This window comes from Leptonotus elevatus, chromosome 21 (assembly GCF_054856555.1).
Source record: "Leptonotus elevatus isolate MCC_2025b chromosome 21, RoL_Lele_1.0, whole genome shotgun sequence".
Classification (NCBI taxonomy): Eukaryota; Metazoa; Chordata; class Actinopteri; order Syngnathiformes; family Syngnathidae; genus Leptonotus; species Leptonotus elevatus.
In genome coordinates this window covers 804812-876900 of record NC_141259.1, presented here as the reverse complement: position 1 = coordinate 876900, position 72089 = coordinate 804812, and the positions used below count along the sequence as shown (strand labels likewise).

At 39.2% G+C, this 72089-nt stretch overlaps 3 protein-coding genes and 1 long non-coding RNA gene across 5 annotated transcripts in view; 3 read left to right on the top strand and 1 right to left on the bottom strand.

Moving 5' to 3' along the window:
- The window catches only part of rsu1 (Ras suppressor protein 1), a 29227-nt gene extending 22163 nt beyond the window's left edge, over window positions 1–7064 (top strand). The window contains exons 8-9 of the mRNA XM_086065869.1: window positions 3264–3396; window positions 6685–7064. Of these exons, the coding sequence (XP_085921995.1) occupies window positions 3264–3396; window positions 6685–6787 (236 nt within the window). The 3' untranslated portion in view covers window positions 6788–7064. The remainder of the gene's footprint in view (window positions 1–3263; window positions 3397–6684) is intronic.
- An 11325-nt stretch (window positions 7065–18389) lies between these two features.
- Window positions 18390–50648, bottom strand: LOC147155504 (uncharacterized). Of its 2 annotated transcripts, XM_086066367.1 has the most exons (6): window positions 50454–50648; window positions 40666–40723; window positions 34683–34791; window positions 34238–34357; window positions 27213–27291; window positions 18390–19060 (listed from the first exon to the last, which is right to left on the bottom strand). In XM_086066367.1, the coding sequence occupies exons 3-6, from the start codon at window positions 34767–34769 to the stop codon at window positions 18969–18971; spliced, it is 378 nt and encodes a 125-aa protein (XP_085922493.1). In that variant the 5' UTR covers window positions 34770–34791; window positions 40666–40723; window positions 50454–50648; the 3' UTR covers window positions 18390–18968. The 2 variants fall into 2 exon arrangements, with proteins under 2 accessions (XP_085922493.1, XP_085922492.1); XM_086066366.1 differs by lacking the exon at window positions 50454–50648 and having other exon boundaries at window positions 40666–40911.
- LOC147155505 (uncharacterized) lies at window positions 41161–43941 on the top strand. Its single transcript, XR_015092156.1, has 3 exons — window positions 41161–41503; window positions 41720–41876; window positions 43673–43941. It is a non-coding gene; the product is annotated as an uncharacterized LOC147155505 (long non-coding RNA).
- A 6126-nt stretch (window positions 50649–56774) lies between the features above and the next one.
- The window catches only part of LOC147155501 (dual specificity calcium/calmodulin-dependent 3',5'-cyclic nucleotide phosphodiesterase 1C-like), a 100432-nt gene continuing 85117 nt past the window's right edge, over window positions 56775–72089 (top strand). Inside the window, 3 exon segments of the mRNA XM_086066414.1 lie at window positions 56775–56920; window positions 69652–69702; window positions 70185–70347. Of these exon segments, the coding sequence (XP_085922540.1) occupies window positions 56824–56920; window positions 69652–69702; window positions 70185–70347 (311 nt within the window). The 5' untranslated portion in view covers window positions 56775–56823.

Here is a 72089-nt window from a genome sequence, read left to right as displayed (position 1 = left end):
TTTAGCTAATGTTAGCATTATTACTATCAACAGTTTTAAACAAGTAAACACTTACCACTATCTCCGGCTGACTACAGACCTGTACAGGACGCCGTGTGTGACTCAAAGCCGAATGCGAAGAAATTCATTTATTTATTTTTAAATGTAGGTGAATATGTGAATGTGCCGATTTTAAGTGTGCCGTACTGTGTCCCGCTCCAAATAGCCTACAAATGCGAACTACTGTACATTGACTATAAAGTGCCAGAAAATGCTCAGTTGCTCACCCCGCGTTTGGTGTTTAATGTACCATTCGCCAACATGTCTGTGATGCGGACGCATTTCAATTTATATTGTGCTTTGTTAAAATGCCAGTGCTAAATAGGCCTAAATATTTTATAATAATATTATAATTTTAGTTAATTATAATAAATGCAATGATAACAAAAAATTGGCATAATTTTTTTTCGGCGTTTCTGACTTATTTTCGGTTTTGGCCCAAAATTTTCATTTTGGTGCATCCCTACTTAACGTAGAACCCTGATGTCACTAGAATGTCCTTTTTCCATCTACACAACATTGCATGTCTTCGTTCCTCCCTCTCCAAGACCACAGCTGAGTTCATTCTCATTCTTTCTCTTAACACTTCCATACTTGATTACTGCAATAGCCTCCTGTTTGGACTTTCTGCCAATCTTCTTTAATAACAGCAATATGTTCAGAACTGCTGCCGGCCTCTTCACTCACACCCGCTTCAGGGAACATATTACCCCCATCCTCCAACAGCTCGACTGGCTCCCCATCCAGCACCGCATCCAGTACGAAGTTCTTCTATTGACCTACAAGTCCCTCCATAACATGTGGTCTGACAAGTCCACATTTCAAATTGTTTTGGGAAAATGTGGATGTCGTGTCCTCCGGGCGAAAGAGGAAAAGAACCATCTGGAATGTTATGGACACAAAGTTCAAAAGCCAGCATCTGTGATGGTGTGGGGCTGTGTTAGTGCCAATGGCATTGCTAACTTACACATCTGCTAGTGCTAAGGTACTATTAATACGAAAAGGTACATACAGGTTTTGAAGAAACATATGCTGCCATCCACGCAAAGTCTTTTTCATGGACACCCCTTTCAGCAAGACAATGCCAAATCACATTTTTTACAACAGCGTGGCTTCGTAGTAAAAGAGTGTGGGTACGAAAATGGTCTGCCTGCAGTCCAGATCAGTCTCCCATTGAAAACGTGTGGCACATTTTGAAGAGTAAAATATGACAAAGGAGACCCTGGATGTTGAACAACTGAAGCTGTGCAACAAGCAAGAATGGGAAATAATTCCTCCTACAAAGCTTCAACAATTAGTATCCACAGTTAATGAGTGTTGCTAAAAGAAAATGTAATGTAGCACAGTGGTAAACATGACCCTCCCCCAGCTTTTTTGGAGCTCGTTGCAGCCATAAAATTCAAAGTTAATCATTATTTGCTAAACGTCGCTGGAATTGGGTTTGTAAGAACTGAGCACTTTTGGTCCATCAGCAGTTACCTCCCACTAGAGTGCCTCATTGCAGAAGAGAAAGGGGTTGGGTTAGTCAGACGTGCCAGCCAGCATGTGGAAGATGGCTCACTTGGCGCAGGCATGACAACTTTAGCGCAAGCACCTTGTCACGAATGGAAAAGCCTCACAATGTCCTCTGTGGTATATAGTTCAACCATCAGTAGGCCGGGAGCAAGCTCCACTCCTCAGGATGTTTTTTGTTACCTTTTTACTATGATGTCCTGTTATCTCATACCTTGGGCCATCACAAGTTGATAGGGACCACCCCCAACTCTGGGCCGTTTGGTCACAGAGGCCAAAAAACACCCCTTTTGGGAAAAGCTTCTGGCGAAATTGTGGAATTGCAAATGTCAAGGTACAGCAACTGCATAAATGGTCAGAAAGCTCTAAAATTTTGCATGGTGTATCCTGACACATGGGGGAACTAGCACAAAATCAATCATGGGCTTCCTGTATTTCAATTCTCAAATATCACCCTCAACATACCCTAAAAGATCAGAAAATGTCTCTCTGCCTGACAAATTACCGTCAAAAGTGATCCATTTCAAACATTTTATTGGACATCTCACTGCCTCACATGTATATTAAAAACGTCTCACATTTGTAACCTTCAATTTAAGTCCAAGATGAGCTTTCTATCTAAAGTATTAATTTAACTATGACTAAAATACAAATTGGCCCAAAAAAACCGGAAAATTCCTGATTTACCATGCGCATTTACCTGCACGCTGGCAGCCACGCTTCCGTCAGCCTGCCCCAGGGCAGCTGTGGCTACTTAAGTAGCTTACCCCCATCACAGTGTGAATGTGTGAGTGCACGAATAATGTATCCATTCCATTGTAAAGCGTATTTGAGTGTCTTGAAAAGCGCGATATAAATCTGATGAATTATTATTATTATGGATTTCATCATCCTCATCTGTTTCCTCTTCTGCCAAGACATTGACAAGGGCTTTGGGGATGACGTCACCCTCAAACCATAGTGCTTCTAACTTGCCAGTCTCTGTGTTCATGTGAAATGGTCGAGAGTGGGTGGGATCTCTGGGTAGTGCTCTTGAGCCCTCTTCCAGACACATACAGTGCCTTGCAAGTTTTTCAACATTTTGGCACTGTACGACCACAAACATATATTTCACTGGAAATTTGAAAGTTAAACACAAAGTAGCACATAATCGTGAAGTGAAACAAAATGTATATCTCATTTCAAATAAGTTTTACAACAACAAAAAACCCTGAAAAGTAGGGTTTGCAAAAGTATTCATCCTCCCTGAATTAATAATTTGTCGAGCCCCTTTTGCTGCAATTGCAGCTTCAAGTCTTTTGGGGTATGTCTCCATCAGTTTTGCACATCAGGAGGCTGAAATGTTTGCCCATTCCTCCTTGCAAAACACCTCCAGCTCAGCTTGGTTAGATGGAGTGTGTTTGTGAACCGCAATCTTAAAATCTCTCCACAGATTTTCTATTGGATTTAGATCAGGACTGGGCCACTCTAGCACATTGATGCCTTTTTTTTTTCTTCTTTACTGAGCTGTCTTTTTATTCATCTGTAGATAAAACCAAGGTTCAGTACCTGGAGAGTTAAAAAATAATAATAATTGATATGATACCTGGTTTAAAACATTTTAGAGCCACTGGAATATTGTATACATTTATGAATTATGAATAAATTATTGTGCTGCAAAAGATAGACATATTCTATTATTATTGCTGATCTGTCTTTTTATTCATCTGTAGGTAATCTGGATTTGACGGGTCCGAAGCAGGTCTTCAAAGCGGAGAACAATCCCTGGGTCACTCCCATTTCTGACCAGTTCCAACTGGGAGTCTCGCATGTTTTTGAATATGTTCGCTCTGAGACCTACAAATAGTATGTATAAACACACTGTGACACATATAAATTCATATAATCAGTATATAGTTATGTAAGTAACTAATTTATTGTTTTGAATCATTTGTCTAGCTGCAGTACATTTTCACCACCATGCTAAAAATGGCTACTCTGACATGCATTAGTTAAAAGGGACAATTTGTGGAATCTCAGTTTCTTGCAATGAATTATTTACTTTTGATATTTGGCCAAACTATGTACTGTACAGTGGAACCAGACCTTTTACATCATAATTCCTCACTGTCTGACATGTAATCAGACTAAACTTTTCTTGCTTTGGGTCAATGAAAAATAATTTAGGTAATCCTATTTGCTAAATGCCGGAATAATTAGATAAGGATTTTTTTTTAAGACAATCTTTGATTTTTCACAGGGCTGTACACTTAACTCTTTGACTTGAATTTTGTGTTTGGACTATAGAAACACACAAATGAAAGATTGAACTTTCATCTTTCATCAGAAAAAAAAGTTTTTTTCTACCTTATTCCGTTTTTCAGTAATCAACAATAGAAAATGGTTAGTTTCACCCAAATGCTCTGTTTTGGACCAAAATACGGAGAAATCAAGCTTTTTGTGAAACGATATTATTTCATGCACTCTAGTGAATTTGACACCTTTTTTTTCCCATGAATGATGCCACAAACACCTAAACAATGCTTTACTTCTGTAAAACACTACCACCAACAATGAAAAAGTGTTTATTGATAGCAAAATAAGTTTATTTACATTCAACAATGTAACAATTTGGCAAACTATTTACAAATGTGTGCAACTGTGGTACTATTTACAATTATGTGGATGTTTCAACTACAGTTTTTCTTTTTGTGTAACACTCCCCTGCGTGCAAGGAGACGCAGCAGGATTTGCACAACAGATTAGTTTCACTGCGATTGCCCCTTCGCGTGCAGACGCTACACTTTTTTACCGGCCTTTTTTTCCGGGGAATAGCAAGTATATACTGCAGTGTGTGTTTGGCCATGTTGCCATCAAGTCTACTATCAGGATCATGATACGGTTACGTTACGGTGGTGTTACGTCTGGCTTCCTCATGTCCTTCAGTTCCTATACCGGGTGGTAGATGTTCTGATCCATCTTATCCACTCCATTCATGGTGGTCATAGCCGCCACGTCAACGCTTCCAACTTCGGCGTCAAGCTCAGAGTCACCATCATCATCATCGTCGTCATCAATGTGCTCTTTAGCATTGGTCGATGCTTTTCGACTACTCTTCATCGTCCGATTGAACGTCCGCCTGTGCAGAAGTGCTCATTTTCCGCCGTTAGCATTGCTAGCCGGTGAGGCTTTACGACGTGATCATAGCCGCCGCGTCAACGCTTCCAACTTTGGCGTCAAGCTTGGAGTCACCATCATCATCATCGTCGTCATCAATGTGCTCTTTAGCATTGGTCGATGCTTTTCGTCTTTGAAAAAAATGCTCAAGCGTGAGCTGCTTGCAACCGGTCGCCATTTTCGCTTCATCAGCCACTCTCCCCTCAACACTCTAGCTCCGCCTCACGTCTTCTACTGAGGCCTACCCAATCTTGTCCAAAGAGAGTCATCGCTGCCATCTAGGGGCCAAAAATAGTCATTATGCTAACTAGATCTGCTTGATACTTTCAGCACAGCTGGCCAAGGCTTTCCTCCACCCGTTTCCAAAAAAAAAAACAAAGAAAACATAGTGAACGTCTTTTAACGACTTTGGCACCCCTCCGTAGGATTTTACTAAACGTTATTTAACGTTTTTGGCAGTAAAAGAGTTAATGGTGTGTCTAGTTTTCAGAGCGTCAGCTCTGCTCCCGTTCTATTTACAACAAATGTTATTTAAAGAAGACTTATGCGGAAGGTTTAGATCAACAGTCCTTGGAGCAGTGCACTTTGAAACTTTGTTTGATTAATGGAATTAATTGGATTATAAACATTTGCCGGTGTCCGGACTCAAGTAGGCTCTGAGGTAGGATGGCTCAGCCCAAAACACGAACATTCTTACATCTTCTGCTCGACTACGTGCTGTTGTAGGGAAATTTATGGTGTACAGTCATTTCAGCTTTCATTGGTTTTGCTATGTGCATTTATATTTGACCCGCTCTGGCAAAAAGGTACACTTGTCGGAAAGTAAAATTTCGTGTAATTGTCCAAAATAGAGCTGGAGGTCAAAAATGTTGATTTTGAGATCTAAAATAGCCTCCTTGAGGTCTCTGTTTTAATTTCCCAGCAGCATAAAAGTTAAAATTGTAATAGAAAAGTATGAAAATGCGCAGTTATTAGGACAAGTGCATCATTAGCCAACGTGTTTATTAGCCGACTTAAGCTAGCAACGCGTCTCGGAAACCTGCCTCGAATAACCCTGAGTTCCTCGCCTCTTGAGTCTTTTCAACGGTTCTTCAGTGTAAATGATGGGAACCAAGACTTTATAGAGCCGTTCAACCCCCTAGTAGCCTCCGCGCTGACCGTTCGCTTTTTGTAAATTTGGCTGCATTTGCGGGTTGATTGGCCGCAGTAAGCTAGGGTAAAATATAATAACCTATATCCATCCATCCATTTTCTGTACCGCTTGTCCTCACAAGGGTCGCGGGGGTTGCTGGAGCCTATCCCAGCTGGCTTCGGGCAGTAGGCGGGGTACACCCTGAACTGGTTGCCAGCCAATCGCAGGGCACACAGAGACGAACAACCATACTCACAATCACACCTATGGACAATTTGGAGTGTCCAATTCACCTGCCATGCATGTTTTTGGAATGTGGGAGGAAACCGGAGTACCCGGAGAAAACCCACGCAAGCACGGGGAGAACATGCAAACTCCACCCAGGAAGGCCGAAGCCCGGACTTGATCTCACAACCTTTGCACTGGGAGGTGGACGTGCTAACCAGTCAGCCACCGTGCCGCCCATAATAACCTATATTAAACCCAAAATGGGGAAACTAATACTAATTAGTGCCAATACTGCAGTTGTGCTTAGCGTTTATCATTTTAATTATAGTACATCTCCATAGGGCCATCTGTCAATTACTTGACAATGTTACAACCTGCTGTATCTGTGTCATGTCATGTCATGGCAGAGCAGTTGTGTGGGTGTTATGAAATTTCAGAATGTCTCCCTCACAGACATAGGTAGATATTTCAAGACAAAATATTTATTTGGTTGTTAAATTTCAAACTTGATGGATGGGCAGATGCTCCACAGACCAAACTATTTGAAGACAAACATTAACAAATGTTTTTTCAATGTAACGTCCCCCCCTAACGAAATTCTATTTTACTCTCCTCAGTCTCTATGGCAGACACATGCAAGCCAACCCAGAACCTCCAAAGAAGAGCAATGACAAGAGTAAGAAGATCAGCCGCAAACCACTGGCAGCCAAAAACAAATGAAAAGAGTAGATGAATGTCATTGTTGCATTAACTATCCCAGACTTATAAATTTTATATATATATATATATATATATATATATATATATATATATATATGTATAATTGTATTATTTTACTTTGCAAGAAGGCTATGTCATATGATCTCTTTCTTACTCAATGGCACTGTATAGGATGTTTTCCCCCATGTGTTCCTCTGTTACAGGAAGTTAACTTTAATTGTTCTGCCTTTGTCATAAGCTTTATAAAGGTAAACTAACCAAATGATATCAACCACCACCCCCCCAGCCTGTATTTTGTTGTGTTTTACCATAAGAGGGACGTTTCTGGGTGGAAAGGCAATGTTTATCCCTCCAGCCAATCACAGAGTGTGTGGGGGGGGGGGGGGGTGCGTGTCACTGTAGGCAGACGCTATGAGTGACTTCAGGGCTGAGTACGGTCAGAGGCAGGGGCCGTGAACGTAGAGTATGGGTTGAGCCATTGGAGGAGTCCGTTTTGAATTGTTTGTTTACAAACAAAAACGGTCTAAATATTGGACTCTACCTTCATACTTTTTCTTTTGAATTTCATTTATGAAGCACACTTTAACTATAAAAATGTGGAATTCAAATCTTCTCTTCTTGGTGTATTCAATTCATTAGTAGTGCACTACAATTTTGTAACGCCTAGAATTCAAATTCTTTATTTGGGGACCTTTAGCCAGATATGAGATTAAAAGTGATTAATTAGATTGATTAAAAATCCTTTAATTAATTAGATTAAAAATGTTAATCGCCTGACAGCACGAGTTTAAAGGAAACATATTCATGCTAAGTTGAAACATCAAGCAGGAATGCTATTATGCTCTTTAAATGAATTGATTAAAAAGGCCTGGTCTGACTATTTTGGTCAGCTGATTATTCGTAATAAGAAAAAAACTTTTGTTTGATATCATCAACTCTATTGTAAATCCTGTTGCTCCTTCTATTCCTGTATTTTGCAAAGCTGATAGTAACACATTTCTTAAGTGCTTTATTGGCAAAATCCAGGATCTTAAAGGTCTCTTTATTGAACTTTTCAACATACTAAAATAGTTCTCAAATATATAAAAGACATGTCTGTGACATGCAGTCATCAAAATTGACTTTGGATGTAATATTTTTGCCTTCCCTAAATCAGCCAAAAAACGCTTTGTTCAAAACAGCCTGTTTTAGGGGTGTGTCACTTTTATGTAAATAGCTGCCTAGGCCATACCCTTCTCTCTTGAAGGGGGGCAGTGATTTCGGTCATGGTAGCCATGTACGAATGAATGGAAATGACTGGCCATGGGATCAGAAGAAAATAAATTTGAGAACTATTTTAATATGTAGAAAAGTGGCATAACATTTTACCATAAGAAAAAGTAGCATAACGTTACTACAGAGAGAGACTATGTTGTAGCGTTAGTTTGTGATTGTTTAGGCAATGGTTATTTTGCCGTAACCGGCAAATCTCCCGCGAACGTTATTTTGCCGTGAATGTCTCCCAATTTGCCGTGAATGTGCACATTTAGGCCACTGCGCGGTCGCAACATGCAAGCGGTCTCGTCAAGAACACTTAGCGGCCGGTTAGCATCACAAAGTCATGTCAACAAGGTGGCGAGTTGCCAGTCACGGCAAATTAACCACCGTGGATTGTATCTTGACAAAATACGCAACCGCTTCATATTATCCAACCACCGTCTACATTATCATATCTGACCTCTTGTAACCAAAAAACCTCCACACGACAAATGTAGCTCCCACTTTAGGCACTGAAAATACACCAGTACTATGGTAGAAGGTACACATCTCTTATTAGAAAGGATAGGAAGGAAGGCTAAATCGAAAATTTTAAACTTACATCTTTCCCGTTCGCAGTCATGTCACACTGTTGGGACCAATCTATTATGTTTAAACGTGTTGCTAACAAAACAGTCCTTTGAAAAATGACGCAGGTACACGTCCTTCAAAAATAAAATGAATCCACTGTCTTCTCAAAGACTTGGGATGAAGGAAGCAACCACTTCTTCCTGATCATTCTTTCCCCTTTCCACAGAGCATTTGCGAGCACGGGGAGAAAAAGAAAGGAGCAGCCAGCTTCTCGAATTTCAGTGGGCGTGACAAACCTTTACCAGAGGTGGTGCCACTAACCTGAGGGGGCTGGGTCGAGTGCACTTCTTTGTCATTTTTCACGGAAGTTTAATCTGCCCATTTGAAGCACACATTTTAGAAAGGAAGAGAAAGCTAAAGAAGTCGAGGACGGACTTTTCATACCTGGTTAGATTGTAGACAGGCGGCGGATGCATATTGTTGATAGAAACCCCCACTAAAGTGCGTTTTCATACTATGGGACCTTTAAAGACAAACTTCCAACATGTAATCCTGTTGTTGATGAACCTGCTGCCCATTCATGGTATTTTTTTACTTCTCTTACGCCGGATGATATTTAAGCTTTGGTAACCTCAATGAAGGCTTCTTTTTGTCCATCTGCTGTTCTACAAGTGTTTGGTGTCATTGGCCTTTGGGTTACCATGCTAATTAATCTGTTGCTCTGTTGTTTTCCCCAGTTGTTTTAAACATGCCTTTGTGGAGCCACTTCTCAAAAAAATTAATCAGGATTTAACAGATCCCAAAAACTTTAGACCAGAGGTGCCCAAATCTGGTCCTCGAGAGCCCCTATCCTGGAACAAAATTTTGCTATGCTTGCATAATGACAATAAGGATTCTTGATTCAATGATCAGCTCATCAGCAAGCTTTGCAAAAGCCTAATAACTAGAGCTGTGCGATACTTGAGATTTTCTTATCGATCGATACCAAGTAAATACTGGTGCCAATATTGCCTATACGATACCAAGTACGTTTAGGTTCATCCATCCATCTTCTGCCGCTTATCCGAGGTCGGGTCGCAGGGTAGCAGCTTTAGCGGGGAAGACTTCCCTTTCCCCAGTCACTTCAACCAGCTCCTCCAGCAGGATCCCAAGGTGTTCCCAGGCCAGCCGAGAGACATAGTCTCTTCAGCGTGTCCTGGGTAGTCCCCGGGGCCTCCCGCCAGTGGGACATGCCCGGAATACCTCTCCAGGGAGGCGTCCAGGAGACATCCGAACCAGATGCCCGAGCCACCTCAACTGGCTCCTCTCAACGCAGAGGAGCAGCAGCTCTACTCCGAGTCCCTCCCGGATGACCGAGCTTCTCACCCTATCTCTAAGGGAGAGCCCGGACACCCTGCGGAGAAAACTCATTTCGGCCACTTGTATCTGGGATCTTGTTCTTTCGGTCACGACTCACAGCTCGTGACCATAGGTGAGGGTAGGAACATAGATCGACCGGTAAATCGAGAGCTTCGCCTTTCGACTCAGCTCCTTCTTCACCACAACGGACCGATGCAGAGTCTGCAAATCCAACTTACTGCCGGCAATGCAGACCAAACACCGGTCGTACAGGGACCAAACAGCCCTTAACAAGGGGCTCGGTACCCCGTACTCCCAAAGCACCCCCCACAGAGCTCCCCGAGGGACACGGTCGAATGCCTTCTCCAAATCTACAAAACACATGTATACTGGTTGGGCAAACTCCCATGCACCCTCAAGGACCCGGCCGTCGTTGTAGAGCTGGTCCACTGTTCCACGGCTGGTACGAAAACCACACTGTTCCTCCTGAATCCGAGATTTGACTTCCCGACGGACCCTCCTCTCCAGCACCCATGAATAGACCTTACCAGGGAGGCTGAGGAGTGTGATCCCTCTATAGTTGAAACACACCCTCCGGTCACCCTTCTTAAAAAGGGAGACCACCACTCCGGTCTGCCAATCCAGAGGCACTATGTCCACACAATGTTGTAGAGGCGTGTCAACCACGACAGCCCCACAACATCCAGAGCTTTTAGGAACTCCGGGCGGATCTCAAATACCTGCCACCGAGAAGCTTTCCAACCACCTCAGTGACTTCGACCCCAGAGATAGGAGAGCCCACGTCAGTGTCCCCAGACTCTGCTTCCTCACAGGAAGATGTGTCGGTGGAATTGAGGAGGACTTCGAAGTATTCTCCCCAACGACTCACGACATCCCGCGTCGAGGTCAGCCCCACCCCATCTCCACTATACACAGTGCTAATGGTGCCGGATGGTTGACCAGAATTTCCTCAAAGCCATCCAAAAGTAGTTTTCCATGGCTTCACCGAACTCTTCCCGAGTTTTTGCCTCAGCGACTGGCAAAGCCGCATTCCGCTTGGCCGCATTCACCTGTCAGCTGAAAGCTTTTTAGGTTCATCAATTTTTTAAAATCATTTGTCCAATTAAATGACTTCATTTTTTTAAATCTATCTATCTGTCGATCGATCTATCGATCTATCTATCGATCTATCTATCGATCTGTCTATCGATCTATCTATCGATCTATCTATCGATCTATCTGTCTTGGGTGATTTGAGTTTGTTCGTGAAAACAAGCCTTAGAAATCCTGGTGTTTTCTTGGACAAGAAACTGTCTCTAGAGCGTCACTCCAAACAGTTGACAAGAAATAGTTTTTACTATTTGAGAAACATTTCTAAACACCGAAAAATTGTATCCAAAGTGGATCTCGAGTTGATTATACATGCCTTTGTGTCAGCTCGTTTAGATTACTGTAATGTTTGTTTGTTTTCTAAACGGAAAAAAAGAGTTGTCACGCTTGCAACAGGTCCAAAATTCCGCAGCGAGATTACTGACTGGTACCAATAAATGAGCTTATATTACTCCCATTCTGACTGGTACCAATAAATGAGCTTATATTACTCCCATTCTAAAAGCTCTTTATTGGCTCACAGTTTCTTTTCGAATACATTTTAAAATTATTTTACTGACTTTTAGAGCAAGGTGGCACGGTGGCTGTCTGGTTAGCACCTCATCCTCCCAGTGCAGGTGACGTGAGATCGAGTCCGGGCTTCGGCCTTCCTGGGTGGAGTTTGCATGTTATCCCCGTGCTTATGTGGGTTTTCTCCGGGTACTCCGGTTTCCTCCCACATTTCAAAGACATGCATGGCAGATTAATTGAACACTCTAAAAAATTGGCCCTAGGTGTGATTGTGAGTGTGGAAGGTTGTTTGTCTCTGTGTGCCCTGCGATTGGCTGACAACCAATTCAGGGTGTACCCCGCCTACTGCCCGAAGCCAGCTGGGATAGGCTCCACCGCCCCCCGCGACCCTTGTGAGGACAAGCGGTTAGGAAAATGTATGGATAGATGGATGACTTTTAGAGCATTGCATGGTCAAACACCCTCTTATATCAGAGATTTCTTGTGCCCTTACATGCCCTCTCGGAGGTTGAGATTGTTGGATCAAAACCTGCTTAAGGTCTCACATACTCAATGTAAGACCCGTGGTGATCGCTCATTCCAGAATTCTATAAAAAGTTTCAACATAAATTGATACAGCCACTGAAGAATATATTTAATGAATCATTTGAGATGGTAATTATTCCTGAAACACTAAGACTAGCTGCAACTACTCTTGTTCTGAAGCCCAATAAACCACCAACAGAGCGCTCCTCATATCATGCAGGGGTATTTGTCTTATGGGATGTGATACATAAATATTATGTAAGGCCCTTGCGAAAAGGCTTGAAAAATATATGTCGAGTTTGATAGGTGTTGACCAACGAGGCTTTATTAAAAGAAGACAAGGTTATCACAATATCAGATGTGTCTTAAACGTTATATGAGAGAGGCAACGCGAAAAAATACGGCAATGCTGGCAGTGGATGCAAGTCAAGCCTTTGACAGAATAGAATAGAATTATCTTTTGAAATTCCTTTCAAAGTATGGATTTGGGAGGAAATATTGTTCAATAGATAACATTGTTGTACACAAATCCTACTGCACACATTCTCACCAATAATAATTGTTTCGGAACCCTTTGTCTTACAACGTTCAACAAGGCAGGGATGTCCCCTGTCACCATTACTGTTTACGTTAGCTTTGGAACCCTTGACTGTGATGGTTAGAACCAAAGAAGGAATTTGTGGTGTCAATTTTGGAGGGGAAAAACATCTTATTTCACTGTTTTCAGACGATATAATATTATTTTTGACAGATTTGAACAATACCCTTCCTAATTTGGTGAATCTTTGGCAAATTCTCAGGTTATACAATGAATAATACAAAATCAGTGCTTATGATTTTGAATAAACAAGACAGACAGAATTTGACTTTAAAAACTAAATTCACAATTGCTAGAGATGGCTTTAAATATATGGGGGTTAAAATTACTCCTGATATAAACAAAATAGTTCCTGCAAACTATAACCCTCTGGTAGAAGAGGTCACAAAATTGCTGAACCGATGGCCTAATTTACCCATTTCCATGATAGGGAGAGTGAATATCATAAAAAATGAAATCATGAAATTTCGCGCTCATACGCATAGACATGCACTCATAAGCCTGCGATGCGATACTAGAAAGTTGAAAAATGTTGAACTTTTGTCGCTGTCACTGGGGGCTACAACCAATCAGCGAAGGTTTCATTGATCAGTCAATGAACGCCAGGCATGCTATGATGCTACACAGTGGGCTATCCAGCAAAATGGAGGAGCTAATTTTAGTAGTGTCTGACTATCATTTTGTAAAATAAATAAACATTTTGTACAATACTTCAAGCAATGATTACATCAACAAAAAGGCCGGTGCATGGGACCTTCTTGATACAGGGTTAATTTGTCCAGTAAGTTTTCTTTACCGTTTTTGTAACAGTTAATAATGATGACGATGATGATAATAAAATTATATAGGAAATAGATGAATCATGGTGTGTGAATTGCCTAATACCTGCCGATTCGATTCGTATCACGATTCATAGGTCACGATTCAATTCAATACCAATTAATCCCGATACGAATCTATAAAATGATTATTGCGGGGGGGGTTTTCTCAAATTTAGAAAATACTAATCAGTAAACTTGCACATGTACACTAAGATTTGTATGAAAATGTATACATCTGAAACTTCAGGCTGTGACCCACTGTATTTATTTAACAAACAGGTTGCAGTCTGGCAAAAAAAAAAAAATCTTGTCTACAAATCTATATCGTCCTGTGTTTTTTCTTTTTTAAGACAAAAAAAGGTTGTGCTATACCTTGACTTGTTTCGGCGACAACTGCCACCTTCCTCAGAAGCTATCAAAATGACAGTCACTGGCGTACACAGGTAGACCCCTAGTGGTGCTCACACCCTTGCCTTTCTGCCCTCTCTCAAAAAAAGTTCCCTTTGGAAAGTTTGTTTTGTTTTTGTTTTTAAATAAACACTCTACTAAGTACAGGTCAATGTTGACACAATCTTTTAGAAAAGCTGCATGATTAATCGCGTGTGAAAAATATGTGTTCCCTGCGCGCGCACCCGACCTAACTCTCTCACTTGCTCGCTCGCTCCCTTTGTCACGTGAACGCTAATTACCCAGGGTCGCGGTGTGGGACAGACACACACACGCATCTCCTTCCCCTGCTGTTCCACCCCAGCCAGAGAACTGTTATGAATCCAGTGAAATTGTATTGTTTGTTTGCCCTCTATTCCCTACCTATAATCAGCACAAACAACTGAGCATACATTAGCCGATATTAGCCACCTAGTTTAAAATGCTATATGCTAATTTAATAATAGATAACGTGATAACCACCACATCGTAAGACTAATGACGGTGAAAGGATGACGGTGAAAGGAAGCTCTCTGTGATCCGTGCACCAGCTCAGCGGCCTTGTGGTAGAGTGTCGGCCCTGAGACTGGGAGGTTGTGGGTTCAATCCCCAGCCGGGTCAAAAGACTATAAAAATGGGACCCATTTGCCTCCCTGCTTAATACTCAGCATTAAGGGTTAGAATTGGGGAGTAAGATCACCAAATGATTCCCGAGCGCGGCTTCTGCTGCTGCTCACCGCTCCCTCAGGGGTTGGGTCAATTGCGGAGAAAGAATTTCGCCTCACTTAGGTGTGTGTGACAATCAGTGGTACTTTATTGAAAAGCATTGGACTTTGATTTGTGGAGATTATTTTGACTTCAAAATGTGATGAACTGTTGTTTGTGTCTGGTTTGTATTATGCTAGTAGTCACAGACAAAAACAATCCAATACGTCAATGGTTATCGAAGCATTTGCATTGAGTTGCAAATATCAGAAATACCCAGATGTTTGGAATTCTCAATTGCCTGTGAACAATACCCTTTTGCCTTCTTGTAATGACAACAGTCAGTCTTATTCATTATCATGCTATTGGTCTGTTTGGTTACAATTTATCTATTTATTTAGTAATTGTAGCATAATGCCTAGAAAGGAGAGGCTTAAAAAGGGGAAAAGAAAAGGAGCTACAGCAAGCAGTCAAGGGAAGGCTAGAGAGAGCCATATTAACTAGAGTTTAGCACCTTTTAAAGATCCCATTTTAATATTGATTTGCTCCTTAAGGTTAATTGTATTGAAAAAAATAATTTTTTTAAGTCGTTTGTACTAAATCAGCAGGAATAAAGCTATTATTAGCTAAATTATTAGCTATTATTTAGTACAAACCATAACTGTAAGTTACTTCTATGCTACAAGTCTTGAAGTCATGTTGCCCTAATAGGCTGTTATTAAAACTAGCTGTGGGGTATTAATAATTATTATTATGTGTGTGTAATGTTTATTTAAAAACTTCTTTTGACATTTCCGAACATCCGGACATTTCTAATATCCCCAATGCAACACAATGCAAATGCTTCCTTTATATGGTGAAAACAAACGGCAGATTGTAATGCTTTTTCCTGTGACTATCATACAAACGACATCTCATCACATTTTGGAATCAAAATAATCCTCATAAATCAATTTACAACAATCCAAAATCCAACGCTTTTCAATGAGCAGATAGATTTCGTTCACCAAATTGACGGCCATTTGGACTTGTGAAGTCATCTCGAAATTGTCAGTAAGGTATATTCCTTGTGCACAAAAGTGCCCTTTTTTCCCCCCCCGGAGCACTTGCCCCCCAAAATCTCTGTGCACGCCACTGCTGACAGTTGTGACGTGTTTTATCAGGTGATGTTCCTGGGCGTAGCCGGCGTGGCGGTTCTGTCATGTGATCCCATGTGTGGGAAAGTTCCTGTTTCCTGATCTCTATTGCTTCTTTTATCCATCTTTTGTATTTTTGTTCTTCTGTTCCAATGATGCTTGCTTTGTCCCAGTCCATGATGTGGTTTTCTCGTTCGCAGTGATCTGATATGGCGGATTTTAGGTTTTCTTGTGTGGCCCTTTTCTGCTCTGGTGTACGTATTTCGCTGTCATTTGTCACCTCCCGTTTGTCTGCCGAATTATTTTTTTTTATTCCGCCAGATAACTACCTTTTGCTGTCTCAAAAAATGCCGTGAGTACTTACAGTTCGCCACTTGTGACACCATTGACACGGGACACGGTAAGATCTTGTTAACACTTGTCTTTTAGTCATAACCTGGAAGTCACATAACAGCCTTTAGCACAAAGCATTGCGGTACATGTAGTCCCAGATACCTACTACTACAGGGAGTCCTCAAGTTACAACGGAGTTCCGTTCCTATGCTGGCGATGTAACTCGAATTTTGACTTAAGTCGGATTTCCCCATTAAAGTCGATACATAAAAAAACTTTGTACAGTAATTTTAAAAAACATACTGTATTTGCACGACACGGAAAAGCCGGAACCAATATTTTGTGTTTCCGCATTGGACATTCATTGCTGAAGGACGGCAGAGTGGAACTAATTCAAACTTAAACACGGAAATGTGACGCACCTGAGGGTGAGCCGACCTGCTGATGGATGTCCATTGCTGGAGGTAACAACACAACTTTAAAATAGCGTGATTACTGTGGGAAATTAACAAAAAAGGTGTAACAGATGGGACAGGGGCGCCGTAAAGTCAAAATGCCGTAATTTGAGGACTCCCTGTACTATAATTAAGGTGACAGAGAGTTATAGCGGGGGGGGTTTTCTACTAGTGTTGTTCCGATACCATTTTTTGGCCCCCGATTCCGATACCCAGTTTTGCAGTATCGGCCGATACCGTACCATTACCTAGTACTTTTGTTTTTTAACATGGAAAAGCTGCCCTGCCATTGGTTCAGAGCATTCAAGGGCCAATAGGATATCTTGGTTCGGCATGCAGTGAACTGTGAACACGTCACATGTCAGCGAATGTCATGCACAAGCAAGACACAAGATGCTGCATCCAAAGTCCTATATCAGTGCCGGAAATAATGGCATGTTACTTGTTAGTATTTGCCGATGCCAATATCACTGTTTAAATGCATGTATCAGGATCTCGCCCGATACTGGTATTGGTATCAGAACAACACTAATCTCTACTTTGTGGAAAGTCACCTATCACGAGTGGGCGTGGAACGTGTCACCCGCGAAAAGTGAGGTGACACTGTACACACTACAGAAATATTTTTGTTCATTAACACAACTGAAATACGCAATACTGAAAAGGTCTCATTCTCGTGTTGTAGTTCTCAAGATCTGTCTTTTTTAGGGTCTCGGTCTCATCCTGAAATGTAATGCATTTTTACCCGGTCCTGTCTCAATCTCAGACAGGGTGGGCTCGGGATTTTTGATCAAGACCAGTTGAGACTAGCAGACCAGTAGCCTACTACTCTGATGATTGATCACCTACATTCAGAATGCAGGTGTTTGTGCGCTGCCGTCCCAATGGTGCCATTAGTGCAAAGAGAGTGGTGAAGAAGGGAGACACAAAATTGGACAAAATGTTAAGCAAACTCTTTAGTAGTTACTAATAAAATTTGTTTTCCAAAAAAAACAAGATTGTAACACTGAAGGTATATGTTGCTTGTAATGAAAAAAAATCGGGATCGGCAGGTCAGACTTTTTAAAAGATCGGTGATCGGACAGAAAATTGTGATCGGTGCACCTCTAGTTTTTATGCAATGGAAACATTATTCATTGCACGAGTAAATGGGTTGAGCTTTAGACGCAACCAACGGGGGACGTATTTCTAGTCTACAGCATCCTCTGTTGGTTCTTTGGCTGCAGAAAGTAGATTGTTTGTAGTCTGTAAGTGCACCCTTTATTTGCAAATTAACCAAACGTACGGCCGGTGCCAGATTGTGAAGGATTTGTTTGTTTGTTTTATGTTTCTACACTGTCATGTCAAATGTTAGTATCCTCATTTATTGATTGTTTACCCTTATTTCTTATTATAGTTATTGCTGCATGTTTTTGTTTCATTTTCTTTGCTGAATAACTCTAAACTAAATTAGTTTAGATACTTCATTGAATCTGTATATTAGTAGGAAAATGAAGTAAACGTTTTCCTTCATTTACAAACTCCAGTCTGGATTTAGTGTTTGGATAAAAATATTAATTAAATTTGAATATTATTATTACTAATATTATCCTTCACTGAGTAAACAAACCACAAAATTCTGAATGTAACACTTCATTGAATAAACGATTCACAACTAACAACAATTCAAGATTGATAGTTTTTCGTTTGTTACCTTTTTAGTTTAATAAAAGAGACGTGGTACTAGCTCTTAGAGGCGACTGAGAGAATTACATACCATAATTCGAGTTGTTCTTTTTTATATTTATATATTTTTGTTTTGCTTGTCTTGTGCCAAAATATCTACTGACAGATTCACGTATTTTGAGAGTCACAGAAAACTTTGGATTACAGTGACTGCCAAAAAGTAATGCAAAAAAAGAAAAGAAAGAAAAGACAAAAAAGTGGCTTAATGGGTACTATCATTCATCTGACATGACATGTCCACATCAATTACCTCTTCATTTTTTTGAAACAGTGAATCATAAATAATTCTCTGATATCACAAAAATAAAGAAATACCTTATATTCATTAGATATATATTTTTAATGAATTTATGTTTTAGTACTTTTGCTAGTTTAAATGCATTTCAATTATGAGTGTGTGATTTTCTTGAACAGGTTAGCAGAAATGTACAAATACCGTACAATACTTTTTTTTTTTTAAGTATATAACTTAATAATGCAGCATAGTTGAATACTTGCTATCAGGGTCAGCATCACAAATCAAGGAGGCGTAGTATCTGTTGTTGGCACAGCCCTCACTCATGTTGACGAAATGAAAGGTAATGTAAGGATCTTTTCTACAGGATTGATAATTTTCCGTACAGTTTGCACTTTTTGTCAACAATGAAAGTGAAGCATAGAAGAAGTCAGAAGTCAAAAGACCGTGCAGTTGGCCGTAGAGCGTTGGGTGCAAAGAAAGTCACTGGTGATCTCCTTGTAACCCCTGGCCTCAGTCAGACTGCTTCCTGTTGAACAAATGACATCCAAAATTAATTGTGAAACCCTAGATGGGCGTGACCTGAGGTGGTCCAAGTACAGATACTTGTAAAAATTCAACTCTGGTGAAAGCAGACGTACAAATTAAGCATTACATTACATAAGCAAAATAAATAAAAATGGTAAAAGTGGAAGTGGGATTCCTCAAGTTGTGCATTTGTATTCTTAAATATGCCTATTTATTTATGTTTTGTGTGTAACTGAATACTGCTGCTGTTTTTTTCCCCTCCCTCTCCTGGGACTTGGGGTGGGGGGGGGGCAGTGAATGATTGACAAAATAACCAATTTTCATCACTTCACTTGATGTATACAGATGATGATATAAATAATAGCTCTAATTTTTAGAGTAAGGGTTATTTTATGAGAACAATTTAATGCTTAAATCTTCAACAAAATGGAGCGAGAGCTCTTTACATAAACATAACTGTCATGTTTCGGTTCTGTGGGGTTAGGTTTTTGTTTTTGTTTTGATTGTTTGTGTCCTTTTGTCTGTGTCATCTATTTTTTGTTATGTTGTCCCTGTGTCCTTCCCTTGTCTCGTCAAGCTTTATGTGACCTACCTGTGTTTGCCTGACCTTCCTCATATGTCAATCAATCAGTGCCCCCTGCCACTTATGTCTTGCCCATGTGTGTCTCGTCATGTCAATTAGTGTTAGTGTAGTAAGGTCCTGTCCAGACGGAAGCAAAGCCGGCTTTGTTCCTCAAACAAATCTCGTACACACAGATGCATTTCAAGACTTGCATGTGTCCAAAAGAAGATGCTGAGGACATTTAACGGACGTAATGTATATGCTAAGTCAGGAGTGGCGCTGCGCAGCCACGGGGAGTTAACGGAAAGCATAGAAAAAGAATCAGCGAAGAAGACGAACACTTTTTTTTTTACTTTATTGCAATCTACAGAACAAATATGGCTTTGCATGTTTCGAAACAACATTAAGAAGATGAACACAGGAGAAGTGACAATGGCGGGTGATTCAAATACAACACCGCTTGTTGAACGTGGGAATAAAGAAGCAAAATATTTAGCTGCAAAAGCATAAGCAAGCTAAGGAGGCAGCGCAAAACGACTATGACACAGCTATCCGCCATTGTTGTTGACAGACTGGCGATTTGCTAGTTTGTTAGAATTGGAGCATACGTCCTCAAACTACGACAATGCGTCGTCATCGAGCTGCGACTATTACGTCATCATTGGAGGAGTATCCTGCATATGGTGTCCAGACGGAAGCGTACGGGTCGCGTTTTGAAATCTTTTCACTTTGGAGCCCGGTTTCAAAAGTGATCGGTTTCAAGCTCTGAAACCGCGCCATTCCGTGGACGAACGGCCTAAACGGTAAAAAAAAAAACTTGTGAGGATACACTGAAACTGGCTTTCGTAGTCTCCTGTCTTTTGTTCAGTTCTTGTTGGTCCATTGTTGGTTATGTTTGTTTGCTGTTGTTATCCCTGTTGCTGTGTGTTTATGTCAAGCCTTGTCGTTACCTTGGGCAAGGCACTTCACACACATTGCCTCCAGTACTACTCACACTGGCGTATGGAAGGTGCAAATGTTTGGTGGTGGTCGGAGAGGCCGTAGGCGCACACTGGCAGTCACGCTTCCGTCAGCCTATAAATCTAATTATTATTAACATATTTTGCTTGGCATATAACGTTTTTGGGGGTAAAAGTAGAGGTAACTCAGCATTTTCTGCATCAAGCCTTTCTGATTGGAAACATGCAGACGAGAGATTACGTGAGCATGAAAACAATCACAGAATGGCCATGATAGCTTTTATTAACAAGCCAGCTGAATGCGGTGTGGGGGATTCTGAACTAAAAAGACAATTTCATCATGAATTTCAGTACTGGTCTGATGTGCTTCAGAGAGTTGTGGCTGTAGTGAAAAAAAAATCAGAGCGGGGACTGGCTTTTAGAGGCAGCAGCCACCAATTTGGTGATGTTCACTATGGTAACTATTTGGGATGTAAGAAACTGTTAAGCCAATTTGACCCTTTTTGAAATCCCACATGGAAAATAATGGAAATGCTGGAAGTGGAACACCTCATATTTATCTTTAAATGTGTGTGAGGAATTTATGCATCTGATGGGTAAAAAAGTGCTAGATGAAATTGTTGGTAAAGTGAAAATGGTGAAATATTTCTCCATTAGTGTTGACTTAACCCCTGACATTTCTCATGTTGATCAGATGACATTTATACTAAGATTTGTGTCACCAGATGGTTGCATTGAAGAGTGCTTTGTAAAAATGTTGCCAATAGTAAGGCACACTGGTGAAATCCTGTTCCAGTCACTAACAAGTGTTTTAGAAGAGATGGGGGTTCTCCACCATTTTTCTCAGATAATATGTTTATATCATATACATCCTTGCTCCAAAAATACAAAATAAAAAACGGAAATTGTTTACATTATCTGCAAGTTAAAAGTATGATAAAGAAACAAATTCCAACACTTCGGGGCACGCTCCAACCGGCTGTTTTAGCGAAAGATATTATCAAGCTTTCTCCGACAACAAAAAAACTCTCAAAAATATATAAGTTACTTTCGTATACTGATAAAATGTCTCTACCCATCTCCAAATGGGAGACAGACTTGTCTATAGCTCCGGAATCTGACTTTTAGATTCAAGTTTGTGAAAACGTATTTAAAATGACAAAACACACAAATTTACAACTTATCCAATATAAAATCATTCATAGAACATACATTACTCAATATATGATGAGGAAAATGGGACTCTCAGACTCCGACATTTGTCTCTAGTGTTTACAAAACACTACAGACACTTATTTTCATGCTTTATGGTTATGCACTTCGGTTATGTATTTCTGGACTAAAGTCTTAGAATTTTTTTTCGCTATCTTGGACTGTAGGATACCTTTATCTCCAAACTTGTGTTTGCTAGGTGACCTAACAACAACTGACTTACCACGTAAACAAGTGCAATCACTTGTAGCCCTTACTATCGCAAAATAACCCAATTCTTGTTAACTGGAAAAATAAACAAACTCTGAATATCGACCAATGGTCTAACCTCCTCATAAATCACATTTTAATGGACAAAATATCTGCCTCAAATAAAAACCAAATATCAAAATTTATAGAAACATGGTCTACGTATATAGAATATTTTAACCTAAATCTGATGACTTAATTCTGCCTGTTAGCGAGAGCCACCACATCATGATAACTTACATTGCTGTTTCTGTATTTGGCAATTTGCAACTAATGGTTGTGTTTTTATAGTCAGGAACCCAGTTGCTGCCAGCAGGATCGAGCAGACTACATCAAACGACACCTTACAGTCACTAACTCCTCAAGATTCACCTCCAATGGGCACTAAGGGTTAATATTCAGATTCACTGCATGCCAGTGGGTTAATTCTATAGGTGCTGTCCCCCCTGGCTGGGCGTGGGCGGCTCTGCCCCTCTGTTGGCTGTTGGGTGGCGGCTGCGTCTTGGCCGTTCCCTGGGTCTCTTGGGGGGTGCTGCGTTGCGGTGCTCTCCCTGGTGTCCGGTGCCCCGGCGGCGTCGCGGTTCGGTGCCTGTGGGCCTCCGGGGTGCCCCGTGGTTCCCTCTTCCCTTCCCCTTCCTCTCCCTCCTCGCCTCTCCCCGCCCGTCCTCCGCCTCACCCTCCTCGCCTCTCCCCGCCCGTCCTCCGCCTCCCTGTCCCTTCTCCCTCGTCACCCTTCCTCCTCCTCTCCCCCTTTCTCTGCGGCCCTGCCGCTGCCCCTTGCCCTTCTTGTCGTCTCCTTCCCCCGTCCCTTCCCCCTCAACTGTCCGCCTTCCTCCCCCTCCCCTGGGTCGGGGGCTCCATCCATGGCCCGGGTCTCAGGGCTCCGGGCGGCTGGTTGGGGGTGTTGTGCCTACCCCGCTCCGGTGGGCCTCCTGGCACCTCGGGCGGGCCCCAGTATTTCGGGGGGCGAGCCCTATCGCCCCGCTGGGCTGGTCCTATATGCCCGCCGGGGTCCCGGTGGGGTGGGTGGGGGTTTGGTGTTCGCTCCTCTTAACTCACTGCACTAGTTTTGCACAATACACTTTGTTTATAAACACATAGGGCACATAACACATTTTGGGGGGGTGGGGTAGGGTGGAGACACCGTCTTAGCCCTCCAACTCCCCTCCAATTTTAATGCATCACACAATGGTTAGGGCAGACCGCAGTATTGAGCAGTGCTGCGGTCCCCCATCCGTGCACCACATACACTCACTGACATGACTGGGAGGCAGGTGGATCGGAGCGGGGGGGATATAATTTCCCTCTGCTCCATCTCACCTGCTCTCAATTTTAATGCACCACACACACACTTGTATATACACTGGGTGGGGTCACATTCACGGTGTAGGGGTAGAGTTCGCCAGTCGGCGAGCTGGCGAACTGAGTAACAGGGTTAGCTTTCACTAAGAACGCTGGCGTGACGACTGGGGCCTTTCCTTGCTGGGCCTGGGGTTCGGGGTTGCCGCCCGTCCCCCGGTGCCCCCATCTCCTCTTCTGCCCCCGGTGTTCCGTCCCTCCACGCGGCGGGAGGTGAGGTGGGCGTGGGTGCCCTCTCCGCTCCGCTCCGCTGACCGGCCCCTCTCCGGCACCGATGCCTGGGTACGGGGGGTCCCCGGGGTTTGGGGGTCGGGGTCTGGGGGGCGGCGGCTTAGTTGGGAGGGGAGTGCTTGGGGGCCTGGGGGCGGCTGGGTTGTGAAGGATGGTGGGGGTGGATGGGGGGCGGGGGTGTTGTGAGGGGAGCGGGGGCTGTCTTGCTGCGTTGGGTTGGGGGCGCGGGCCGTGTTGGGGTGAGGGGCACTCCTGGCTCCTGGGTTTGCTCTCTGGCCGGTGGCCCCTGCGGGGCCCAGGGGTTGTCCCTTGGCGCGACCGTGGCCTGGGGGGCCCTGAGGTGTTGTGATTGCTCCTTCCTGGCCAGGGTCGACGGCTCCCCTCTTTGGTGGAGGTTTTCATGCATGCCAGATCCACCACACCAACATCTATCAAAATTCAAACACAATTTGCTTCCTCCTGTGGTCGTTGAATCGGTGGAGGCTGATGTCTGTGGATCTTACTCTGCTTCATCTATCCTTCCTTCCTTTCCTCAGTCTCTCTGGTCTCTTGAGGTCTCCCTAATTTGTTGAAATTTAGATGTTTCTGGGGTTGGTGAAAAACTCTGGTTGGTAACCCAGTGGGTAGTAGGTAATGTCTGGTCGGTGCTGGATTTCACTTTCCTTTCTTTTCTTTGATCCTTCCTCGGGTCTCCTGACAACCTCACGACTCAAGCTGGATTCTGAAGTATTCGGTTTAGGTGAACGGTATGGGATTTTTAATAGGTTTTAGGTGAACTAATGAGTACACACCCACACGCACGCACACATGCACACACACACACGCACATACTCACCCACATACAAAATAAAAAATAAAATACACATTTAAAAAAAAAAAAAAAAAAAGAGCAATGATGATGACATGTCAAATCGGTTAAATTACCGAATGAACAATACTGAGCTCTTAAGAAGAAACAAAAAACAAAAAAAAGAAGAGATGGGGGTTGATATTGCAAATTGCAGGGGGCAGTATTATGATAATGCCAGCAAAATGTCTGGAGTCTACAAAGGGGAACAAGCACACTTGAGGGAAATCAACACCCAAGCTGAGTGGGTGCCATGTGTAGTCCTCACACTTAATATGTGTGCTGATTTGTTTGTCAATGGTAAAAAATAAACAGCAGCGGGGGGCCTATATTTGATGGTTATGGGCCTATGAGTAGGTAAAGGCGGCCCTGGTCGTTGCCCCACGTTTTTGCCACAGCAAGATTTTGGACCTTGTTGTTTTTGTTTTTCCGGACTATGCCTTGTTCCCTGACTTGTTGTTGTTCAATTAAAAAGGACGCCTCTGCCGAGGAAGGACGCATCTGTACTTGCTCCTGCACTCGCTCGCGACTTCTAACTATTTTGTTGACATTGTGATTTTTAACTACATTGTTGCAATATGCCTGGCGGGAAAAAAAAGAGCTGACGAAATTGAGGAGATAAATTCTTCTCTTGCAAAACTCAAAGAAATGGTCACAAAATACTTGAAATGAAAAAGAGCATCAAGCCGCTTCTGCAGGAAATTCAGCAGTTGAAAAAAGAGACACAAGAAAAAGATTTACGCATTGCCACCTTAAACAAAAAGTGGATGATTTGGAACAGAATCTTCAAATCAACGATGTGATAGTTATAGGTATCCAGATTAAGCCGCGCCGCGGCCCTCGGGCGAGAGCTGCGGCCAGCACAAGTGCAGTTGATTCTGACCAAGCTTCAGCGAACGAGACTGTCGAACAGCAAGTGACAACTCAACTCAGAGATTTGGGATTAATTGTGGATCCAGCGCACATCCAGATGTGCTTTTCGCTTCCAACTGGGGGGACACGACCACCGGCAGTTCTGACCAGGTTTGTTGACAGAAAGAAAAATATGTCTACGTCAATGAAAATCTCACTAAACGAAATGCTGACATTGCCAGAAGGGCGCGACAATTGAGAAAGAATGGATTTGGATCTTCATCCAAACAAAAGAAGACTCATCTTCTCAGAAAAAAATACGGATCGTGAAAAGAGTAGAAGAATTGGCGTTTGAGAGAAAATAATTGCTATCAGTAACTCACATCTTTAAATTGTGGATTATGTCATACCCAAATGAAATTATTGTAATATGTTACTAATTAACCCAAAACTGGAGCTGTCATGATTTGAATAATGTAAATATAGCATATGATTACCTGCTGACACTGCCAAGCTTAACTCTTGTTTATACACCTGCATTGATAACATATATTGCTGTTCCTGTAAGAATGTAAACATTGTTTGGCTCTATTTCTGTTTGGACATTTGTTGTAACATGCAAGGCTGTCGTGATAAGGTTGTATTGTGGCTGCAATGTATCTGCTGTAAATAGTTACAATTGGAGTTGGTGAACGGCTAGCGGGGGCTACTCCGCCGGGTGGGCTGGCCTTGGTGAGCACTCAGGAGTATCAAGATCTAAGCATCATCGGATGCCTGGTGGAACTGTTGGTGGCGTCCGTTAACCGATTTACCAATTCCAAAGGATTGTTACTAACTGCAATTTACACACAGACATTACTCAAGATGAACTGAGCGAAGAGTGTGCAGACTTAAGACTGGGATTGATAACGATATGAATCAATGACTATCATAATCAATGTATATGACTGATGCATATAGTAAGAATCAATGGGGACGGGTTACTAATAAGCCATAGCTTCTACCCCGTCAGCCCTTCTTTCGGATGTCAATGTTGCAAATTATATTATGTGATCGATGTAACCTGTAATAATGTGTCCGAAAGGAAAAAATTAATAAAACAAAACAAAAAAGCCATATTGGACTTCACCTCTGCCTCCTCGCTCTGCTTCCCTGCAACTGGGCCCTCAACCACATTACATTTGACACACTCCTTTAAAAAAACAAAAAAAAACGCTCATATTGTGCAGTACTTTATGGAGGGTGTACAGCTTCTAGTCATCTTGATACTGTGCTCCGTTTTACACATAATTTTGGAGGTTTAATAATCAGTGTACAAATTCATTTTCAAATTCATTACGTGTTAAAAATCAACATATCACCCATGTTATTTTTATGAGTATGACTCAAGAATTACAAATTAAAAAAAAGAAAATCTACTTTTGTGTTCTATATTGATATTTCCAATATCTGAGTTGGGGCCCTGAGCTAAAATCATTTATTATGTTTATGTTCCAAAGAAGCCTCATACAAAATGTGGTGCTTTTATCCACAAGTGCACAATCTGTCGAAAAACGTGTGCTCAACCTCTGGACTACATTGTGGCACACAAACCCCTCCATGATATGGTGATGGCTCAAGTGAGAGATGATCTTAAAACAAAGTGTGAAAAATATGCAAAAAAGTAAGAATTTGAGAAGAGGGCAAATACTTTTCACAGCACTGTGTACATGATCACTGTTCATGTATTTATATTTATTTATTTATTGGATAATGTGTTTTAATTATCTTTAAGGTTCAACAATTGCTCCTTTTGAGTAAAAGTTAATTTTAATCCCCTAATATTTGTATTTGCAGTAGCAGTCAACTTGCTTCTTGGGGGAATAGTGCTATTTGTTCTTACCTTCTATAAGATTGTAGAGGTTGCAGTAGTTTGTGCCATGGTCTTTAATGACATACCAGGTCTCAGAAATGGACATGGCCTAGGGACAGATCATACAATGATCACACAATAATTACACAAAGCTAGTTACACAGGGAATGATAAGACAGATGGCACAGCCAGACATGTACACTATGTCAGTAATTCAAAGACAGCAGGTATCAGTTTCAAATGGGGCTGAACAATGTATCGTTTTGAGACCGAAATTGCGATCTCAGACAATGCAGTTTCGAGATTGTCAAAGCTGCGGGCTTTTTTGTTTTTAAAAGGCCCTTCTCCCCGAAGTTCACCAATCAGCAGCATGCCACAGTGCGCACACACACTTGCCAGCTCCGAAATGGTGAGAAAAAAGAAGCAGCAGCAGCCTCATACAAAATGTAGTGCTTTTATGCATAATCTGCCGAAAAAACGTGTGCTAAACCTCTGGACTACATTGTGGCACACAAGTACTCGGAGGTACTTTGTTGTTTCACGACTGCTTGACACAGTCCGTGATTGAGAACGCAAGGCGCTAAGCTAACTTGCTCCAACAGACAGGCTAATAATACATTTGTATGCAGTTTCAGCAAAGAGGTGCGTGGTGCTGATCCTCTCCTCCGTGGTGACAAATAAATCACCCTAATAAAAGCAGCCCTTTCATTAAGGGCAAACGGGCAGTCACTAAGCATGATAATCGCTCATGTGAAATGCAAAATTGGGAATAACCCAAAATAAGGGCTTGGGCGTACAGTGGACTTTTCACAGAAGTCTGGTTAGAACTGTGTTAAGTGGAGGGCCAGTAGCTATGAACAGATCATTTTTACTACAATTAATACATATTCTACACTGAAAATAAGATGACAGTTAGCAATTAGCCTGTGTTAACATTGTAAACATTTTTTACTGTTTAAATTTATATTTTAACTGTTTTGAATTTAGTTATAGCTGTGTAGTAATAAGAAAACAGTTAATTCAATTTTACTCGATGTATAGTGTCAATTGGGTCTTCAGAAACTTTCTGTAATAAGGAACCTTGCAAGGAAGCCTCTTCACAGATCTCAACTTTGAAGTTTATTTTAACACGCAAGAAAACAAAGAACGTTTTCTAACACCTGTTAGCACACATACGAACGATTGAGCACGCTAACGTTCGAGGTCCAATTCCAAATTAAATTCATATCAGCAATGTTAAAAAAATTCAATAAATCAGCAATGCTATTTGCTTGTATTTGCACTCTTTTCCATCACTGAGTTCTGAGATCTACACAGTAATATGGCTTAAAATTACTATTATTTTTGTAATCAGTTTTTTAAATTGTTGAATAGATTTCATTACGTACATAAAAGGCAGACACGTTTACATACTTACGACATGACAAGTTGATTACTCATGCTCGCACCAGTATGCCAAAACTACGCAAATAAACCACAAAAGTATGAGAAATATACAATTTTCAGGGTATTCAATACAATAAACTCACTGTAGATGATGACAAAAATACACCACAAGTACATATCAACAGCAACACAAGGAAAGATGAACACCAGAGGTGGGTAGTAACGAGTTACATTTACTCCGTTACATTTACTTGAGTAACTTTTTGGGGGGGCGAATTACTTCTAAGAGTAGTTTTACCACACAATACTTTTTACTTTCACTTGAGTAGATGTGTGAAGAAGAAACACTACTCTTACTCTACTAGATTGGGTTCACTATCGTAGTTACCCGCCGCCCCATTCATGTATTAGATTTACTGTATTTTCTCGTAAACTCCACTTGACTGACTGTGGGAGCATTTCTGCGGACACATTGAGGCGCAATTCTCGTAATGTCCCGTCTCGCGCGATCTCGCAGTTCTGTAAGAGGTGCTCATGATGTTTACGGAAAACAGACGCCCGGAGTTGTTAATATTACTTTAAAAACATCTTCCTCCCCTCATCGGACGGGTTCGGCCATTTGGTGTTGGTGTGTGTGCGCGCGCTTATAACTCGTGTTATGGTGCGGACGGATGGATTTCAACGACGACATGCGCCGTATGTAGCTCGTTGCCAGGGACAACGACCATTTCTTATGCAACGATATGGGACGTGCGTTGAACGCCGGCATATTGGCTCCATAACTGAATCGCTTTGTGCTAAAAAAAAAAAAAAAAAAAAAAAGATTGGATATCCCCTCCGGAGGCAGCTCCGACACGCAAGCGAGTGGCCCCGTACTTCCTACTTAATTTCCTCCGTGACTGGGCGGGGGTCACGTGACTACAGGGAATGCGCAAAAAGTGTTTCCATTACACTTTTGTGAAATACTTCTATTTCGACACGTCTCAAAAAGCACCTCATGAGAGGATAAAAACTTTTTTGTTAAATTTGAGAGTTTTTTTCGAAAATCATGCGTTTCCATTACCAGCTTGCTTTTGCGCAAAACTGAGGGTAATGGAAACGCACCTTGTGACTATTGCGTGCAGTGCTTACACTAAGAAGAGTTCAATGTGAAGCTTCAAGCTTGGCTAAACCGTCGAACGTTTGTTTGACTAGGTGACGGGAAGAGAGCCGTTGTGCGCATGAGGCAACCCTGCAAAAAATTATGGGTTATGTAGTTGATTGCATTCAATAGCGATTATTGTGCATCAGCTTTGTTGTAATAAAAAATAGATGTTATTTGAAATCAAATGAAACAACATAGAACTTGAGTACAATTTTTGGCTACTCTATCCACCTCTGATGAACACAAATAATATGGGCTTGAAAACATTTGAATACACTGACTACAATACATTCGACCCTGAGAATAATTTGGACCCAGACAATCACTTTTAGAAAAATGATTACTGCAGTTTCACAATTCAACAAAAATATAAAAATGGAAAATGCACTTTCAGTTATACATTTCAATAGTAAAAGTCTCTGCAGAAATTTTACAAAAACCAAAGAATACCTGAATAAATTCAAAATAATTGCCATATCAGGAGGGGGTGTCGCAATATAGGTAGACAAAGCTCCAAGATGCAGTAAAATTGAACATCTGATTACCACCATTGACAACATAATGGAATGTTTAACCATTGAAGTACATATTAAAAATGCACCAAATGTCATTATAAGTTGTATGTATAGGACACCAGGATCATGTCTTGACATATTTAATGAAAAACTAATGGAGATTATCAGATACAAAAATTATACTTAAAAAAAAAAGCAAATAATGTGTGGTGATTTTAACATTGATTTTTTAAATCCGAATGGGCATCATAAAACTGATTTTATAAATACAATGTATAGTAATAATCTATTCCCTGTAATTATGAAACCTAGCAGAATAACAATTGATACAGCTACACTAATAGATAATAACATATTCATAAATAAAATTGACCATAAAATAGAAAGTGGACTTCTTATTAATGATATAAGTAATCATCTTTACAATCTTCCAAGACTATTTTAATAAAAAATATAAAACCAACAATAACTTACACATCAGAAACAAGACTAAGAACACAACGCTTCATGGCTGCCTTTAAATTGGATTTAGAAAAACATAATTGGTCTGAGGTCTATTCAAATGATGATCCCAATATCGCATACAGTGCATTTCAGTTTACCATTATTTCTTTATACAATAAACATTGTCCATTAATAAAAGTCACAAGAAAATATAAAGGTCTAAATAAGGCATGGATGACGAAGAGAATAGAGAATGCATGTAAAAAGAAAAACATTTTATACAAAAGGTTTATTAAATTGAGAACTATGGAAGCTGAAATAAAGTACAAGACCTACAAAAATAAACTATTGAATATTGTATGAACAAGTAAGAAAAAACATTACCATGCATTACTAAAGCAACACACATGAAATATGGAAAATACTAAATCATGTAATTAAAAATAGCTAAAAAAAAACAACAACAGATTATCCATTATATTTTATAAAAGATTTAAAAAAAAAGATTGTTATTAAAACATTTCAGACAGAGCTAATGATTTTAATGAGTATTGTGTTAATGTTGGCTGAGCCAAGAAACAAACATGATATAAATAAGCACATCAAAAATAATTCATCCACTATGTGGCTTAATGCTGTTAATGATACAGAAGTATTAAATGTTGTTAAAATAAAAAATAATTAAAAAAAGTCCACTGACTGCTTCAACATTGATATGACATTAGTAAAAAGTATTATAGAATATGTTGTGCAACCTTTCACATATATATTTATATATGTGTAATTTGTCGTTTAAAGCCGGTATATTTCCATCAAAAATTAAAATAGCTTAAGTTATTCCTATTCATATAAATGGAGAAAGACACATATTCAGTAATTATAGACCAATATCATTGCTGCCACAGTTCTTAAAAATTCTAGAAAAAAATATTTTCACATAGACTGGACAATTTTATTGAAAAACACAAGCTTTTAAGTGAAAATCAATATGGGTTTAGAGAAAAACGGTCCACCTCAATGGCAGTCATGGAACTCGTAGAAGCAATATCTACTAACATAGATAATAAAAAATTACTGTTGGATTTTTTAAAATATATATATTTTTAAAGCATTTGATACTATAGATCACTCTATACTAATGAATAAATTAGAAAGATATGGCATAAGAGGTTTGACATATAAATGGATGAAAAGTTATTTGGATAATAGATATCAGTACTTACAGTTTAACTATATACAATCAAAACACTTGAAGATTACTCATGAAGTCCCCCAAGGGTCTGTGCTAGGCCCCAAATTATTTATATGTATATAAATGATATCTGTTGTGTCTAAAAAATATTCAAAAGTGTCTTATTCGGCAATGACACACCTCTCTACTGTTCAGGAGAGAACCTGAAGCAGCTTCTGACTACTGTGGAGTATGAATTAAACACATAAAAAATTGGTTTGATATGAACAAATTATCACTAAACTTAAATAAAACAAAGTTGGTAGTTTTTGGTACTAGACAAACCACACAACAGGTCAAAATTATGGTAAATTAATTTGAAATAGAAAGATTGTATGAAAATATTTTTTGGGGGGTTGTTATTGATGAAAAATGATTGTCAGAGTTACATTTAAATCTTACTCAAATCATGCAACTCCGTGAGATAGGAATCAAGGACCACACCAAAGTTTGTCTTTCTGCAGAAAGGAGTAAGTGGATGCTCTCCGCACCAAAGGACTTCCTGCCTCCACCTCCCTGCTCTGCACATTTATTCACAAGTTTAGAAGGCGGAACAAAAGGCGGTACTAGAATCACAATGATAAAAAACATACATCTGGTGTGGGTGTAGCATTTCAATTGCAGCAAATAGTAAAGTGCTTATTCATGTGATAACTTATTATACAATTTTTCCAACAATTGTGTTGGAAGTCACACATAGATAATTCAAAAGAAAAATGTCAACAATTATTGTGATACTCTAAAACTAAGGATGTCCTGAATAAGAAATCATTATACACATTATATTGTTCATTATTATTACCATTTCTGACCTATTGTGTGTAAATCTGGGCAAACGCATATAAAACAAATACCGATCCTGTTTTCAAACTGCAAAAAAGAGCCATAAGAATTATTAATCGATCAAAATATACAGAACCAACTAATTCTCTATTTATTAAATTAAATACAATGAAATTTTACGACATAGTTGAATTTAAAATTGTTCAAATAATGTATAAAGTACACAACAATCTACTCTGCCACAGTACTCAGAAGCTGTTTGACATGAGAGAGAGTCCTTATAACATAAGGGCGTACCAATTTTTTTTTAAACAAGAACAAATATTAACCAAATGTGTGTTTCTGTAAAAGGTGTTAATTTGTGGAATAATTTTGGAACTGACCTGAAAAGATGTCAGTCACTTGCTGAATTAAAAAAAATGTTTAAAAGCAAAGTTTAAAAAATTTACTTAAACCAGATATGACCTGTTAAAATTGTATATATGCTATAATTTCTTTGGATATATCAGTATGAGTGTAATGAAAATTGCACATGTGAGTATGAGGATATGATTCATAAATGTATTATGGTATATGCCTATGAATTTCATGTACATATGTTGCTGGCAAATGTGCGTATGTTAAATTGCACTTGTATATATGACTAGGTTTATACATTTAATTTTGTTGAAATACATAACCTTATCATTTTATCAACATAAAACGAATAAGGGGTAGGACTAGATAAGTTTTTAACTTCCCCTACCCGTCTTGAACATATAAACTCTTTTCTTTCTTCCTATTCTTGTTTTTCTTTTTTACTTTAACTTATATTTTATGTGTTTTGTGTTTTCTTTGTTTATATGTTCAATAAAAATAATAAACCAACATAAAACTGCAAGATTTAAATGAGAAACAGTGAGAAGAATGAATGATGCTTTCTGACCCTTTTTAACAAACAATATGTACCTTTCCCAATTACGCCAATCACAAATACTCCCATTATGATTTTTACACTTTTATACTCACCATTACAGTAAAAAGACCAAAAGAGTTAATAGCATGATATGAATTTCACGCTATATCACAAAGCCCTCAGTCTCTGTTTGAAGCAGTTAAGTCTAGAACAAAAATATCGGAGTATGGGGAAGATCATTATTTACACATAATATTACATTTATTTACAAAGAACATGTACATTAGTATAAAATGTAAAACATTTTTGGGTTACATAGCCTATTACACATAATTGCATATTTGAACATGGCGCCATGTAGTACTGTAAGTCTTGCCTTAACTTGAACCATTTTAAAGGACTACCTCTTACACAACCTCTTTTGTGTTCCTGCATTATTCGAGTAATAGCTTTTAATACTTTGATGGTATGTCATTTTCAGTCATATTTGGAAAACGTTACTGTACATTGTGAATAAAAAGATGAATGTGAAGAAAATCGCTAATTAAATTGAAATTGCAGTATTTGTCCTAAAAATCGCAATTAAATTTTTTACTAAAATAGTTCAGCTCTAGTTTCAGACATTGTTAAATTGTTTCTAGGTGAGTGGAAACTTACCGAAACATGACAGAAGGTGTAGAAATAATAGGGAACTAGGCGGAAATTAATGACATCCGTATATCTCTTAACAGGAGAGACGTGTTTGGCGGCTATAAAGTGGATCGAGGCAGACTGTAACTGGAAGGCACAAGCACAATAGCACAAGTATGATTAAGAACCAATCACAAAGCTTACACTGCTATACATACATAAGGATTACTAAAGTAATGACATAAGTATGATCTTTAGAAAAAGTAAAAGTGGTGGACATTTGCTGTGTCTTAATACCATCTGAATAACTAGGTGATCAAATCTACCCAACTATACAGAGTTAAGATTCTGAAAGTTATTGTTTTTTCCCCCCACTTTTTGAGAACAAATGCATTTTCCTTGTATTAACAAATTAATACAATCTTGTGGATCTACTTTTGTGAACTGATTTATCTCAATTATACATACAAACCTTGTACAAGCACCGCTGTCCACCCTGCCTGCAGCCAGCCATGGTTTCCCACTTCCTTATTTGTAAAACAAGGGATTTATAAACCATTCGACATGGTATCCCAAAATACCTGGATGGAGTACAACAACCACTGTTATTGAAGGATGAGTCATTTCATTGACAGGTGCCAAATAGAAACAATGTACATCTTAAATGAATGTTTCATTTTGAGCTGTCAAACAATAATTTTTTAAAATCAGATTAATCACATTTTAGAATTTTGATTAATCACGATTAATTGCTTAATTAAAAAAAAAAATTTTAATCAACACTTTTTGCCCACCAAATTTAAAGAGCACTTGTTATGTGTTAATTTTTTTTACATTTAATTTTAACGTTAATGTTCAACATTTTTTGATCCACTGCACATGCTCATTCTCCTTGTTTTCTAATCAGTTAATTACTTGCATAATTTAAAAATGGAAAAAAAAATACCCCAATAGTTTGACATGAACAACTATTCTGAATATCATAGGCAAACATTTATTAAATGCTTTACTTAAATGTATGTAGTTATGTTTATTACTCAAGCACAACCTGTGCTACCTTTAACGTAACCATCCGCTGTCAAAATTAATAGTGATTAATCTGCGTTAATACATGATTAATGCAATGATTATTTGTGATTAATTAATTAGTAAACGCTTTAACTTTGACAGCACTAGTTTAATTATAATATTTTATTCATCTTTGAGGGTAAAATCCTCTTTATCAGTTTGGAGATTAGTCAGTTAATGGTTGGTTGCCCAACTGTGACTATGCCTCTGAATTAATACTGCACATGCACTTTCAACTTTGTAAGTCTATACATCCATCAATTCCACCACCCCATTCCTCAGTTGCTCAGGGAACAAACCGCTCTCTCTTGTGCAACTATTTGCTATTTAAATTCAAAGAATGAGATGCGCGTACATGATCTCTGTGTTAGTGAACTAGCTTTCCCCCTCCTTATTTGAGAGAGTGTATGCATATTTAATCACATTATATTTAATCATATTACACAGTTTTAACATCTGCTTGTACTGTATGACTGTAATTGCTAAAATGCAAAACATTGCCTGTCGAGCAGGCTTGCCCAATCCTAGTCCTCGAAAGTCAGAGTCCAACAGGTTTTAGAAATTTGCATCTGATTCTAAAGATCAGGATCGTTATCAGGCTTCTGAAGAGCTTGCTGATGAACTGATTATAAAAAGTACGGAAACATCTAAAAACCTGCTGGGCTCCGGCCCTCGAGGACCAGGATTGGGCAAGCCTGCTGTAGAGTATGACTTTAGGAGGTCTTAGAATGAATAAATACAAATGTAAATTGATCTCAATGAAATGGGACGACCAAATCAACGTTTGACCAGTAAATTGTGGATCCGGCCTTGCACTCAATCCATTAAATGGATGCCTTAAATCCAGTGATAATTTCGTCAATGAAAAAAACACTCAGAAACTGTTCAGTGTTCACTGCACTTTAATGTTCAAACATGTTTCCATTCATTGTGCAGCTGTAAAATTAATCTCAAGCAATTATGCACTTGTTTTTATTTAGGTGAAAAAAGTTATATTATTGTCAGTTCAACATGTTTCATTGAAACAATTAATAAAGATACCATTATATTAAATGTCTTGTGTGTTAAACTACAGTTACAAATAGGTGTGTTGTAATTTTCTGTATAAAAGTTAAAATGTATGCTGAAGGAAAATATCGACTAAACTGTCAATTTAGTTGATTAAAATTGCCCTTTTTTCGTAGACTAAAACTGGATTAAAATTATAATACAATCAGATGACTAAATTATGACTAAAACTTGAATTCATCTTAGTCAAAAGACTATAACTAAAACTAAATTAAAATTTCTTGTCAAAATTAACACTGCTTAAATCAATGGTCCGCAACCCACCGGACCATATTAAAGTGTTGTTACCCTTGTGATAGTGTTTGTGCTGCTAAAAATACACAGTGGCTTCGCGTTTTTTTTTTTTTTTTTTTTCCAGAGAGCTCAGTATTGTTCATTCAGTAATCTTACCGATTCAACATGTCATCATCATTGCTCTCTCTTTTTTTGTGCGTTGTGTTCGTGTGTGCGTGTGTGCGTGTGTGTGAGTCTGTGCTCATTAATTCACCTTAAACCTATTAAAAATTCCATACCCTTCGCCTAAACCGAATACTTAATAATCCTGATAGTCGTGAAGTTGTCAGGAGACCCGAGGAGTAATCAAAGAAAAGAGAGAAAAGTTCAATCTAGCACCGACCAGACACCACCTACTACACACAGGGTTACAAACCATAATCTTTCACCAACCCCATAAGCGTATAAATTCCAACAAATTAGAGAGACCTCAAGAGACCAAAGGAAATACTAAAGGAAGGATAGATGAAGCAGAGTAAGATCCACAGACATCAGCCTCCACCGATTCAGCGACCAGAGGAAGAAACATATTGCGTTTGAATTTCGGTAGATGCTAGTGTGGTGGATCTGGCATGCATGAAAACCCCCCACCAAAGAGGGGAGCCGCCGACCCCGGCCAGGACAGGGCAAGCACAGCCCCCCAGGCCTCGGCAGCGCCAGGGCACAACCCCCGGGCCCCGCGTGGGCCACCGGCCAGGGAGCAATCCCAGGAGCCCAACACGGTCCGCGCCCCCCAGCCCAACACAGCAGCACCCCACTCGATGCTCTGTACCGCTCGCTCAGCGCGCGGCTCTCCGTTGGTCCCCTCCTGCAGTTAAATTAGTTTAAAGTTTGTGTTTGGCTTTTCTATTTGTACAACAATACAGCGTGCGCCACTCGACTCTCACCTCGACCGGTGGCCAACTACTTCCGCTTTTAACCCGCCCGCACTGGACACGGTACGTCACGTGACCGCGTCAGTCCGAACTAGCCACGCGTATCACGTAATCACATGACACCTGCAGAGTGACGTCAATACAAACGGGTAATCTTATTAATAAGAGGGAAAGCCATTAAGATTTACTAAATATATATAATAAACCCGTTTTTCTAGGATAGTAATATGTATGTGCCTGCTTTGCTTCGCAAGCAGTAGCTCGCTACTACTTTGCTCCGCAGCAGTCCCATAATAATAAACATGATTTTCTAGGATAGTAATATGTGCCTGCTTTGCTCCGCAAGCAGTAGCTCCGCTACTGCTTTGCTCCGCAGCAGTCCCATAATAAACACGATTTTCTAGGATAGTAATATGTGCCTGCTTTGCTCCGCAAGCAGTAGCTCAGCTACTGCTTTGCTCCGCAGCAGTCACATAATTAATATAACTTGTAGTGTTATTAAAGAACCAAATCATCATAAATCTTAGAGAATTATTTTTTGTTTTCCAATCAACACTGTTGAACTTGAAAGGTAAGATTGCAAACATGCACTGGAGCACCTGAAACACAGTAATAAAAAGAGGAAGATACCAATTTGTAAAGCTTTTTTTTGTGTTAATTTTTAATGCCATTACTGAGGAATGTACACACTATACGCCAGTTGGTCCATGGCCTTGGTTCTTTTCTTTTCTTTTAAGAAAAGAAAAAGATATGTTCAATAAAAATAAAAAAGATTGTATTGTTACATGAATTTTACATGCCTATATTGATTTAAAAACATATTTTAGGTTTCTGGAACAAAAATAGTTATTTTGGCCAGTTAAAATATACAAAATGGTTCAATTGGAAATAGAGATGCTTAACAAACTAAATGATTGTTTTTGAACTAAGTACTTTAAATTACATTATTTCTAAATGCTCCATTCAATTAGGAGCACAAGTACTATAAACACAGTCTGCATAACACTTCATTACTTCAAAATTTAAAGCAACCCTTTTTTTGTTTTAACGTAGGACCTACCTATCCAGGTTTACAGTGTTTGACCACCTGGCCTCTGCTCAAAGAACATTTTGCACTGCGAATGCTCAATAAGAGAATGTGATTGAAAGGGGAAGTCAACCCACAAAAATCTTTACAATAATATGTTGTATGTGTCCCCACTCGTCTGGACACAGTATTCTGATTAATATTGCGTTATGTGGGATATTAGTTAAGCAGCAAAATCCATCCATCTTTATCCAACTCTGCGGTGGCCATTTTGTCACTTGCTGTCGACTGAAAATGGCATTACAGTTGCTAAGGACTTAGGTAATGACCAGTCACAGCTCAACTTCAGAAAACAGGTGAAGCCCTGAACAACTGTGATGTCATTTTTAGTTGGCAGCAAGTGACAAAATGGCTGCCCCTTAAAAAGAACCCCGATGGTAATGACAAGTTTGCTCTGTATTATTTATTTGGTTGTTACTAACATAACTATGAGATTCGTTTTTCAAAAATAATTTCCAGTTGAATACATTTTGTAGAAACTTTATTTGGACGTATGTGGCCATTGTTATTTATGTCACAACGCATTCAGTGCGTAGTGACGTAGAATGGCGGCTGGCTCTCTTTTTTAGTTTAATACATTTTGTGTAAACTTTATTTGGACGTACGCCTCCGTTGTTTTTGGCACACATATGATTCCATCCTCCACGCACTATCCATCCAGCATACCAGTGCAGATTGTCCAACAGCGCCGACATCTTGAAAAATTTGTCTGCGAAAAATGCTGCCCGTTTACTGGCATAAAAAAACTCAAAGCACTTTGCGGCCCCAGTCAGATAGCGCTGACATTCCCTGCATTTGGTTAATGACAATCATATATGCAGATTGCAAATTATTTTAATTTGATATACAATATCAGATGAAACTTCAATCAACACAAACAATGTATAAATATTTAGAGATTTAAAATGTTATTAAAATGTATGGTTTGATCACAATATATTAAGAATACTTTGTGTTAAAATGACATTAGTGCTACCTGTCGTCTGCGTAAACTTGCTTGTTCTGTTTATTATTATTATTATTTTTTCTTTTTTTTGCTTGTGGGTGACACCATTAAATAGCAGGACTGAGGAATTGCCAGTAATTATTTTTCCACAAATTGATATGCATGAGTAATGTGCAGGGTAATAATAATTTTTATTTTATCTCTGACATTGCTTTTTAAATCCAGTTAGTTTTAATTAGTTTTTAGAGAAGATTTGTTTATTTTTATTTTTGCAAAATGCTTCATTTAGTTTAGTTTTTGTTAGTTTTAGTTTTATTCTCAGTTTTTTTTTTTTTATGGAGTATATGTCAAGTTCAAGTTTTTTTTTTTAAATAAGTCACTAAGTATTGCGTAATAAGGTAAAGTAAACTACAATTCTCAAACAACTGTTTGACTTCATTTTCATGTACGGACGTGTATTGTACTGCAATACTGAAATAACTACAGTTACAATGAACATGAAAACTTGTATCATATTAATTGCCAAAGATGAAAACAAAGGACATTTTTACTATAATTGTATACTATACACTATATAATTAGAGTTTTAGTTTTTTTTACGAAACATGAGATGTCGTTTTTATTTTATTTTGTTAACAAAACATTTTTTTCAAACAATTTCAGCTATGTGGCTAGTCGATTCCATCTTCTGCTCATTAGCGCCACCCTATAAAAAGACCATCTATTTTCTACACCGCTTAGGTCATGGATGAACTGCAGACTCAAGTCAGTTGCAGGGCACATACTTCACTGCATGTACTGTAATGGTCAACAAAATAAAGCACCTGATTTTGATAGAATCTAAACAGAAAAGGACATCAAGTTTCAACAAGTGTGTAATTTCACAATTCATACAGGATAAGGAATTTTATCACATAACTAAATTATATCTGTAGAATGCAAAACAAAGCATGGAAGTATTTAACGTGTAATTACTAAATTCACTGTAAACAGCGCTTTTGTTTCCCTGAACTGCATAGTTAACCACAAGACATAATAAGCAGTATGCTACAACAGGCATTTTGTTCTATAAACAACATTGATTCATTTAATTATGTTAAAAAAGAGAAAGAAAAAAAGTATTAGTAGTAAACCTTACCATTGTACTTTACATTGGGCATGCAAAGGTCCAGCGAGGCAAAGCTCAGTAACACCACCTGCCAAGAACATTAGAAAAAAGCAATGGGCTGCATTCATGATGCATCAAACCATGTACAACTAAATGCTCCAACACATCAGAAGGCAAGCAAACATCCCAAGACTGTCATGTGCTTTTCTGGAAAGGAAGCAAACTAAATGTAATTTATATCTGTGTACAAACAATGGAAGGCTCTAAAAGTACTTGGTTCAGAGAGAGTACAGGCAGTTTTTGATATGGCTAGTGCACACACGCACGCACACACGCAACCCCCCCCCCCCCCACACACACACACACACGCTGGTGATTCTAAAGTTACTACACTCTAAAAACTGAAAAGTTGTCTCAAGTTGAGGTAACAATTTGCATGCATCTGTTTAAATTATTTCAACTAAATTCTTTCATTGTGTAAATGACACAAGATCACTTTACTACAAACAACGTAATTTTTTTTCACGCTAGAATCTGAATTAATTTTGACTTAATTTTCATTGTGTGATACTACTCCATTTAAGTATATACTGTAAAAAATAGTGCTGGACCAACTTAATAAACTGAGGTACCTATTTATCTTTAAGTTATTCCAACTTAGCCATTGCGTAAATTTTAACAATGCAAAAATGACTCCATTTAGTTTTACCATTAATAATTTAAAATTGAAAAACATATATAAAAGTGTTCCTTGCATCTTTCTATTTTTCTGTATGTGGCCCCCAGAGGCAAAAGTTTGGACACCCCTGCTTGTACAAGAAACAGGTCATGGCAGTTGTATTGGTGGGAAAAGTGTCCATAACCAAAGGTAATTTGTATGTGAGTGTTTGAGCATTATATAACTGATTGTCTGCACAAAATAAATAAATAAAATAGTTTCTAAGTTTCTAAAATCATTTTAGCCATTATTTTAGATTGTTCTAGATGTTTTATAGTAGTATGCTGCTTATGGATGTAAATAATTGTAAACTTTTAAAACAAAACAAAAATGTCGATAACATCCTCTTCCTTCTTTTAAATGTAGGGTGGAACAGCTATGAAGAGACCTTTGGAGTGTAACCTGTCAGTACTACAGTGTACTCCATGGATTGGATGAACATGGCATGATTAAAAACATGATTAAAAACAAGTTCCAATTTTAAGTACTTTAAAACAAGTTCTCCCATCACAAACGAGCTCTGGTAAGACACCACCATTTTTACGACATCTCTATGCATTTACAGTATGTCACGACATAGCATGCGCACACTGGACGTGGCTATTCCGATTGAACTTTTTACATGACACTTGTTTGAATGTGCAAAAGGTTTATTCCACCCCAGTGAATCCAAAATTGCATTCAGATTTGGTCGTTTTAGTCTGATGGAGGTGTTCATATGAAACATTTTCATTCTGTTTGCTCATTCAGTTTAATCTCATCATAGTCGGAATTCATGGCTCCATGATATCCTGGCTAATGAAGTAATTTACAGAAAGGTTCAAATGAAGAATTTTATTATACTAATATATATACAGTCAAGCCAGAAATGATTTATACCCCCAGCAAATATATATTTTTTAAGTTACTTGTATTCAACCAGCAATTTTTTCCTGGATTGGAAATGACACAGGTGTCTCCTATAAGATAATAGGATGTTGTACAAGAGGCATCATTGTGGGGGGAAAAAATTATTCCTCAGCTTTTATATATATTAGAAGTGAAAGTGGCACATCCAAAATTATTCTTACCCTTCTCAAAAATCAATAGAAAAGCCTTTACTGGCTAATAAACAAATGAAACACATCCTATAGTTGCTGATCAGCTTATTGCATGACTCGGCTGATATTTTTGCCCATTCATCTTTAGCGATGAGCTCTTCTTGTCATCACACCCTGATTTTTAGTTCCTTCCACAGATTTTCAACTGAATTCAAGTCTGGATTCTCTGGGCAAAACGTTAATATTTTTGTCTGCAAACCATTTCTTAATCACGGTGATGTGTGTTTTGGGATTTTGTCATGATAAAATGTCCACATATGCAAAATTTGCCGAGGGGTATGAATAATTATATATACATAACTCACAAAAAGTTAGGGATATTTGACTTTTACAGTGATATTAATACATGAAAGCAGGATATTTTGAGTGGTTCCACCACACTGGAATGCATCTCTATGTAGAAGGATGCACTGGTGATTTCCTCATCTCAAACAATTGATTGAAACAAAAGTTAACAACAGTGGTGGGTACCCCACAACCAGAAATTTGAACGTCTCAATAAATTATCATGTGCCCTTGAGCATCAATTACAGCTTGACAACGACGTCTCATGCTATTCACAAGTCGATTCATTGTCTGCTGAGGCATGGCATAGTACTCTTCTTGAAGGGCATTGAGGTTCTGGGGTGCAGAGTTTCCAGCCTCTACACGGCGACTGTGCTGATCCCACAGGTTTTCAATACGATTCAGGTGACTGTGCTGATCTCACAGGTTTTCAATAGGATTCAGGTCTGGAGAAAGTGCAGGCCATTCCATTTGAGGTACACCAGTCTCCAACAGCCGTTACCTGATGATGCCACCTCCATGAGCTGGAGCATTGTCATTTGTGAATTTTGCCGTTAAGTTCTTTGTTAGAAAACAGCAACTTGTGTAAAAAGTACTGAAACATTTGACAGTTGAACATGTGCATTCAAAAGCTTAGAGAAGGTCACATTAAGTTCACCTGTAAAGGTTTGAATGCATTTTAGGCTCGTACTGAAATTTCACCCAAAAGCCAAATATCCCTAACTTTTTGTGAGTAGTGTATGTAATTTTGTGTAAAACACCGCCCAAGATTTTTTTTTAATACAATGTGATAAGTTCCTTTTTTTTTTTTTTTGACAGATGCTATTTTGAGGAAAAGAAAGTATAACATTGTGACCTTTTTAAATCTTTATATTAGTCCATTTTCTTTTTCTTGGAGTTACTGTAGCTTTCATGAATTAATTTGACATTCCAGATCCATCAATCTGAAGAGCCCCTCCCTTTGGACCATGGCAGTAAACAGTGCATGGGATCATCGTATGTGCCATCCAATGCTCTTTGTCAGAGGAAAGACTTGCTGCACTAAAGCAAATCCACCCAACCTCTTATTCCTTCAAATCTGGTCAGGACATCGCCTTGCAGGCTCTCAATGTTGCGGTCTAGTGGGCAATTAAGGAAGTTGCAGTTGCAGATTGGTCCAAAGAGACATTACATTTGTTCATGTCACAGATTAAAATAAATTATTGTGCCAAGCAGTTTGTCTTTTATTTTTAGAAAACTCTGCATATGAATTTTCCACAATTTTCCCATCAATAATAAAGCCTTTTGCAGTTCAGGTAAAAACAGGACATATGGAACACCTCAGGAACGGAGGAGGCTCCTCCATTTTCATCTTCTATTTTCAAATCTTCAATAGTAAAGAAAATATAAGCAGCTTATAAGTGACAAGCATACAAAGTAGTTTATTGTTTTTAATCAGGTAAACTGTTTGACCTATGATTTGTAGAGTTAACAAATGAGCAATCACCATATCATGTGCCATGTGAAACAACATTCTTTTTTGTTCATAACTTGCTTAGTTAATTATTCACAGGACTCAAAATTATAAATAATGTCAGTCAAATATTGAGGAAAAATCATGTATTTTTTATTTGACACTGCAATAACATTATTTAAGATTTTACAGCAAAATATCAATAGATCATTATCATTATCATCATAATACTGCAGTTGAAACAAGATACCTTAACTTTTTATTTGAGACATCCGTATTATGTCTCAAGACATCTTAAGATGTGCATGTAGTCAAAGGAAATATGTCTTAAACTGTTTTAAGACATTCAATGTCTTCAAGACACAAAAATCTCTTTGGGGGCATCCCATGTGCTGCTCTGTCAAGGAAAGGTGTCTTTAAATGTTTGTCTTAAGACGTCTTGATGTACCAAAATGTCTTGATTTTGCTTATTAAGACATCTTAAGACACGTTGATGAAAAAAAAAAAAGACACGTTGATGGCGTATGGAGTATGCGGTGGTAAAGGCAATGCTATTACCGGCATTTTCCACCAATACTCTTTACTCTATTTGCAACTTTACTTCTCACTTTTAGGCGTATAGCGGTGTTCTGCCATAGCCAATGATCTTTTAAAACCCTCACCTTCTACAATGGCATAGGCCATCTGTGGCAATCATTTCCATGACGAGTTTATCCATCTTTCTTGACCTTGGATCGTTTGGAGACCACTTTTTGTTTTCGTCAAACATTTGTGTAAGCAACTGCTGGAGCCGTTCGCAGCCGAGTGTGAAGTGGTTGGAATGAAAATCAGCACCTCCAAATCCGAGACTATATTCCTCAATCGGAAAAGAGTGGAGTGCCCTCTCCGGGTCGGAGATGAGATCCTGCCCCAAGTGGAGGAGTTCAAGTATCTTGTGGTCTTGTTCACGAGTGAGGGTAGGTTCGAGCGGGAGATCAACAGGCGGATCGCTGCAGCGTCTGCAGTGATACGGACTCTGTATCGGTCCGTTGTGGTGAAGAAGGAGCTGAGCCGAAAGGCAAAGCTCTCGATTTACCGGTCGATCTACGTTCCTACCCTCACTTATGGTCACAGCTGTGTGACCGAAAGAACAAGATCCCGGATACAAACGTCCAAAATGAGTTTCTGGGCTTCCCTGATAAAGCTGTTGCCCCGCGACCCGACCCCGGATAAGCGGTAGATGATGGATGGATGGATTTGTGTAAGTGTTGGCTGAGTGAATTTTTGTTGTTCGTGGTGTTTTTGGATTTCCGCTGAGCGGATCCTTGGCTTTGTGAAGTTGCACACAGGGCCGCCGCGCCCTATACGCAGAGTACGCATAGTGCGTAGGGCACAATCGTCCATGTGGGCAGGTCCGTTTCTAGCTTTATGGGGGCTCTAGGCAAGATGCTGTTTGGGGGTCGCTAATTTGCCAAACTCTACGCCAAACTCTGCTCTACGTCCCTAACTGTGTGACACAAAAACACCAGCCAGTTTATTTTATGTATATCCTAAGTTTATTTTTTTTAATGGATGTAATAAACAAATATTAGAGACAGATAAAGATAGGACATTTTAATCTTCTTCAGGCAGAGATGTCAAAAGTACTGTTATTTGTGCAAAAAAACTACTCTGATAAAAGTAGAAGTACTGAAGTCACTCCCTTACATAAGTAAAAGTACAAAAATACCAACTTGAAAATGTACTTAAGTAAAAAAAAAAGTAAAAGTAAATTGACCCTTTTCAAAATATATATATATATATATATTTTTTCTTAAACCCAGAATACTGATCAACAGAACAAATCTCCTGTCAAGCCGCATATCCAGTGCTGCCATTCTATTTTTCATAACCACCTGGGGAATTTGGTGTTCTCAACATTGAAAACACTTAGAAAATATAAGTGCAAACAAAAAAAAAAGTGTAAAAACACTCCAAACTACTAGCATTATGTACAAACCCAATCCCAAAAAGTTGGGAAACAAATTGTGAATAAAAACTGAATGCAATTATGTGGAAGTGCCAAATTGTAATATTTTATTCAGAATAGAACATAAAGAGTGAGAGTTATAAAGTCAAAAGTTTAAATTTAAAACATTTTAAGGGAAAACTATGTTGATTTTAAATTCCATGGTGTCAACAAATCTAAAAAAAAGTTGGGACAAGGCCATTTTCACCACTGTGAGACATCCCCTCTTCTTCTTACAACAGTCTGCAAACGTCTGGGGATCGAGGAGACAAGTTTCTTATGTTTAGAAATAGGAATGCTGTCCCATTCTTGTCTAACACGCGTCTCTCTAACTGTTCAACTGTCTTGGGCTTTCTTTGTTGCACCTTCCCCTTTATGATGTGCCAAATGTGCTCTATAAGTGTGAAGGGAAAAATAACCATGGTTTGATATGTCCTCATGAAACCTCTTATATAAGGATATGTTGTTGTGCTGAACTGTTGTACGAATCCAGGTGCCCAACAATTTGTAAATAAAGGGCGGGATCAGCCTGGGAAGTCTTCGTTGTTTATACTACAGCCTTCCCTGCTTCGCAAACATGTTTTTGAGAGTGCCTGGGAGAGGGCTTGGACAGCCCAGTTTCTCACACTCACAGCTTTTTGCTAATGAATAAAAAACGGAGCGGCACGCGGTCCGGACAGAATCAGCTGTGGAATACGTACGATTGCCCAGCCGTTTTGCAGCTCGTTCTAACCGGACTGTAGGCTCTCCGGTCTAGTGTCAAGGTAAGCGCTGATGATGATCATATTATGCTGCTTAACGTTGTAGTGTATTGATTGCTGTTTGCGGGGAATAAAATGTATAATTATTCTAGCAAATAGAGTCGTGATTGTTGCTGTTTGCGGGGAATGAAAGGTATAATCATTCTAGCAAATTGACTGTTTGCGGGGATTGAAAGGTATAGCCATTCTAGCAAATAGAGTTGTGATTGTTACTGTTTGCGGGGAATGAAAGGTATAATCATTCTAGCAAAGCGCAGGTGTTGATTACTGTTTGCGGGGGATAAAACGTACGATTATCCTAGCACAGTATAAATGTTGATTGCTATATGCGGGGAATAAAAGACACATTTGTTCAAGCAAAAGTATATCAAGTCTCTGTGTATTCATTGTTGCCGCCGACCACTCACGAGCCTGTATAAAAAATAAAAAGGTGAAGTTGTGTTTTTCACAAAACAAAGTGAAAGAAGTGGACTGCAGGCTGGCCATTTCAATACCCGGATCCTTTCCCTACGCAGCCATGATGTTATAATTGGTGCTGCATGTGGTCTGGCATTATCGTGTTAAGAAATGCAAGATCTTCTCTGAAAGTGATGATGCCTGGATGGGAGCATATGTTGTTCTCGAATCTGAATATACCTTTCTGCATTGACGATGCCTTTCCAAATGTGGAAGATGCCCATGCCACACGCACTCATGCAACCCTATACAATCACAGATGCAGGCTTATAATCTGAGTGCTGATAACAACTTGGGTTGTCCTTGTCCTCTTTAGTCAGTATGATATAGCGCCCCAGTTTTCCACAAATAATTTCGAATCGTGATTCGTCTGACCACAAAACAGGTTTCCACTTTGCCACACTCCATTTTAAATAACCCCTGGCCCAGAGAAACACTTGCGCTCCTTGGTCTGCTTTAGAAATGGCTTCTTCTTTGTACTGTAGAGTTTCATCTGGCAACGGCGGCTGGCACGGTGGATTGTGTTTTCTGGAAGTATTGCTGAGCCCTTTCTGTGATTTCCCTTACAGTAAGCATTCCTGTTTGCGGTGCAGTGCCGTTTAAGGGCCCAAAGATCATGGGCATCCAGTATGAGTTTTCGACCTTGACCCTTACACACAGAGATTGTTCCAGATTCTCTGAATCTTTGGATGATGTTATCCACTGTAGATGATGATTACTTCACCCTTTTTGCAATTTTTCGCAAGTAAACACCTTTCTGATATTTCTCCACTATCTTTCTGTGCAACATTGGAGGAATTGGTTATTCTCAACCCATCTTTGCTTTTGAGAGACACTGCCACTCCGAGAAGCTCTTTTTATACTCCAATCAAGTTGCCAATGGACCTCATTAGTGGTAACTGGTCTTCCAGCAGTTTTTTTTATAAGTGCAATTTACTTTTCCAGCCTCTTATTGCTACCTGTCCCAACTTTTTTTTTTTGATTTGTTGGCTCCATGAAATTTAAAATCAGCATATTGTTCCCTTAAAATTATACATTTTCTCAGTTTAAACTTTTGACCTGTCATCTATGTTCTATTCTGAACAAAATATTGACATTTGACACTTCCACATAATTGCATTCAGTTTTTATTCACAATTTGTATAGTGTCCCAACTTTTTGGGAATTGGGTTTGTATAAACAATGACGGGATTGGGACCATATTCAAAAATAAAAACTACCCCAAAAATGTATTCAGCCTCAACAGAAGCAGGTTTTCTATGTTTTGGGAATGGATGCGAGCAAACTTAGAATGAGTGGCAGAATACCCAACTGGCTTTCAGCATTCGATATATACGGTAGTCTGGCGCGTTTTGTTGTTGTTGTTGTTGGTATTTTTGTATTTTTATATTTGCATGGTTTTGTAATTTTTGAACACTTTTTTTCTGTTTTATGAAGCCGATGGCGTTTTTTTTGTTTGTTTGTTTTTTGAATTATTATTCCCGGTGACAAGTTGAGCAAAAGTGTGGGTGACAGGATAGTAAAACATTTAGCTCCCAGATGATTAAACTCTAGTAGTTGGCATGACTGACAGCTCACACGCTTTGTAAATGTTATTAAGTCTTCCAGTAAACACGATCACCACTTCCTGATCCATTCCCTGTGAGACGCTTTAAAGCACAACTCAACACTTAATTTTTTTTTTTGCTGATAAACTGTATAAACTGGTGTCTACAATTGCTGTCTACGTGTCCTGGTCATTATTTTTACATTTTAGTACATGTTTTTTTTAAAGCTTGATTTGGGGGCAAAAACCATGTTTGGTGCCATCTTAAGGTTAAACACCGAGATGAACACAATTTGGCTGTTTGTTCTCTTATTACACGAGACGATACATACTACGTCACTTGTTCCGCATGACGTAGTCGCCCCCCGCCACCCACCGGCGCATTCTCGTACACACCTCCTTAAATCTTAGTGAGTTGCTGCTGTTAATCACGTCCCCAACCTCCCCCCATTCGCAACTCAACGGTCCTCCAGGCAACACCCCTTTTGAGCGCTGATTTCAAATCTGAGTGAGGGGTGGAGCAAGAGTCTGACTTCCTGTTGAGTAATCCTTCAAAACTGGCGCCAATAGGGAGCTCATTTTCCTCCATATTGACAAACGTGCATGTGATCGTTGACTAGCAAATCGTCTGGTTTCCGGTGCACGGCCCGTGAGCTTTGTGTCTCTTATGTTGTGTCGTCACGCACCCCAAAAGTAACGACCCCATTTCAAAATGTAAAAAGTTCATATATTTGCGTTTGAAAAGTAAGAAGTAAAAGTAAAAAGTCACCAGAATAAAAAAATATTCAAGTATAGTACAGATATTTGAAAAACTACCGGTACTTAAGTACAGTAACAAAGTACAAGTACTTCTCTGTCCTCAAGTAAGACTACACATAGAGCCCCCTGGTGGCTTGCCGCCTTCTTGGCGTATAGCAACAAACGGCTATGCGTGTGGGGCCCCATTTGCCTGTGGGCACGGCGCAAGCATGCACTTGACATGTTGCATCCGTGAGCACCCGTGCCGGAGGGAGTATCACTCGTCGCGCATGCATTGTATGCGACATTACTACGTTTGTTTTCATTTAATGACATGGAGAACCCATGTATTGTGATTATCAGTTACATAAACAAGGTTTAGGGGGAAAAAAGTGCTTACATTCTACAATCCAGAGATGAGTGGAGATTAGCAAAAGAAAACCAAGCACGTCATTGACGTTCAGCAGTAAACTCTTGGTGCGTTCAATGACCACTAACCAGGGTTGGGAGGGTTACTTTTAAAATGTATTCCGTTACAAGTTACCTGCTAAAAAAATTAGTTAGCGGGAGGGTGGGCGGACGGACGGACGGACGGACAGACAGACAAACAGACAGATAGATAGATCCAATGAGGATGACAATGTGTCAATTGCAAACACATCAACTGCAAAATGAACTTTTATCCCAGTCACAAGTTTAGCCGTGTATATGATGTGTATGATGTTTAAATAGTGAATTGGTGGGAAGAAGATTTTTTTGGAACGTGTAACTCACATTATGGTTGTAGGCTAGCGGGTTAGCTAGCAAGAAGCTGCAGCGCGTAGCATGCCGCTGGACTCTCAGCTCAAACTTTCGCTCCTTCAGCAAGACGAGTAAGTTCCAGTGAATACCGGTCGCCATTTCCTCCACTTTTTCAAACTGCCTGCGTGTGGAGGACACGACTAGTCAGTTCGTTCGTCCCCACCACCCCGGCATGTAGCAACGGTCCCACTCGCGTGGGCGTGCATGCGCGCTCTCCTGCTCTGTCTCTCTCTCTCAGTCTCTCTCAATCTTTCTCTCTCTCTCTTTCTCTCACCCTCACCCTCCTCTCTCTTTCGCACTCTCTCTGATCGTAGAAATTGTAATCCCTCAAAGTAATCCCCATTTTTATTAAATGTACCTGTAATCTGATTATATGTTATTTCCTGTAACTGTAACAGAATATAGTTTGTAATCTGATTACATAACGGCGGTACATGTATTCCGTTACTCCACAAGTCTGCCACTCACACAGTTGGATATTTCAAATATAGCCTACATAGAAAAAACTCATTCAATGTATCAGTCAGCAAATTGGGTGTGGCCCAGTGGTGGGCCACACAACCCACTTGCATTTGGCCCACATACCTCAATGAATTACGGTCCTTTAGTGGGCCACATCTGGCCCGCATCTAAGCCAAATCGTATAAACATAGCTGGCCCTATGTTGGGCCACGTCCGGCATTCCGAATGTGGGCCTTTCTATAACCATAGCTGACCCTACTGGGGCCCTACACTGGGTCAGACAACTGGTTTCTGATATCACATTTAAATAATAATGAGAAAAAAAAAGACTCCACAACAATTTCAGCATTATTAAAATATGTTTATTTTCTTAATAGGACATATTTTCTTCAGAACATTTGGTTTCTAGTTTCAGCTGGTTACAAGAAATACTACCTTAATTGTAAAATATTTAAGCAAAAACAGCTTAGAATAAGACTTTAGTTAAAAAAGTACACTAAAAACAAACACTTAAATCAGGTCTCTTGAAGCACTCTTAAACACACACAAAATATTCCAAAAGCATGCATAAACTTCATGCATTTTATTTCTACTTTCTACTAGGGATACTTGACTCATTGAACCATTTTCAGCAGTAAAAAGTTAATTTTTTTTTGAGTATAATTAATGTGATTAGCTTTCATGTACAAATACTACCTTTAAAAACTATTTTGTCCACTTGCTACAGACTGAAGATGACATCACCTGTGCTGAGGAAGGACGAATGACCAATCACGGCTAAAAAAAAATTCTGGGTTTGGTCAAAAATGATGAAGTTATTAAATTAATTCTGGACAAAATATGAACTTTTCGCTGTCAAAAATGGCTCACAGAGTCAAGTATCCTTTTAAAGATAAGGTAAACTTTTACATCAACCTCATGATTTACTACAAACAAAGTATATAATAAACAATGCATTTTCAATATATTCTCCCAGAAAAAAATTAAGCAATACATTTACGACATTATTGGCAATTTGGCATAACGTTAAAATTGTATTAAAAGGGAAGTCAAGTCAACCCTAACATTTTCTTTGCAATAATGTGTTATGGTTGTACGATTTGGCTTAGATGTGGGCCTTATGTGGCTCACATGGTGGATGCCGGATGTGGCCCAAAATAGGGCCAGCTATAGTTTTACAATTTGGCTTAGATGTAGGCCTTATGTGGGCTACATGTGGCCCACAGGTGGATGCCAGATGTGGCCCACTAAATGTCCGTAATTCATTGAGGTATGTGGGCCAAGTGCAGTGGGTTGTGTGGCCCACCACTGGGCCACACCAAATTTTCTGACTGGGGTGATATCATAGTAACCTCCGATGGAAATTTGAGTGACATCAGCCAATCAAAGCAGGTTTTCTTTCTCTTCTGCGTTTAGCAAGTTGAAGACGTAAACAGAAAGTAAACGAAACAAGAAATAAACAATGACAGAATGCGCAGCTAAACAAGCCATCACGAGGCATCATCTTTTCAAGATTAAACAGTTTAGACAAGATTGTTCTTCCCGGTAATTTTTTTGGTGGTATTTCGTGAAGTAAATGAATACGTTGTGCAAGGTAAGTACTAAAAAACAGTTAACACAACAATCCTGTTAAATCATTAGAACAAGCTAGTGGAGCAACATGTGGAAAGCATGCACAGGCTCCCAACGTACCATTAGCAGTTTAGCCGCTACTAAGTCGCCATGCAGTCACCAGACCAAAGCAGCAATCAATCGTGACATCTTTTGATCACCCCAACCCGTGTGAATTACGAATGATTGCTGATCTGCAAAAACTTGTTTGAACCAGTATGTGGCGCAACAAAAGGTTGGAGTTGGGTTTTTAAGCCCTGTAAACTATTATCTTTGCATGAGATATGGGAAATGAGAAATGCCCCCCACCCCGCAAAAAAAAAAAAATCAAAAAATTGGGGGGCATCATCACACTTTAAAGCTTAGGGCACCCAAAGAGTAGCGGCGGCACTGGTTGCACAAATATTACATATAACTTTGCCAGAAATGTCCTTCGAGTAGTAGTCCCACAGTAAAAAAAAAGAGAAGAAGAACAGTACCAAAAAAAGTATTAATTTAAGAAGGTACACATTATGTGCATAGTTATTTGCATTTTTTAACTGATAGGCAGATGATAAAATGTACAACTTCGTTACTCGACTGACTGAGCCGAATCAAGCATGTAAAATACAAGCACTCCGTTCCGTGGCTTCTACAGTGTTTAGTAATGATCATCATTCATCATGTTAACATTGCAACCTCCTACGCACAATAACATTTCAAGTGTTACTGTGATGTACTGTACTGTACTGTACTGTTATTCTGTTACCAAACTATACTAAAGCAACACTATCGATTATCACAGCACTTCATTTGTGTTCGGGGTTGGCATGGAGGGGGATTTCTTTTGAAGTTAGCGGACTACCATCGAACCTAGTAAACGACAAACAGTACTAAAACATAAATGATTGATGACCAGAGAAAGTGACCATTAGTCCTGGTTCCAATCAATATTCAATGTACAACTTTTCCCAACAATATTGAAGAGAGGCAGTAATGTTAAACTTTTCAGGCGTGCAACCCCTGGATATATGGTGATTTGTGGCATATATGTTATCTATAGGCAATTTGTAGAAAGTCCTAGCCAGTCCCTCCAGGATTTCACGGGCAACTTTTCTGATTGTTGCGGGCTAAAATAGTCAATAATATATTAAATAAATCACCTGTGCTATGAAATATGCAGTGCTTACTGCTATCATGGCAAAAATCATTGCCATAACTACTACTCAATTTCCTGCTCAAAATCATCAACTTCCACTTGCTCTGAAAAACTTTTGTACACTTTTATTTAAGAGAGTATGGTGATAAATCTTCAGTTTATAATTCTGCATATTTATAGACATGTTTAATTATTGATTTACGTCAGAAAACTGCCCAACTGTAGGTTTGCATCATTCACATACAAATGTTATATAACTACTACTACTCATTTTATTTAGTTTGGTACTCCTGACAGACCCCGACTCCATCGCCTCGTCACTGCGGTAAAGCTAGCCGCCTCTTTTTATGGAGTCAAGCCAGCCGCTGTTCATGTCAAGTTTGCCCTTTCTGTTTGCCCCTTTATAGGATTAATGGTAAAATGCGCAAAGTGACGCTGACACGGAGAACGACATCTGGTTTTCAAAATAAAAATCTGATTTTCAAATAAAATGTTATGACAAGCAGTTCAAAATATAATTTTTTTCTTTTTTTAAATGGAAAACAGTTTATTTAGTTTAATAAATCACTAATTCACGTTTCATTGGGTATGCACTCTTTTAGGGTAAATGGGTTCCATGACCTGGTATTGAGCTGGAACGTTGTTTTGTACAGTATTAAGTCCATTGAAAATGAGAGAAAGGTTGAATAAAATAAAAAAAAAAGAGGTGTGCATCATCTAGCCGACATGCCACTATGATGCAGCACTGATTTGGGGTCAATAGGTCACATGATCTGGAAGCTATTGAGCAAAAATGCTAATTTTTGCAGGAAAAAAATCATTACAAATAAGAGGAAATCTAAAATGAAAATAATAAGAGGTGTGCAACATCCACCAGACATGCCACTACCATGCAGCATTGATTTTGGGTCAATAGGTCACATGACCTGGAATCTATTGAGCAAAAATGCAAACATTTTGTTGAAAAAAAATTCATTAAAACTAACTGGAGACCTAAAATAAAAAAATAAGAGGTGTGGAACATCCATCAAACATGCCACTATGATGCAGCACTGATTTGGGGTCAATAGGTCAGATGACCTGGAAGCTATTGAGCAAAAATGCACATTTTTGTTGAAAAAAAATCATCAAAAATAAGTGGAGACCTAATATTAAAAATTAAAAGGTGTGCAGCATCTAGCAGACATGTCACTACCATGCAGCACTGATTTGGGGTCAATAGGTCACATGACCTAGAAGCTATTGAGCAAAAATGCAAATTTTAGAAGGGGAAAAAATCATTAAAAATAAGAGATCTAAAATGAAAAAATAATTGGTGTGCAACATCCAGCAGACATGCCACTATGATGCAGCACTGATTTGGGGTCAATAGGTCACATGACCTGTAAGCTATTGAGCAAAAATGCAATTTTTTTTTGAAAATACACACACCAACTAACAACATTGATCATCAGACCTTCGAGTCCTACCTTCAGGCTCTGACACTCTTTTTACCCCCAGGACGTTCCTAACAAACTCCTCCTTCACGATAACTCCTACTCCAATTCTCTTCCTATCTACACCATGATAGAATAACTTGAGCCCTGCTCCTAAACTTCTAGCTTTGCTCCCTTTCCACCCGGTACCCTGAACACACAGTATGTCCACCTTCCTCCTCTGCATCATGTCAACTAGCTCTCTACCTTTTCCTGTCATAGTTCCAACATTCAATGTCCCTACTCTCTGTCCTAGACTCTTGGTGTTCGTCTTCTCTTTCTTCCTACGAACAGACCATCCTCCTCTCCTTCTTTGACCAACAGTAGTCCAATTTCCACCGGCACCCTGTAGGTCAACAGCACTGATGGCGGGGTATGGAAATCATATATTTGATTCGCATGTTTGAATTTGGCCAACGTTTTTACGTCGGATGCCCTTCCTGACCCTCTTTTTCTTCTTTTTTTCTTCTTTTTTAATTTTTTTAAGAGCTCAGTATTGTTCATTCGGTAATGTTATCATCATTGCTCTTTTTTTATTTTATTTTTATTATTTTTATTATTTTGTATGTGGCTGAGTATGTGTATGTGCGCGTGCGTGCGTGCGTGCGTGCGAGTGTGTGTGTATTCGTTAGTTCACTAAAAACCTATTTAAAAAATCCCATACCGTTCACCTAAACCGAACACCGCCGTCAGGAGACCCGAGGAAGGACCAAAGAAAAGAAAGGAAAGTGAAATCCAGCACCGACCAGACACCACCCACAGGGCCACCAACCAGAGTTCTTCACCAACCCCAGAAACATCTAAATTCCAACAAATCAGGGAGACCTCAAGAGACCAAAGGAGAGACTGAGGAAAGGAAGGAAGGACAGACGAAGCAGAGTGAGATCCACAGACACCAGCCTCCACCGATTCAATGACCTGAGGGAGAAGCAGATTGTGTCTGAGTTTCGATAGATGCTGGTGTGGTGGATCTGGCATGCATGAAAATCTCCACCAAAGAGGGGAGCCGTCGACCCCTGCCAGGACAGAGCAAGCGCAACACCTCAGGGCCCCCCAAGCCGCGGCAGCGCCAAAGGACGACCCCCGGGCCCCGCCAGGGCTAACGGCCGGAGAGCAAACCCAGGAGCAGAAGCGCCCCCCACCTCAACACGGCCCGCGCCCCCAACTCAACGCAGCAGGACGGGGCACTGCAGGACCGCCAGGCACCCCACCGGTCCACAGCCCCCGCTCCCCCCAAGACCCCCTCGCCCCCCATCCACCCCCAACCCAGCCCCAGCCGCCCCCAGGTCCCCAAGCTTTATACTGCAATGATGATGACATGTCGAATCGGTAAGATTACCGAATGAACAATACTGAGCTCTCTCAAGAAAAAAATGAAAAAAATGAATTGTATTTACACATTTACCTTGAAATCTCAAAAGAAGCATGGATTTTACATCAATATTGGCTTTGAATTTAACATTTTAATAGATGAAAACAAAAGCAGTCTGAATGACCCTGAGGATCAAGCGTGCTTGCCTGTGATTAGGTAGAATAAAGGAGCAGGCTAATTATGGTACTGCTGAGCAGTGCATCCTAGTAAGATACAAACAATTCCTAGCTTATAGCGAGACGAGAGGAAACATTCTGTGGAATAACAACTCTTGAGACACAGTGCATGCATGCAACAATGTCAGACTCCATTTCCAGAAAACAAGGATTTAAAAAGTGTAGGAGTGCTACGTTCAGTATTGATGGATTTAGCTTCACCATAGGTAAGAAACTGCTAATATCAGTAGTGTGTGCTTTTTAATTTTAATTTTTTGATAGAAGTGGGAGTTTGTCTTTGTTAATGCAGATTAATTGCTTTATTTAATTGAGGTACTGCTGTGACTTGGTTAGATCTGTACATTTCATATCTGTCTTTGCTTGAACTGAAACATTGTGATTCTATATTGTTGAGTCATAGCTTGTTTGCTGCCTTGATCTTAAAATAGCCTCGACTTTCAGCCCTTTGTAATTTGTTTTTGATCAGGTTGAGACGTTCCTCGAACAGTAACACCTTGCATGTATGTTTTTATAGATTGGAATCACATTGTGAAATAATCAAGTCAATGTTAAAACCTACACAATAGACTTAATTCTCTTGTACTGCTATGAAATTATTTTGAAAATAATTTGCCACAACCGCAACAAAATATATAGCATACTTTGTGGTAGAAATTGTGGAATTTCCTTCGTATGAGCCAAATGCATGTATTGATGAGTGCTTGCTCTATGGAAACCAGGAGAGATGGGAATTAACTGATGTGTGTGTTTGTGTCTGTTGTTAGGGTGCTGAGCTTAGGGAGTCATTATAACTAATGAAGGGCTTCAAAACTGAATGTAATCTTGCCATCACCGACGCTGAACTAAAACACTGTAGAGTGGAATGACATGTAGAAGATGACATTTTGAGAAATGACTACTCTGAATCAAAGAGGCAGAAGGGAATTTTCTTATTATAAATGGGGAATTCTTCTTGATAAAAAGTATATTTTGGGGGAAGATTTTATGCCATTCAAATACCTGCTCGCTTTGCAGTTGCTACAGCCACCAGCTTCAGAGGACTTGAATCAATTAATGCCTTCAATTAGTTTTAGGAAAAATTATCAAGCATTTCAGAACAAGAGTTTTGCTGTGTTCAGGCACATTTTGTGGAGGAAAACTTCTTTCACATGCGCTAACAAGTATGTGGGATAAATTGACACTTTGCTGCAAGACCATGCAGCCATTATGAATATATTAAACAACTTATTTACGGTATTTATTTAATTTATTTATTTTAATAGTGAAGCTTGCAGTCTCTGTTGCCAGGGAGATGTGCCATATACAGTCAGTGAACGTGGCAGCCTTCAAACTTGCCACACACACTCCTTTATTCTTGTCCACATCAACTTACTTGATTTTTATACTCTTCTATATCTTGTCTATTAATTGTGATAAAATGCAAGAAAGTAAATACCCCTTAACTGCATATATATATATATATATATATATATATATATATATATATATAATTGCATGACTTCAATAATTAACTGACGATTAATCACACATCTTTCCCTAATTTAATTATGGTTGCATTTTTTAGTCATTAATACAGTAATTTCATAACAATTCAATAAAACTAATTAAAATGGACGCCGTCTTGTCAGTTGGAGTGACCCCAAGCCACTTGATCTTTAGATGTGAGGCGTATTTTATTCAGCAACTCCAGAAAATAACTCTTAAGTGTAACAGTCATGCTCTTTCTTAGCTCGCTAGCAGCAGAGTGGCTCTGGCTCGGCTTGCAGTAAAGCGTGTCACTTTACAATCAATGCGCATCCGAGAACTAAACAAAATAAAACCATTTAACGTTGTTCAAGGGAGTCACTATAACACGATTTAGCAGTAAAGAGAGGGAGTTAGGGGTTAATGACCAATTTGGACGCTGCATTACGTGTTCTGTGCTGGTTGACAGGGATGTGATCCGGGGAGGACCATCACTTTAAAGTTGCCGTCATGGAGATAGCTGCCCCGACCAACCGGGCTGGATTTGGATGAGGACCCACTTCCACTTCCACTTGTATTTTACAATTTAAAAAATGTGCAGAAGTTCGCAAGTTACTTCATGTTAAAAATTAGATAGCTCTTAATATGAAAAGATAATTTATGTTTTGTTTTCAGTAAAGTTGAGTCATTTTACAATGTGCATCCGTATTGAACTAACAAAATAAAAACATTCAACGTTGTACAAAGAAGTCACTGTAACACAATTTAGCAGTAATAAATTAAATAACAATGCATATATTTGTGGGGACTGGGGTCAAGTTGTATTTTACAGTTTTTAAAATGTGCATAATTTCACAAATGAGTTCATGTTAAAAATGAATCAGCTCTTAATATGAAAAGAAAAATGCACTGAGTTGTCACCATTGTCTTACAAATGCAATTATGCCATGTAGTGACACAAAAATGACCAACACACTCCTCACAAACACTACTCCAATTCCAGTTCAATAACTCATTCCTAAAAGCACAAATTGTGTCCTGAGTTCTTAATCTCCTGTACTTAATTTGTTTTAATTTTCTCTTCCTATAAATGCACTCATAAATTGAAAAGACAGGCAGGTGATCGCTAATGTCATTCAATAACAAACCACTTATATTGTTTGTAAATATATGATCAATCAATGTTGCACAGTGGGATGTTATTTGGCTTGGTTTTGTGACTGTTGGGAAAAGGCTCATACCATACATCATTTCAATAAAATCATCTGTTAAACTATGCTTGGATGGATTCAGCATATCTATATTGAAGTCACCACAGACATAGTTAACCTTTTGTTTTGATGTGATAAATAATCTTTCCATATTTATCATAAACGCATCAATATATTCATACTTTTATTTTGTTTGTTTGTGGTTTTCTAATGTAAAAAATGGGCTCAACAAAGGTAGTTTTCCAAGTGATCTAATCAATCCTCTCCTAAAAGAAAAAAAAATTGAATAAGTCTTATATAATGCACGATCTGTAAGCTTCGTCACTGTATTTGCACATGAGATCTTGAGAGACTCTGTACGATGGTCTCGTTCTATCTCGATCTCACGCCGGTCGCCAGTCTCTTTAAGCTCCTGGCGATACTGATAGCACAAAAACATCAATCCATTCATCCAAAAGCAATGAAATAGTACGAAAAAAGTGCCTAGCTAGCTCCACAGGTCCACTCCTAGTATGTGTGTATGCGCGCTGCGTTTGTGAGTGCCGACTCAAACCTGTTTGCCATGAGACGCAAAAAGTGTCGTGAGTGAATATTACTGATATACAGTATGTAAACAAACGCACAAGCAAATGACCATTTATCGAGTGTGGGGGAAAAAAACTATCATGTCCGTTTGTTGTCATGACGTTTTTTCTTTGTGTGTGTGTTTTTTTATTTTTATTTACTGTCGATTGGCAAACTGATTTTGGCGCATTACTACCACCTGGTTTGGAGTGTGGATACTGCAATGAAGTTGCGTATTCATAATTTTGAGTGTATGTACCGAACCGTGGCGTTCGGGACCAATACAAAAACCGTTACACCTCTAGAAATTACTGATTCAAAAAATGCAACCATATTTCTATTACATTAACAGTTCTTCACACTTTTATGTAAGAAAAAATATTGTACACTTTATTATAAATTTAGCTACAAATTGAGATGTATAATGTGCGATTAATAGTCAGTTCATTATTGAAGTCATGCGATCAACTACGATTACACATTTTAATCAACTGACACCTTTAATATATATATATATATATATATATATATATACATATATATATATATACATATATATATATATTTGTGTGTGTGTAAATAAATGTTCTTTCCATTTAACATATCCATGATTCCATATGCATTTTTATTTATTAGTAATGGTGTTTCTGGATCGTGAGTTAATATTTGGAAATTAATATAATAGTTCATAATTCTTCAATAGTTGCAAATTGCTGTACTTCAATATGAGTTAACTTTTGCTCATCATGACTTTACAAACAAAAAACAAACCCTATTATAAAGTGTTACCAAAAAAAGAAAAGATAAATAGAACTTTGTCTTCATTTATTTTATATAACACTTTTGCCCATTAAAAAAAGTAAAAAAATCATCTCAAAATGTCAAACTTATCTGTTTAGATTATAGGAACACAACTTTAAATCATTAATACCTTGTTATTTTACACATGAACCATGTAAAAATAATAATGTTTCTGTCTCATATTGCACTTAAAATATGTGTTCCTAAATCCTAAACGGCTATATTAGACATTTTGAATTATTATTACTGTTTTTTTTATTTAATGGGAAAAGACGTTTTGCAAACTTAATGAAGACACTAAATCCTAATATATATATATATATATATATATATATATATATATATATATATATATATATATATATATATATATATATATATATATGTATTAAGGGATTGGATTAAGGTATCGCGTTAATATCACATTAACTTAAAGTGCCTTTAACGGCTCGATTAACGACCGCCCCTTATTTGGAAAGCCTCTACTGAAGGGAATTCCAGTGGCGACGCAGCAGAACCATCCATGTAAAAATTATCTAATAGAAATGCACTGTTCTACACTGGAGATAAAACACAAGGTTTAAGAGGCAGAATGTTACCGTGGAGGAGCCATTTGGACTGTGTTGCACTTGCACCTGCTCCCTGCTTTGACAGAATGCATTTGGTTAGCCATTAGCAATGAGCTTGGTTGCTCCAGCTCTTCAAGAGGTGTCCGTGGCACTCTCAAACCCTGTGAGAGCCAAATGAACGCTGTTTTGTCAGTTGGAGTGACCCCAAGCCTCTTGATCTTTAGATATGAGGCGTATTTTATTCAGCAACTCCAGAAAATAGCTCAAGTGTGACACACATAGTCGTGCTCTTTCTTTGCTCGCTTGCAGCAGACTGAGCAGAGCGGCTCTGGCTTGCAGTGTCACTTTACAATCAATGCGCATCCGAGAACTTAACAAAATAAAAGCATTCAACGTCGTTCAAAGGAATAATAATAATACATTTAATTTGTAATGCACTTTACATTTCAAAAGAAATCTCAAATTGGTACAGGGAAAAGTTAATACAAATTACAATAAATAAAACAGTTAAAAAAAAACATAAAATATAGCAGAAAAAAATTCATTAATAAGCGTTTTTAAAAAGAAAGGTCTTGAAGCCTTTTTTAAAAACTTCCACATTCTGTGGAGCCCTCAGGGTCTCTGGAAGGGCATTCCAGAGCCGCGGGGCGACTGGAAGGCCCTGTCGCCCATGGTAGAGAGTCTGGACCGAGGCTGGTTAAGACAGTCGGTGGAGGAGGAGGAGCGGAGGTGTCGTGTGGCATTGTGGAGGGTGATTCATTGAGGTATTCAGGGGCAGTTTGATGAATGCCTTTGTGTGTGCAGATTGTATAATGTATTCTGTATTGAATTGGCGACCAGTGGAGGGATTTTAGGACCGGGGTGATGCGATCATATCTTCACCTCCTCATCAGGACCTGGGCAGCACAGTTCTGGGTGTGCTGCAGTTTTTTTTGTTTTTTTTTTAAACTTTGTTTGTTTGGTTTCTAACCAAAATTGCAAAGCCATACATATCTATAACAACATAAAGTAAAAGATAAACTGTACAACTCTCCATAAAACATAGAACACAAAACAGTCTCCAATCACGTTAAAATATAAGACATGAATAAAGCCTTTTCAAACACTGATCAATTTTGTACCCACAAAATCAAAAGTATATAGCAAGAAAAATAATGACACAAAATGTTCATATACACATACATAAATAAAATTACACACAGAAAGGGAAATAAAGGAGATCCCTAAGCCAATGAATAAAAGCAGGTGGTCGGGGTGATTTCCATTTAAGTAAAATCAACCTCCTTGCTACAATAGTCATAAAAGATATACAATTTTTCTGGGAGGAACATAATGGAGTTGGACCTGAAAAAAACCCAAATAAAGCACTCAGAGAATTAGAGAAAATTCTTCAGCCAACCACATTTGATATCATGACAAACAAACACTTCAGTCCAAAAACTACTGAGCTGAGGGCATAACCAAAACATATGTATGAGATTTGCAGGAGATTGTTGGCACTTGACAGGGGAAATAGTACTATAGATTTTAGAGAGACAAGCTTTGGCGTAATAAACACGATGCACAATCTCACACTGTATAAGCGAATGTTTCGCACATATGGATGACTTGTGTACCCGTGTTAAAATATGTGACCAGAGCTCATCAGGAATAGCTTCTCCTATATCCTCCTCCCAGGGGGTCTTGGTCGAGTTTAAAGACTTTGAGCGGAGGCAAAAACATTGTCAATAAATAAGTCCTTAAAAGTCTGAATACCAAGGTTTGCCTAAACCACAAAAGTTTTGTCTATGATAATAGGCGCATACGGAGATAACATTTGTTACCAAAGTAGCGCCGAAATTGTGACCAGATTTTAAGTGAAGTTTTAACTATTTTATTCTTTGTATAAACATCTAGTGAAGATTGGATCGGTGAATATAACAGAGCCCTGAGTGAGACAGGCTTTGCAGAGTTTGCCTTCATAACTAACCAATCAGAAGGGGAGGGAATGCCACTTTGAAGCCAAGACATGAAAACTCTTAAAAATATTAGATGCCCAATAATAATATCTAAAATTAGGTAGAGCCATTCCCCCTAACAATTTAGGTCTTTGTAAGTGTTGCCTCGATAATGTAGGAACCTTCCCCTCCCAAGGAAAGTCTGAAAAAAGAGAATCCAGGCGACTGAAGAAGGAACTGGTCAAGAAAATTTGAACACATGGAAAAAGACACAAAAACCAGGGAATAACATTCATCTTCACACAGTTAATACGAGCCACCAAAGACAACTTAAGTAAGGACCAGCGTTCAAAATCCTCTTTAACTTTCAAAAGCAAGGGAGAGATGTTAGCCTTAAATAAATTCTCCGGATTATGTGTAATTTGGATTCCAAGATATGTAAAACTATGGACAGCTACTTTATAAGGAAAGCTAGACAAAGAGTTACATTGATAGTGAACAACTCGCTTTTACCCAAATTCAGTTTGTACCCTGACACCCGGCCAAAATTTGAAAGCAACTGCAAGATAGCAGGAATAGAAGTTTGCAAATGCGAAACAAATAAAAGTAAGTCATCAGCGTAAAGTGAAACCTTCGCTTCCAGACCATAACGCTGTATGCTATAAAACAGATATGACCACTCTACTCGGTCAAAAGCCTTTTCGGCATCGAGAGAAATTAAGGCTTCTTGAGTGCTATCGGAAGACTTATTGTAAATAATATTAGAAAGACGCCTAATATTAGAGAAATAATATCTATTTTGAACAAACCCAGTCTGGTCTGAATGAATTGCAGTGGTCAGAACAGGCTCAAGACAAAGAGCTAGCACTTTAGATAATAACTTGAAATCTACATTTAAAAGGCTAATAGGACGATAAAAGGAGCAAGAGACCGGGTCTTTGTCCTTTTTCAAGAGAAGAAGAATTCCGAGAGCAAAAGCCTCATTATACATGTATAAAAGTAACAGTGCAAGTTTTCCCCAAATTTTTTTGGGGGGGGAATTCTGAGGGGTACCCATCTGAGCCAGGACACTTGCCTCCCTGAAGAGACTGCACGGCTACATTAAGTTCCAACAGAGAAATAGGTGGTCCCAGGTTAACAGTAGTCTCCTGATCAACAATAGGTACATCCAAATTAGCGAAAAAGTTAACAAGGTCAGCATCCACCGGTTTAAATTCAGATGAGTACAAAGACCTATAAAATTCCTCAAAGGCAAGGTTAATCTGAGATGGATCCGTTGTCACACCTGTATCTGTTCGAACCTGGATAACTTGTCTTGAAGCAGACACTTGACGAATTTGGTGTGCCAGTAACTTGCTAGCCTTATCACCGTGTTCAAAAAACTGTGCCTTAGACTGCAACTAGAGTTCCGTAGTGCGATTGGTCATAAGCACATCAAATTCTGATTGTAGTAATAGGCACTCTTTGAATACATTTGGGGAAGCAGAGATGCATATATATCAAGTTGTGAAATTTGTTGCCTAAGATTAAACAATTTTTCATTTCTTAATTTATTCTCATAGTGAACGTAAGAAATTATCTCACCCCTAATGAAGGCCTTTAGTGATTCCGAAAGAAGTGAAGCAGAAATGCCTGGTGTTTTATTGATAGTCAAAAAGAAATCTATCTGTTTTGAAATGAAGGCAATGAAATTATAATTTGATAGCGGACGCTTGGAAAATAATGTACCCAGTTTAATATTCATTAAAAGTGGAGCATGATCAGAAAGAACAATAGCATCATATCTACACAAAGACACAAATGGTAAAAACCTATTAATAAGAAAGAGGTCAAGACGAGTGAATGTATGATGTACCGAAAAAAAAAAAAGTACTCCTTTTTTAAAGGATTTAGAAATCGCCATGCATCAGATACTGCAAACTCCTGCATAAAAAAATGAATGGGTTTGGCCAATCGAGAGGGCAACGCTGGCCTAGAAGAGGATCGATCCAATTTGGAATCAAGCCAACAATTAAAATCTCCCCCTAATATCAAATGATGTGCTGATATATCTGGCAGAAGCGAGAAGAAACGCCTAAAAAAACTTCATCGTCACAGTTAGGTGCATAGACATTCGCTAATGTAACATGTAGATTGTGAATTTGGCCTGTGATGATAACATATGTGCCACTGTGATCAGAGATAATCTGATGACAAACAAAAGGGACCAACTCTGATTCATAAAACTATCTGTAATATCTATAATAAATGGATAGCTTAAAAGAAAAAAATGGCAATTATGGTAATAAATAAATAAATAAATTAAAACATAAAAAGTACGCAAATCAAGTTCAATATACTGAAAATGCCCTTTTAACATTAGTAACTACTCATCATTCAGCATTAGAGTGCCATGTAATGACATAGAGATTGAAACATAAAATTAAAAAAATCCCATAACAAAAGGGGGAAGAAAAAAGAAAAAATATATAATAATAATAATCTTAACAGTTAACCATACCTCCAAGAGTTATAGCAATCCCATTTGAATGTTCCGTCAGTCTTAAATATGTCCATCACAGTCCAACTATTCAAATGGAGTCTGGAGCCACCACGCTCTTTATATTCTTCTCCACAAAATCCATGGCAAGTAATGGGTCCTCAAACTTCTGAATTTGACCATTTTGAAGTGTAATCCACAGCACAGCCGGGTAGAAAAGACCAAACCTAACACCTGGGCACGAGTGAAGCTCTTTTTTCACTTTGGCAAATGCGGACCGTTTCTTTGCAACTGCAGTAGTAAAGTCTGGAAAAATAGAAATCCTCTTCCCACTGTATTGAAGAGGAGACATTTCACCAGCCCTGCGCAGGATTTCGTTGCGTTGTTGAAACATATTGACTCTGACGAAAAAAAAGGCCGAGGAGGATTCCCGCCTGCAGGTTTAGCATGAAGGGTGCAGTGAGCTCGGTCCAAAACGGGTTTGTTGTCAAGCCAGAGTAACTCCTGAAGTAGTGTAGCCATAAAATCCATTGGGCGATCGTCCTCCGATCCCTCAGGAACACCAACCACACTTACATTATTCAGTCGAGAACGGCCTTCCAAGTCCTCACATTTTTTCGCTAGAAAGTCAGCGAGATTCATCAGCGTCCCAACAGTAGCCTCGAGGCTAGTTAGCTTCTCTTTGTGGTCATTAGCCGAGCGCTCAAGGTCCGCAATAGCTTGATCGTGTGACATAACTAGCTTCCAGCGGAGTTAGCGCACTTGTAATTTCCCTTTTCACAGCTTCGGATACAATTCCGGCGAATTTACTCACAAGGTCCGAACGCATGTCTCCCAGCATTGCGTCCATTCTCGCTAGCAGACGGCGACAGACGTGGCTTGCTGCGGTTCACTTTAGCAGCCTCCGATTTTCCTCGGCTCGCATTTTCAATGTCATCCATTTTGGAAATTTAGGGGAAAAAATAAATTTGAATTGCATACTTTGCATGCATTACATACTTTGTTGTAAGATGTAACACACCTGTCTCGTTCTGAGCATCGCTGCATCGATCGAAAGCGGGGTGCCTCCAGTCTCCAACCTCCAACCGCAGAACAAGCGCTGGCCCGGCCCGCACGCCTGCGGGGAACCTCGCGGATGCCGATGGTGAAGGACCCGTTCTCCCGCGTGATATTTGGTAGACATAGAACTGATTACCATGTAGATCTGGTAATAGAAAATACACAAATAGAAAGAATATATGAAATCAAATTTCTTGAAGTAATCTTGGACCATAAAATCTGCTGGAAATCTCATGTGAAACACATTGGCACAAAACTATCGAAGTGTACTGCATTATTGGGGAAAGTATAACACATTCTGGATTATAAATATTACATACCCTTTATTGTGTGCTATTTTTACCATATATAACATATTGTGTGGAGGTGTGGGGAAATACTTACAAAAGTAATTTACAACCATTGTGTAAGGAAGGCAATGCTGCCATCGAGCGGAGATGCTGGCACACACCACATACCGAATAAAAAATAAAAGTCACTCAAAAATAACCGAGGAGAACATTTTCTCCAAAAAGCAAAGTAGCAACTCTCACAGAAGATGGCGGCTGGTGCTGCACAATGTGCCCCAACTCCTTTTACAAGACTTAAACCTGAATTCTATCAGACTGTGGATGGTAAAGTAATTGTAGAGGACGAGCTCTTAAACTTCCTTGTTGTAAAATTTAGGACTTTGAGCCAAGATGAAATCGTCTTGTTGGCGGTAAACACATTTGACACCGAGTGGATTGAGGCATCTCAGAAAGTTTTATTTGAACTGTGTCCAACAACTCAGCGTAATATTTCGCACAAGGGAGCCCAAAAGGACGTTAATAACATCTAGAGTTGCCTGAAAATTTTAAATGAATGTGGGGAAAATGTCCCGCGATTTGTATCCCACTACTTGGATGACTTGCCCCCCGTGACTTTCTCAAACATGGATGTTTGCGGCTTGCTCAAGAGAATGGAGCAGATTGAGGCGGACGTATGTGCCATGCGTAGCACGCTAAAGGCCCAAACTAATGTGTGCGCGGATGTCCATGTGATCACGGCAAATGTGAGCCGCCGTGTGGAAAGTCTGGAGAGTGCTGGTGCTTTTGCGATCGTGCCATAATGGCGTGACTGCCTGGCTGTATGTGGACCAGCGGTGCTGGATGCTCTCTGGAAACAATCCTCTTGGACAGGATATAACATTTAATAAAATCTACAGATAATCAGTTTGGGTTTAAGGCTATGATGGGCTCAGAGATGTGTGTTTATGCATTAAAAGAGATTATTCAAAAATACAAACGGCAAAACTCATCAGTTTTTATGTGTTTCTTGGACGCTTCTAAAGCATTTGATAGGGTGAATCACCAAAAGCTGTTTATGAAGCTGATATACAAAGGTGTTCCCAAATACATTGTGCGCTTGTTGATTTACTGGTACAGTAAGCAAACTATGCAGGTTAAGTGGGGGATGCTGTGTCTGCCCCATTTAGGGTTAGCAATGGAGTCAGGCAGGGTGGGATTTTGTCCCCAATTTTTTTCAACCTGTATATGGATGATTTCTCAACAAGGCTTCGGACATGTAAAATTGGTTGTTTTGCTGGAAATTTGCTTGTGAATCATTTACTGTATGCTGACGATTTAGTTATGTTTAGCCCGAACTCTGCTGGCCTACAGCAGCTTATTAACATCTGTGCAGACTATGGTGAGCTGTTTGACATCAAGTACAACACGACTAAGAGTGTGATCATGATTTGTAGAACTAAGGAGGACAAGCACATGAACTATCCTGATTTTTATTTGTTAAATGTGAAATTAAATGTAACGTGTAAGGTGAAATATCTTGGACACATCATCACTGCCAATATGGCAGATGATGATGATATCTACAGGCAGTGTAGGATATTGTATGCCCAGGCTAATACACAACTGAGCAAGTTTGGTTCATGTTCTGATGATGTAAAGTTGTTCCTGCTTAAATCATTTTGTACGCCTTTGTATACAGCTCACCTTTGGCATAGTTATAAAAAAGCTAGTATGTATAGGCTTCAGGCGGCCTATAATGATGCTCTGCGAGTGCTTTTAAGAAGGCCACGATGGACTAGTGCAACTGAGATGTTTGTCTCTGCGCGAGTGAACATTTTGCAAGCTGTACTAAGAACTTTAATGTATAGTTTTATTGGTAGACTGAAAAAGTCTCAAAATGAAATTTGGGTGTCACTCACGAATATAGGATGGAGCGCAATTCGCCACCAGTCAAACATATGGAAACACTGGTATGCCTGTCTTCTTAATGTGTTATTTTTCTTAATCTTTGGATGTTTTTTTTGTGTGTGTGTGTGAGGGGGGGGGGGGGGGGGTGCTTGTTTTGTTTGTTCTTAAGAGTGGACCCTGAGTCTGGAATAAAATTGAAATTGAAATTGAAATTGAAATTTGAAATTGTAAGATTTAAAAAAAGGCAATAAGGATTATAAATAATGTTGGATATAATGACTGAGATATAGGTATAAACAAAGCTGAAAATAATTTTATGCAAAGTTTTGTATTTATACGAGTGATTGTCTTTTGTGGTATTATTTGTGTTATTCATTTATAAGGATAAAATTGGTATATTATGTTCATGTTTTCTTCACGTGGATTTATAACTGTTGGGATTGTACTTGTATAGGCTATAAGTTGTAAAAGGGTAGGAAATAAAAAAGTTTATACTTCTTCCTACTCCTTTTCCGAAGGTGTAAGTGCTTTGTGTTGTTAATGTTTTTTATTTATTTAATTAAATTTAATTTAAATTTTATTATTATTATTTTTTTGTATACATGTTCAAAATAAATTCATTCATCATAATCAGTAAAATATACCTAATTACATTTTCTAAATTTCTTCATTTCAGTTGCCAACGAGGCAGAGGACAACAAATGTCACCTACTGGCTCGCTTAGCGCGTATGTTGTTCTCTAAACTCACAAGTTTTCAAAGTGTGGGGCAGAGTAGTAGAAAGTGCTTCACCAATATTGCCTTCTCAATGTGTTATGCCTCATGATGATGCTTTGATATTGAAATATTTTTTTTCTGCGAATGCAACAGAGGTTTTGTCACGAAAACCCCTGTTACTTGGTCAGCAAATTTCAGTTTCTGACCTCACTAACTGTGTTTCGTTTAGAGCATTGATAGACAGCACATGTATCCAAACTTTGGATAATCATGGTGTTACTAGATTTATCCAATTTATGCTTCTCACATTTTCATACATTTTCTCTCTTACACTGCTGCACTTCTCAAAAGTCCTCTGCGTCCTGCTCTCCACACTCTGCCTTACACTTTTACTGTGAATACTGTAGCTTAAGGTCAATTTAAATGAAATATACCCAAATCATAATTGTGATACACAATTGAACATGTGTTTTGTTTTTCACTAATTATTCAGGATCACACTCTCAGAATGCGCTCTGCACGACCAAGGCAGTAACCTTTGGCATCCCTGACCAGAAAAACTTGGTGGCAATTAATGTTAACAGTTTAGAAGAAGTCCTGGCTGATGAACAACCTACCCCTGAAGCACCAGACGCAATGGAGAGAACTGCTATCAGGTCACTTAACACCCACCCACCCATGTCCATGATGATTATGTAATCATCCACCTGTACATACTTTACACTGCTTATAATGTGCAGACGATACACAGGGAACATACACTCCAACAGTTTGAGGTACTTTAATTATTATTATTAATAATAATAATGATAATAATAATATATTTTATTTGTAATGCACTTAACATTTCAAAGATCTTTCAATGTGCTTCAGAGTTTAAAAACAAAGTTAAAAAAATTAAGTTAAAATAAAAAAGCATGATTAAAAATGGGTATAAAAGCTAGTAAGCATTTTTAAAAGGAATGAGTTTTAGCCGCTTTTTGAAGGTCCCCAAATTTTGAGGAGCCCTCAGTGACTCAGGGAGTGCCTTCCAAAGTCGTGGTGCCACTTATTGGAAAGCCATGTCTCCCATGTTGGTGAGTTTAGTCCTGGGCTGGTGGAGGGAGTGGGTGCTGGAGGACTAAAGGCTCCTTGTGGAGGTGCGTGGACTGAGAAGCTTGCTAAATTATTACCATGGAGACATTGGTACGTAAGAAGGCAACGTTTGTAGTGTCTTCAGTAGTGGATAGGGAGCCAACGCAGGGTCTGGAAAATAGGTGCCATGTGGTCGTATTTATTTATTTATTTATTTATTTATTCATTCGGTAATGTTACCGATTCAACATGTATCATCATTGCTCTCTCTCTTTTTTTCTCTTTTTTTTTTTTGTATGTGCATGAGGATGTGCATGTGCGGGTGTGTGTGCATATATGCGTGCGTGTGAGTGTGTACTCATTAATTCACCTAAAACCTATTAAAAATCCTATACCATTCACCTAAACCGAATACTTCAGAATCCAGATAGAGTCGTGAGGTTGTCAGGAGACCCGAGGAAGGATCAAAGAAAAGAAAGAAAAGTGAAATCCAGCACCGACCAGACATCACCTACTACCCACCGGGTTACCAACCAGAATCTTTCACCAACCCCAGACACATCTAAATTCCAACAAATTAGGGAGACCTCAAGAGACCTGTCACAATGGGGTGGAGGACCCAAATGCAGGGAGGCAGGAGAACCACGGCAGGGATGCATGTAATACTGTACACAACTTATTTAACAAAAACACTAACAGGGGTACTGGGTAAAACTCTAAATAAACAAAACCAACAAAGATCGGAAAAGACCAAAAATCAAACTAACAACAAAACACAAGAGTGGTGACAGCGACAATGATCCAACCCAAACTGAAAGAAACCAGGAAACTAAATACAAGCCAACTGACGAGACAACGAGAGACACCTGGACAAGACACAAGTGGCTGGGGGAGATGAATTGATGACACAAGGGAACAGGATGACGAGTACAGGTGCAAACAAAACCTAGCAAGCAAGACAGGACACAAATCATAAGTAGACCAAAGGAAAGACTGAGGAAAGGAAGGAAGGATAGATGTAGCAGAGTGAGATCCACAGACATCAGCCTCCACCGATTCAACGGCCAGAGGAAAAAGCAGATTGTGCTTGAATTTCGGTAGATGCTGGTGTGGTGGATCTGGCATGCATGAAAACCTACACCAAAGAGGGGAGCCGTCGACCCCTGCCAGGACAGAGCAAGCACAACCCCCTAGGGTCCCCCAGGCCACGGCAGCACCAAGGCACAACCCCCGGGCTCCGCAGGGGCCACTGGTCGGAGAGGAAACCCAGGAGCCCTCACCCTAACACAAACCACGCCCCAAGCCCAACGCAGCAGAACGGGGC

Bases quoted from the DNA above. Each gene is read 5' to 3' on its own strand.
- LOC147155504 (XM_086066366.1), bottom strand. From the start codon at position 40,763: ATGAATGCAGCCCATTGCTTTTTTCTAATGTTCTTGGCAGGTGGTGTT. The intron at 34,358-34,682 runs GTTTGTATGTAT...TGTGCCTTCCAG, and splicing joins GACAGCGGTGCTTGTACAAG to TTACAGTCTGCCTCGATCCA. The intron at 27,292-34,237 runs GTAAGTTTCCAC...ATCTGTCCCTAG, and splicing joins ACACCTTCTGTCATGTTTCG to GCCATGTCCATTTCTGAGAC.